The sequence below is a fragment of the Aegilops tauschii genome, chromosome 1 (assembly GCF_002575655.3).
Source record: "Aegilops tauschii subsp. strangulata cultivar AL8/78 chromosome 1, Aet v6.0, whole genome shotgun sequence".
NCBI classification, from domain to species: Eukaryota; Viridiplantae; Streptophyta; class Magnoliopsida; order Poales; family Poaceae; genus Aegilops; species Aegilops tauschii.
In genome coordinates this window covers 90,266,643-90,338,731 of record NC_053035.3, presented here as the reverse complement: position 1 = coordinate 90,338,731, position 72,089 = coordinate 90,266,643, and the positions used below count along the sequence as shown (strand labels likewise).

Here is a 72,089-nt window from a genome sequence, read left to right as displayed (position 1 = left end):
CCTGAGGAAAAACGAATCAGTGGTGTGTTGCACTACGACTTAACAGATTTGATCCATTTGTTTTTCCGGTAGATCTCCTTATAATCCGATGCTTCTCATGGAACCTTCAGTTTTTTTTTGCTTTCTCCATATTGATGCAAGCAACCCTGGTGGTAATTAAAAGATCTAGATTGTGGCGTTCAAAGCAAGAATGCTGTCTTGCGTTTCACATTCCGACATGTAAGTATCTCGATTCTGCTTTTAATTACTCACCGGTCAGTATGCATAGTGGTGTTTGGATCATCCCTAAAGTCCCAACAAAAAAAGCTTTAATGGCTTATTTGTGTTTTAGAATCGTTACTTCTCAGGCTGTCTAAATAATCCTGTCATGTTGCTTCATATATTATCATTTGCAGATACCAATTTAGTTAGTAATGTGTTTTGACGTGAGATTATGGTTCTCAACAGATATAATAAAATTTACGTGTTCGTATCATGCCACTAACTCAGATTTGTGATCTCAAGGATGATAATAGATATACAATGTGAACCATGTTGTTTGATTTGCTTTAAGAATTATTTTAGGTAGTTTCTCCTTTCAGTTGACTACTATTCATATGTGGTATGCTAAATAATACATGTGTTTATACATACCCATATATTATATACACGTGGGTATAGTGATTTTAGTCACATTTGTAGCGTCATAGACCATCGATCATGTGGCACCGAATTATAATGGCTTGGATCAAAGAAAGAGTATTATATACTCAACTGAAAAAAAAACTAATGCTACATGTGAAAGAAAACAGTCCTTGGCCAACAAAATATATTATCATCACAGATTTCCCTCGGTTAGTATTGAAGGAAACAGTGTTGGCCAACAAAACATAGTAGCATTAGAAATTTCAGTCAATTAGTATTGATCTACATATCCGCAAAAAGATTTACTAAATGTGAAAAAAAATGAATCCTTGGCCAACAAAACGTAACAGGTTTAGAGATTTCTCTAGGTTAGTGTTATTTATACAGCCACAAAAAAAGTTACTACACATGAGAAAAGGAGACCTTGGTTAACAAAACATATACCAACTTTAGAGATCTCCCTCGATCAGATCTGTCCATCTCATCCCATGTATATATCCCCGTAGAGAAGTCCAATCTCTCGATCGCAGCCATACAATATCGTGAGTGACCAAGCACAGATAGACTGTGTACCTTAAATTGAAAGAAAATGTTGCTTTTTTCTTGGATCAGTGACCACAGATCATTCAGATAGAACTGGTACGTGTTGTCTCTTGCGCATTCGAGTTCAAAGCATTTATTTTGTTTTTGTGGCTTTTGTAGCACTGGAGCTTGCACCGAAGGATGAGAAGGTGTGGCATGTTGATGATGGCTTCATCCCTTAGAATTTAGTACTTCCGTTCCGGACTGCGTTTGAACTTAAAACTAAGTGGTGTGCACGATTTCCCTTGCAGGTGTAATTACCCACATACGAATTTAATGCATTTTTGTGAGGGTTCGTCATTCAGCCAGTTACTGGAACCAATCTGATGTTTCATTGTGCCAGATCATTTCAATTATTATAGCTAATGATGTTGCTGGATTAGCAAATCAATCTGGTTGTCTTCGTCTCTTCGACAACACATGAAGCCTATATCATGTGAAGCATATATCATGTTATCACGCATTTTGTCGGATCAATTGTTATCCAGCACTTTAAATCAGTTGTTTATTTTTCTGGTGTCTTTGTCTTCTCCATTAGTAAATCAAACGCCCTTTAGATATAAATTATTAAATTTGTTCACATTCTCTCTTTTTAGTTTATATTCATGTGGGTTCTGTACAAGAAGTCAACCGGTGATCTAAGTTTGGACAATCGCCAGTCACATGTGGTGGCTGTCATGCCTAGACGAGTCAAGACTCAAAGCCCATATGTGCAACTGTAGGTACTTAATGACAACTGACACGCAATTGGCAGTTTTGCATTGGACCATGCTAACCAAATTGAGATGCGGCCATATGTGCTACAAATCCGCCTATTTCCAATATCTCAGTAATTTTTCTAATCCACTTTCAGCATGCATGGTGATGGCGGACACAAAGTTGTTGCTTGCACTGCGTCATGACCAAGGATGAATACACACGGTGAGGATCGATGGTCGATGAGGTATGAGTTCGTTTTTAATTTTAAATGAGGAAATAAATATTCCGTGTTTTAGTAATTCTTCCTTCACACAGTACCAGATGAAAACTAGACTGAATAATTTCTCTTATTTGAGCTGGTCTTTGAAAAATGCATGCCTATGACTAGCAGTAGACGTACAAGTCCAATGCTCGCCCGTTATTCAATTTTTTTAATTTGTATTTGTATTATGGACTGCTGCAAAAATCATGATGACAATGACCAAACCATTTAAAGTTCCTCTTATATCTAAGCAAAATATGGCGACTTATACAAGAGGAAAATCTGGAGCGACCATCCCGGCCTATTTGTTCAATAAAAACGCACAATAGCACGATGTGGCCTGTAATTAAAATTTGAAGTACATTTTTCGCGTAAGTCTATCATCGATGTTGTACATGTATACTATCCAAGTCCCAAATTTAAATTCTACATATACGCAAATATGAGGTTCAAGTGCATGTAATAAAAATCACTATATGTAAGGATCTTTGGTATGATGTTCACAAAAGCTCTCTAGAGGTTGTGGCATTCTTCAAATTCCAGATGTGATAAAGTGTGTTCTTTCTTTAATTTCAACTTATTTGTTCTACCGTTTCTTAGCTACATATCTCACTTGGATATGGTGTGTTCTTTGTTTACCGACTGTTTTCTTGACCCAATTTATATGAAGGATATATGAAGAGGCAATGCAAACATAAGAAGTAAGTAACAATATTCTTTTATTGCTTTTCGTAGATTGAATTTATAAAGGAAGCAATCGTTTTTCAGTGAGGAAAACATAACATTTGCTAAGCACGCCGTATGACTAGGTCTATGCAAGTAGGCAGTAGTTAGTCGACTTAACATGCTACTGAGATGAGATAAAAAAATCAATCTTCCTTCCTCATACTTATAATGTGCTTATATTATGTTATCTCAGCGTAAACTATTTTTAGATGCCACTTTATTAATTAAGGTGGGTACCTCCAGCTACCTCAATATACATTCAAATGGAATATTAATTAACTAGCCCGTGCGAATGCACGGGTTAGCGACTAGTGTTACTAGATCAACAAATGTCAATCTTTCTAGTTTGACAAATGGCAACATACCCAATATGACAGATGCAAATCTTACCAAATTGTTTGTAAGTGGTTCACACGGGTCATCCAAAAGAACCATTTGTGTTCAAGAGATGCACAAATCCTGCTCTCACTTTGCATACGGGTGTTCTATAAAAAACGTTTGCGATCAAGAGCCATTAAAACCTATAGCCATTAAAACCAAGACACATGGCGTCATGTGAATGGTTAACATAACGCACACGGTTTGAATTATACAAATGTTTGAGATATTAAAGTGGCAGCTATTTTTTCAAAATGCCTTCGTTGGCTGTTATCCGAGTGCGCCTTCTCTCAAAATGGACACGAAAAATACCACAGCATGTCGGGTGCCACTCCATGATAGCATGCCAAGTTTCATGAATTTCAGACGAGTTTTGGATTTACTAGAATTTGAAAACCAGGCATCTCAATGTTTGCGGCCGAGTGACGGTGGCAGGGTGTTTGACATTCATTCCCATTTTTTGCATGGGACCTAAGCATGCACCCAAGGACAAAGATTTGATTTTTCAACCAATTTATATGCACTGGAGCATGTGCATGTAGTTCAAATTTGAATTATGCACATAAATGCATTGAAAACTCACTTAATGCATAAAAATGTCCAAAGCGAACCCCGAAAAATCACAAAAAATAACACAACACTCCTGTTGTTCTATGTTGACACGAGAAAAATTTGAAAGCAATAAGAGGCAATGGATATCGCTTCGTCCCCAAAGGTGGGACGTTCCCTATCAAAACCATCATGCTTGTTGTGAGAAGCTCTAGTTTGTGAGAAGCTTATACCCAAACCTGCCCCAAATGGGACAAAAAGATTACCACGACATGTTGATGCCGCTCCATGATACCATGCCAAGTTTCATGAATTTCAGACGAGTTTTGGATTACTAGAATTTAAATACCACGTATCTCAATGTTTTGCCGGCAATCAACGGTGCGCTGGTGTTTGAAATTCATTCCCATTTCTTGCATGGGACCTAAGCATGCACCCAAGGACACAGATTTGATTTTTCAACCAATTTATATGCACTGGAGCATGTTCATGTAGTTCAAATTTGAATTATGCACATAAATGCATTGAAAGCTTAGTTAATGCATAAAAATGTCCAAACGAATCCCGAAAAATCACAAAAATTGACACAACACTCCTGTTGTTCTTTTTGACACGAGAAAATTTTTGAAAGCAATAAGAGGCAATGGATATCGTTTCGTCCCCAAAGGTGGGACGTTCCCTATCGAAACCATCATGCTTGTTGTGAGAAGCTCTGGTTTGTGAGAAGCTTATACCCAAACCTGCCCCAAATGGGACAAAAAATTTACCATGGCATGTTGATGCCGCTCCATGATAGCATGCCAAGTTTCATCAATTTCAGAGGAGCTTTGGATTTACTAGAGTTTAAATACCAGGTATCTCAATGTTTGCGGCTGAGTGACGGTGGCAGGGTGTTTGATATTCATTCCCATTTCTTGCATGGGACCTAAGCATCCACCCAAGGACAAAGATTTGATTTTCAACCAATTTATATGCACTCGAGCATGTGCATGTAGTTCAAATTTGAATTATGCACATAAATGCATTGAAAACTCACTTAATGCATAAAAATGTCCAAACGAACCAAAAAAATCACAAAAAATAACACAACACTCCTGTTGTTCTATGTTGACAAGAGAATTTTTTTTAAATCAATAAGAGGCAATGGATATCGTTTCGTCCCCAAAGGTGGGGCGTTCCCTTCCGAAACCATCTTGCTTGCTGTGCGAAGCTCTGGTTTGTGAGAAGCATATACCCAAACCTGCCCCAAATGGGACAAAAAATTGACCACGACATGTTGATGCCGCTCCATGATAGCATGCCAAGTTTCATGAATTTCAGACAAGTTTTGGATTTACTAGAATTTAAAAACCAGGTATCTCAATCTTTGCGACCGAGTACGGTTGCAGGGTGTTTGACATTCATTCCCATTTCTTGCATGGGACCTAAGCATGCACCCAAGGACAAAGGTTTGATTTTTCAACCAATTTATACGCACTTGAGCATGTGCATGTAGTTCAAATTTGAATTATGCACATAAATGCATTGAAAACTCACTTAATGCATAAAAATATCCAAACGAATCTCCAAAAATCACAAAAAATAACAAAACACTCCTGTTGTTCTATGTTGACACGGGAATTTTTTTGAAAGCAATAAGAGGCAATGGATATCGTTTCGTCCCCAAAGGTGGGGCGTTCCCTACCGAAACCATCATGCTTGTTGTGAGAAGCTCTGGTTTGTGTGAAGCATATACCCAAACCTGCCCCAAATGAGACAAAAAATTTACCACGGTGTGGGAGTAAATGACCACGGGTAGCCTCATCAGCCTCCCATGGTATTTCAAGACATCGGGGCCGGCTGCGCCCCTCAAGAATCAAAGGCAGAAGGCCGCCTTCCTGGGGCCGGCTGGTCCAAACGGCGGGCTACCAGGAGGCGCCAAAACTCAGAAGACGATGTCAAGTGGGCCGACTCCTAGCAGGCGGCCTCTAGAGAGGCCGTCTCCTAGTAGGCGGCCCCTCGTGCCCTCGAAGTTAGCACCCACATAAACACGACGAGACGGGGCATGGCTACAGTGCAGTCTGCCACCCCCGAATCCAGGGTGGAGCGTGGGCACACTGCGGCGTACTGGGCGGACACCCCTCGCCCAGCGCGGCACTGTTGCCACGCAGTCCATGACATCACCCGCGGCAGAGAAGGCCATGCTCCCACGACGGACTGTCGATACGGCCTACAGGCGGCAGGTCCCACTTGTCCGTGAGAAGCCAGAAGACGGCGAGCCCTGATCAACCGGCTTGTGGGGAGGCCGACTCCTGACCAGGCGGCCCTCCCCCTCCCTTGGAGTGCACGCGCCATTAATCAGAAGAGACGGTGAGTGGATACAGTGAACGCCCATCAGCTGGCGGGACTGTAGCCACGCTCCCCCCGAAAAAGCACACATAATCAGTGGCACAGCTACAGTACTAAGCAGCCAGCAAGACCCGCCAGCGGCGGGAGCAGCCTGTCGGCCGAGTACGAGACAGCCGGCGGGACCCACCAGGCGGCGGGCCCCAGCTGCCGGTGAAGAAGCCGGCGACTAGAGACGCTGACAGCCGGGTCCTACCACCCGGCCAGATTACCATTGTACCCCTGGGGATAGGCCTATATAAACCCGCCAGGGCACCCCATGCAAAGGGTTCAGCCCCTCAGAAACTACACACACCACGTAGAGGGAGGAGTAGAGCCAGCCTTGCCCTTCTTCCTCCTCTAGCCAAACAACTCAAGGAGCACTTGTAGTCACTTGTTGAGTTAGTGATCATGCGGAGACCCTGCAGAGCAGGACTAGGGGTGTTATCTCCTAGGAGAGCCCCGAACCTGGGTAAAGTGCTCCGGCGTTCATGTCTACGCCTTATCCCGTTTCCAGGCACCGGTGACGTCTTACTAGCTCCCACCATGATAAGCCATCCTTTGGCATATGTCGGCCCAAACCCCCGACATTTGGCGCCCACCATGGGGCTAGGTGCACCGTCGTCCGGTGATCTGTTCTGGACGGGAACCTTGTTCCTTCCTGGCGAGCGCAGCCAGCCCGGCATGCCTGATGGCTTCTGCACCGACGCACTGCATGGCGCGGAAGTCGCCTGCGCGGCGAGCTGCCTCGCCGTTCTTGTCGGCGAGATCCGACTCTCCAACGAGCCCGCGCCCGACGCGGGAGCAGCCAGCTCCGAGAGCTGCCTCATCTACTTCCTTGGCAAGCACCACATCGCCAACGAGCCCTTCTCCGACCTATAGTCGATCGGCTCCACCGACCCGATGCTTGTCGACTCCGACACGGCATCCCTCGACGCCTTCCCCACCTACGTGGTGGTCATCGACCACCCACTCCCTCGCGCGGATAGCAGTGGTAGCACCGTCACGGAGGTGCTCGTCATTAGCCACAACAGGGCCTCTAGCAGAGCCGCTCAGGACCCGCTGCAAGTGGCGCTGCGAGACCTGTCTGCACCCATCGTGGCAAACGCTAATGCTGAGACCTTGGAAGCTCATCGCATCGCGCTCGTTGAAAGCGCCAAGAAGTTGGCTGCCATGAGACGCCTCTCCGAGGCCTATCAGCGCGAGGTCGACCGCGCCATCGACGGCACGCCGGCTGCTGGAGAACCCAGCCGCGTGGGCACGATCCGGCAACGTGGGGGCGCCATCGCCAGCATGTTTGGGGTGGACCGCCCGGTCTACGCCACGCGCGCGAAAAACATACGTGTTGCCCAAGTGGCGGCAGATGAGCTGGACCGCCTGGAAGGAGACGAGCGTCGCTGCATGACGGAGCGCGTTCAGCAGCTCATTGACGCGGCTGCTGCGCAGCAAGAAGCCGGCTGCCGCGTGCCAGAGCCCAGCGCACACGATGAGAATCCTCCCCCCCGGCCGAGATCAAGGCGCGACCTCCCGGATGCCGACAGGCGGCGCCCGCGACCAGAGAGACCGAAAGCCGGCTGCTAGCCGCAGCCGGACGCGTATTACCATCGAGCGCGACCAAGACGGCCACCCACAAGCAGTGGAACGATAGGGCGATCGCCCGCCTCCTCCCCATCGCAAGGACAGGCGTGCCTCCCCGCAGCCTGTTGAGCACCCGACTCTCGGCGACTAGTTGGGCCGCCGTGAAGGAGTCGGAGAGAATGATGCCCGCCACCGGATCGACCGCCTCGCCCGATCCCTGGCGTTAGAAGAAGACGCGATGGGCCCGCCTTGTTTTGGCCCTCGCATTCGTGACGAGCCCTTCCCCAAAGGATTCTCGCTCCCACGAGACACGCCCAAGTACAACGGTTCCGTGAAGCCGGAAGATTGGCTGGTCGACTACTTCATGGCCTTCAACATAGCGAATGGAAACAAGCGCGTTGCCGTGAAGTACGTTCCGCTCATGCTCCAGGGCACAGTCCGGACATGGCTGAACAGCCTGAAGCCTTACAGCGCCAACAGCTGGGTAGATTTTACCGAAGTGTTCATCCATAACTTCACCAGCACCTACAAGCGGCCGCCCAAGCCTCGCCAGCTCTCGCTGTGCGTTCAAGGCCCGGACGAGTCCACCCGCGACTACTTGACGCGGTGGCCTAAACTGCGCAACTCCTGCGAAGGGGTGCACGAAGTGCAAGCCATAGAATACTTCACCGTCGGGTGACGAGAGGGCACCTTACTCAAGCACCGGCTCCTGTGCAATGAACCGGCCACCCTCGATGAGTTGCTGATCACAGCGGACAAGTACGCCACTGCCGATTCCTCCATGAAGTCGGAGCTCCGAGTGGACGCTTCCGGAAAAGTGCTCCCACCGGCTCCTAGGACGCCGGCTGGAGACAACAGCCGGCGCCAGCAACGGAACAACAACAAGCGCAAGGCCCCGTAGTCGGCTTCCACCAGCTGGCAGGTGGCAACAGTTGAGGATCAGCAGCCGGAGGGGCAACCCTTACCCAAGCGTCAGAAGGGCGGCAAGCCGGCTTGGTTGCCTGCCTTCTCCTATGAGAAAACCCTCGATGTTCCCTGCAAGTTCCACAGCGGCGCGAAGCCGTCGAACCACACCACCCGGAAGTGCCACTGGCTCACCCGAATCTCTAAGGGCGAAGGACTGCTGCCTCCTCCACCTATCGGCCCACCGCCGCCGCCTCCTCAGCAGCCGGCGGCCCATCCGGTAGTCGGCGCCATCCAATACGAATTCCCTGAAGAGCACGGAGCCTATGTTGTCTTCACCAGTGTGGCCGACGACAAGCACAGCCGACGCCAGCAACACCGAGAGGTGAACGCTGTCGCCTAGGAAGCTCCAGAGTTCATGCACTGATCAGAGAAGCCCATCAGTTGGAGCCGAGCTGACCACCCGGAGGTGATGCCTTCTCCGGGTTCTTATGCCCTGGTGTTGGATGCCACCTTTGCAACAGAGAGGCGAGCTGCTCGCTTCTCCCGAGTTCTGATAGATGGCGGTAGCGGCATCAATATCCTCTACTGCGACACTATGGAGAAGTTGTGCATCAAAGAGAAGCAGCTCCAGCCCAGTCGGACTGTCTTCCATGGTATTGTGCCTGTCCTTTCCTGCTCACCAATCGACAAGATCAAGATAGATGTCCTCTTCGGAGACAAAGATCACTTCCGTCGCGAGGCAATTTGGTTTGAGGTAGTTGACCTGGAGAGCCCTTATCATGCCCTGCTTGGCCGACCCGCTATGGCCAAGTTCATGGCTGTACCACACTACGCCTACCTCAAGATGAAGATGCCGGGAACCAAGGGTATTATAACCATGTCTGGACATTACAAGAAGTCAGCCGCCTGTGCTGCAGCCAGCAGCCGGCTGGCCGAGTCCCTTGTGATTGCAGCCGAGAGGAAGCTCCTTGACCGGGTGGTGGCCATGGCCAGCAAGCAGCCGGACCTGTAACCAGACCCCAAGGAGTTGGAACCTCAGGGCTCCTTCTAGCCAACCAGAGAGACCAAGAAGATTCCCTTGGACCCGAAGCACCCAGAGAGGCACGCTATCGTGGGAACCAACCTCGATAGCAAATAGGAAAGCGAGCTCGTCGATTTCCTTCGTTAGAATCGGGACATCTTCGCATTGTCTCCCAAAGACATGCCGGGTGTACCGACGGATTTCACCGAGCACAAGCTACATGTTCGAGCAGATGCCAAACCAGTCAAACAACCCCTCCGCCGGCTGTCAGAGGAGATAAGAAGAATTGTTGGTGAAGAGATAGCCTGACTTCTGGCAGCCGGCTTCATTATGGAAGTGTTCTTTCCAGAGTGGCTCGCCAACCTAGTCCTTGTATTGAAGAAGAACAACAAATGGTGCATGTGTATTGATTATACCAGCCTCAACAAAGCTTGCCCCAAAGATCCGTTTGCCTTGCCTCGGATTGACCAAGTGATAGACTCCACAGCCCGATGCGAGATGTTCAGTTTCTTGGATGCCTACTCAGGTTACTACCAGATCAAGTTGAACCCGGCCAACCGCTTGAAGACCGCCTTCATCACACCATTCGGAGCCTTCTGTTACCTGACCATGACATTCGGCTTGAGAAACGTCGGTGCCACCTTTCAGCGTTGCATGCAGAAGTGCCTCCTCAAGCAACTCGGCAGAAATGCCCACATCTATGTAGACGACATTGTGGTGAAGACGGAGAAGCACGGTACCCTCGTGGAAGATCTCAAGGAAACTTTTGAAAATCTGCGCCAGGTTCAAATCAAGATCAACCCAAAAAATGTGTCTTTGGAGTACCAGCCGGCTAGCTCCTTGGCTTCCTGGTTTCAGAGCGCGGCATTGAGTGCAACCCTGTCAAGATCAAGGCCATCGAGAGGATGGAGAGGCCCACCCGACTGCGAGACGTCCAGAAGTTTACCGGCTGCTTGGCATCCATCAGCCGGTTCATCAGTCGGCTGGGTGAGAAGGCTCTTCCCCTGTGTTGGGGATCGTAGCAGAATTTTAAAATTTCCTACGCATCACCAAGATCCATCTATGGAGTATACTAGCAACGAGGGGAAAGGAGTGCATCTACATACCCTTGTAGATCGCGAGCGGAAGCGTTCCAATGAACGGGGTTGATGGAGTCGTACTCGCCGTGATCCAAATCACCGATGACCGAGTGCCGAACGGACGGCACCTCTGCGTTCAACACACGTACGGAGCAGCGACGTCTCCTCCTTCTTGATCCAGCAAGGGGGAAGGAGAGGTTGATGGAGATCCAGCAGCACAACAGCGTGGTGGTGGAAGTAGCGGGATCTCGGCAGGGCTTCGCCAAGCTTCTGCGAGAGGGAGACTGTGTTGCAGGGGGAGAGGGAGGCGCCAGGGGTTGTGGTGCTGCTGCCCTCCCTCCCCCCACTATTTATAGGCCCCCTGGAGGGGGGGGGGCGCCGGCCCTGGAACCCATCTACATGGGGTGGGGGGCGGCGGCCAAGGGGGAAGGGGGGTGGCTTCCCCCCCAAGCCAAGTGGGGCGCCCCCCACCCCTAGGGTTTCCAACCCTAGGCGCAGGGGGAGGCCCAAGGGGGGGCGCCCCAGCCCACTAAGGGCTGGTTCCCTTCCCACTTCAGCCCATGGGGCCCTCCGGGATAGGTGGCCCCACCCGGTGGACCCCCGGGACCCTTCCGGTGGTCCCGGTACAATACCGATAACCCCCGAAACTTTCCCGGTGGCCGAAACTGGACTTCCTATATATAATTCTTCACCTCCGGACCATTCCGGAACTCCTCGTGACGTCCGGGATCTCATCCAGGACTCTGAACAACTTTCGGGTTTCCGCATACTAACATCTCTACAACCCTAGCGTCACCGAACCTTAAGTGTGTAGACCCTACGGGTTCGGGAGACATGCAGACATGACAGAGACGCCTCTCCGGTCAATAACCAACAGCGGGATCTGGATACCCATGTTGGCTCCCACATGTTCCACGATGATCTCATCGGATGAACCACGATGTCGAGGATTCAATCAATCCCGTATACAATTCCCTTTGTCAATGGGTATGTTACTTGCCCGAGATTCGATCGTCGGTATCCCAATACCTTGTTCAATCTCGTTACCGGCAAGTCACTTTACTCGTACCGTAATGCATGATCCCGTGGCTAACTCCTTAGTCACATTGAGCTCATTATGTTGATGCATTACCGAGTGGGCCCAGAGATACCTCTCCGTCATACGGAGTGACAAATCCCAGTCTCGATCCGTGTCAACCCAACAGACACTTTCAGAGATACCCGTAGTGTACCTTTATAGTCACCCAGTTACGTTGTGACGTTTGGCACACCCAAAGCACTCCTACGGTATCCGGGAGTTACACGATCTCATGGTCTAAGGAAAAGATACTTGACATTGGAAAAGCTCTAGCAAACGAACTACACGATCTTTGAGCTATGCTTAGGATTGGGTCTTGTCCATCACATCATTCTCCTAATGATGTGATCCCGTTATCAATGACATCCAATGTCCATAGTCAGGAAACCATGACTATGTGTTGATCAACGAGCTAGTCAACTAGAGGCTCACTAGGGACACGTTGAGGTCTATGTATTCACACATGTATTACGATTTCCGGATAACACAATTATAGCATGAACAATAGACAATTATCATGAACAAAGAAATATAATAATAACCATTTATTATTGCCTCTAGGGCATATTTCCAATAGTCTCCCACTTGCACTAGAGTCAATAATCTAGTTACATTGTGATGAATCGAACACCCATAGCGTTCTGGTGTTGATCATGTTTTGCTCTAGGGAGAGGTTTAGTCAACGGATCTGCCACATTCAGGTCCGTATGTACTTTACAAATATCTATGTCTCCATTTTGAACACTTTCACGAATGGAGTTGAAGCGACGCTTGATATGCCTGGTCGTCCTGTGAAACCTGGGCTCCTTGGCAAGGGCAATAGCTCCAGTGTTGTCACAGAAGAGAGTCATCGGGCCCGACGCATTGGGAATCACCCCTAGGTCGGTAATGAACTCCTTCATCCAGATTGCTTCTTGCGCTGCCTCTGAGGCTGCCATGTACTCCGCTTCACATGTAGATCCCGCCACGACGCTTTGCTTGCAACTGCACCAGCTTACTGCTCCTCCATTCAAAATATACACGTATCCGGTTTGTGACTTCGAGTCATCCAGATCTGTGTCGAAGCTAGCGTCGACGTAACCCTTTACGACGAGCTCTTCGTCACCTCCATAAACGAGAAACATATCCTTAGTCCTCTTCAGGTACTTCAGGATATTCTTGACCGTTGTCCAGTGTTCCATGCCGGGATTACTTTGGTACCTTCCTACCAAACTTACGGCAAGGTTTACATCAGGTCTGGTACACAGCATGGCATACATAATAGACCCTATGGCCGAGGCATAGGGGATGACACTCATCTTTTCTCTATCTTCTGCCGTGGTCGGGCATTGAGCCGTGCTCAATTGCACACCTTGCAATACAGGCAAGAACCCCTTCTTGGACTGATCCATATTGAATTTCTTCAATATCTTGTCAAGGTACGTACTCTGTGAAAGACCAATGAGGTGTCTTGATCTATCTCTATAAATCTTGATGCCTAATATATAAGCAGCTTCTCCAAGGTCCTTCATTGAAAAACACTTATTCAAATAGGCCTTTATACTTTCCAAGAATTCTATATCATTTCCCATCAATAGTATGTCATCCACATATAATAAGAGAAATGCTACAGAGCTCCCACTCACTTTCTTGTAAACACAGGCTTCTCCATAAGTCTGTGTAAACCCAAACGCTTTGATCATCTCATCAAAGCGAATGTTCCAACTCCGAGATGCTTGCACCAGCCCATAGATTGAGCGCTGGAGCTTGCATACTTTGTTAGCATTCTTAGGATCGACAAAACCTTCCGGCTGCATCATATACAATTCTTCCTTAAGGAAGCCATTAAGGAATGCCGTTTTGACGTCCATCTGCCATATCTCATAATCATAGTATGCGGCAATTGCTAACATGATTCGGACGGACTTCAGCATCGCTACGAGTGAGAAAGTCTCATCGTAGTCAACCCCTTGAACTTGTCGATAACCCTTAGCGACAAGTCGAGCCTTATAGATGGTCACATTACCATCCGCGTCTGTCTTCTTCTTAAAGATCCATTTATTTTCTATGGCTCGCCGATCATCGGGCAAGTCAGTCAAAGTCCATACTTCGTTTTCATACATGGATCCTATCTCGGATTTCATGGCTTCTAGCCATTTGTCGGAATCCGGGCCCGCCATCGCTTCTTCATAGTTCGAAGGTTCACCGTTGTCTAACAACATGATTTCCAGGACAGGGTTGCCGTACCACTCTGGTGCGGAACGTGTCCTTGTGGACCTACGAAGTTCAGTAGTAACTTGATCCGTAGCTTCATGATCATCATCATTAACTTCCTCCCCAGTCGGTGTAGGCACCACAGGAACATCTTCCCGCGCTGCGCTACTCTCCGGTTCAGAAGGGGTGACTATCACCTCATCAAGTTCCACTTTCCTCCCACTTAATTCTTTCGACAGAAACTCTTTCTCCAGAAAGGACCCATTCTTGGCAACAAAGATCTTGCCTTCGGATCTGAGGTAGAAGGTATACCCAATGGTTTCCTTAGGGTATCCTATGAAGACGCATTTTTCCGACTTGGGTTCGAGCTTTTCAGGTTGAAGTTTCTTGACATAAGCATCGCATCCCCAAACTTTTAGAAACGACAGCTTAGGTTTCTTCCCAAACCATAATTCATACGGTGTCGTCTCAACGGATTTCGACGGAGCCCTATTTAAAGTGAATGCGGCAGTCTCTAAAGCATAGCTCCAAAATGAGAGCGGTAGATCGGTAAGAGACATCATAGATCGCACCATATCCAATAGAGTGCGATTACGACGTTCGGACACACCGTTTCGCTGAGGTGTTCCAGGCGGCGTGAGTTGTGAAACGATTCCACATTTCCTTAAGTGCATACCAAATTCGTGACTTAAATATTCTCCACCACGATCTGATCGTAAGAACTTTATTTTCCTGTCACGTTGATTCTCAACCTCACTATGAAATTCCTTGAACTTTTCAAAGGTTTCAGACTTATGTTTCATTAGGTAGACATACCCATATCTACTTAAGTCATCAGTGAGAGTGAGAACATAACGATATCCTCCGCGAGCCTCAACACTCATTGGACCGCACACATCGGTATGTATGATTTCCAATAAATTGGTTGCTCGCTCCATTGTTCCGGAGAACGGGGTCTTGGTCATCTTACCCATGAGGCATGGTTCGCACGTGTCAAATGATTCGTAATCAAGAGACTCCAAAAGTCCATCTGCATGGAGCTTCTTCATGCGCTTGACACCAATGTGACCAAGGCGGCAGTGCCACAAGTATGTGGGACTATCGTTATCAACTTTACATCTTTTGGTATTCACACTATGAATATGTGTAACATCACGTTCGAGATTCATCAAGAATAAACCATTGACCAGCGGGGCATGACCATAAAACATATCTCTCATATAAATAGAACAACCATTATTCTTGGATTTAAATGAGTAGCCATCTCGAATTAAACGAGATCCAAATACAATGTTCATGCTCAAAGCTGGCACTAAATAACAATTATTGAGGTTTAAAACTAATCCCGTAGGTAAATGTAGAGGCAGCGTGCCGACGGCGATCACATCGACCTTGGAACCATTCCCGACGCGCATCGTCACCTCGTCCTTTGCCAGTCTCCGCTTATTCCGCAGTTCCTGTTTTGAGTTACAAATATGAGCAACCGCACCGGTATCAAATACCCAGGAGCTACTACGAGTACTGGTAAGGTACACATCAATTACATGTATATCACATATACCTTTGGTGTTGCCGGCCTTCTTGTCTGCTAAGTATTTGGGGCGGTTCCGCTTCCAGTGACCACTTCCCTTGCAATAAAAGCACTCAGTCTCAGGCTTGGGTCCATTCTTCGACTTCTTCCCGGCAACTGGCTTACCGGGCGCGGCAACTCCCTTGCCGTCCTTCTTGAAGTTCTTCTTACCCTTGCCTTTCTTGAACTTAGTGGTTTTATTCACCATCAACACTTGATGTTCCTTTCTGATCTCCACCTCTGCTGATTTCAGCATTGAATATACCTCGGGAATGGTCTTTTCCATCCCCTGCATATTGAAGTTCATCACAAAGCACTTGTAGCTTGGTGGAAGCGACTGAAGGATTCTGTCAATGACCGCGTCATCCGGGAGATTAACCCCCAGCTGAGACAAGCGGTTGTGTAACCCAGACATTCTGAGTATGTGCTTACTAACAGAACTAGTTTCCTCCATTTTACAGCTGAAGAACTTGTCAGAGACTTCATATCTCTCGACCCGGGCATGAGCTTGGAAAACCATTTTCAGCTCTTCGAACATCTCATATGCTCCATGTTTCTCAAAACGCTTTTGGAGACCCGGTTCTAAGCTGTAAAGCATGCCGCACTGAACGAGGGAGTAATCATCAGCACGTGATTGCCAAGCGTTCATAACGTCTTGGTTTTCTGGGATTGGTGCTTCACCTAGCGGTGCTTCTAGGACATAATCTTTCTTGGCAGCTATGAGGATGATCCTCAGGTTCTGGACCCAGTCCGTATAGTTGCTACCATCATCTTTCAGCTTGGTTTTCTCTAGGAACGCGTTGAAGTTGAGGACAACGTGGGCCATTTGATCTACTAGACATATTGTAAAGATTTAGACTAAGTTCATGATAATTAAGTTCATATAATCAAATTATTCAATGAACTCCCACTCAGATAGACATCCCTCTAGTCATCTAAGTGAAACATGATCCGAGTTTACTAGGCCGTGTCCGATCATCACGTGAGACGGACTAGTCAAGATCGGTGAACATCTCCATGTTGATCGTATCTTCTATACGACTCATGCTCGACCTTTCGGTCCTCCGTGTTCCGAGGCCATGTCTGTACATGCTAGGCTCGTCAAGTCAACCTAAGTGTATTGCGTGTGTTCCGAGGCCATGTCTGTACATGCTAGGCTCGTCAACACCCGTTGTATGCGAACATTAGAATCTATCACACCCGATCATCACGTGGTGCTTCGAAACAACGAACCTTCGCAACGGTGCACAGTTAGGGGGAACACTTTCTTGAAATTATTATAAGGGATCATCTTACTTACTACCGTCGTTCTAAGCAAATAAGATGCAAAACATGATAAACATCACATGCAATCAAATAGTGACATGATATGGCCAATATCATTTTGCTCCTTTGATCTCCATCTTCGGGGCACCATGATCATCTTCGTCACCGGCATGACACCATGATCTCCATCATCATGATCTCCATCATTGTGTCTTCATGAAGTTGTCACGCCAACGAGTACTTCTACTTCTATGGCTAACGCGTTTAGCAACAAAGTAAAGTAATTTACATGGCGTTATTCAATGACACGCAGGTCATACAAAAAATAAAGACAACTCCTATGGCTCCTGCCGGTTGTCATACTCATCGACATGCAAGTTGTGATTCCTATTACAAGAATATGATCAATCTCATACCTCACATATATCATTCATCACATGTTCTGGCCATATCATATCACATAGGACATGCTGCAAAAACAAGTTAGACGTCCTCTAATTGTTGTTGCAAGTTTTTTACGTGGCTTGTATAGGTTTCTAGCAAGAACGTTTCTTACCTACGTAAAACCACAACGTGATATGCCAATTTCTATTTACCCTTCATAAGGACCCTTTTCATCGAATCCGTTCCGACTAAAGTGGGAGAGACAGACACCCGCTAGCCACCTTATGCAACTAGTGCATGTCAGGCGGTGGAACCTGTCTCACGTAAGCGTACGTGTAAGGTCGGTCCGGGCCGCTTCATCCCACAATACCGCCAAAACAAGATAAGACTAGTAGCGGCAAGAAGAATTGGCAACATCTACGCCCACAACTGCTTTGTGTTCTACTCGTGCATAGTAACTACGCATAGGCCTGGCTCATGATGCCACTGTTGGGGATCGTAGCAGAATTTTAAAATTTCCTACGCATCACCAAGATCCATCTATGGAGTATACTAGCAACGAGGGGAAAGGAGTGCATCTACATACCCTTGTAGATCGTGAGCGGAAGCGTTCCAATGAACGGGGTTGATGGAGTCGTACTCGCCGTGATCCAAATCACCGATGACCGAGTGCCGAACGGACGGCACCTCCGCGTTCGACACACGTACGGAGCAGCGACGTCTCCTCCTTCTTGATCCAGCAAGGGGGAAGGAGAGGTTGATGGAGATCCACCAGCACGACGGCGTGGTGGTGGAAGTAGCGGGATCTCGGCAGGGCTTCGCCAAGCTTCTGCAAGAGGGAGAGGTGTTGCAGGGGGAGAGGGAGGCGCCAGGGGCTGTGGTGCTGCTGCCCTCCCTCCCCCCACTATTTATAGGCCCCCTGGAGGGGGGGGCGCCGGCCCTGGAACCCATCTACATGGGGGGGGGGGCGGCGGCCCAGGGGGAAGGGGGGTGGCTTCCCCCCCAAGCCAAGTGGGGCGCCCCCACCCCTAGGGTTTCCAACCCTAGGCGCAGGGGGAGGCCCAAGGGGGGGCGCCCCAGCCCACTAAGGGCTGGTTCCCTTCCCACTTCAGCCCATGGGGCCCTCCGGGATAGGTGGCCCCACCCGGTGGACCCCTGGGACCCTTCTGGTGGTCCCGGTACAATACCGATAACCCCCGAAACATTCCCGGTGGCCGAAACTGGACTTCCTATATATAATTCTTCACCTCCGGACCATTCCGGAACTCCTCGTGACGTACGGGATCTCATCCGGGACTCCGAACAACTTTCGGGTTTCCGCATACTAACATCTCTACAACCCTAGCGTCACCGAACCTTAAGTGTGTAGACCCTACGGGTTCGGGAGACATGCAGACATGACAGAGACGCCTCTCCGGTCAATAACCAACAGCGGGATCTGGATACCCATGTTGGCTCCCACATGTTCCACGATGATCTGATCGGATGAACCACGATGTCGAGGATTCAATCAATCCCGTATACAATTCCCTTTGTCAATGGGTATGTTACTTGCCCGAGATTCGATCGTCGGTATCCCAATACCTTGTTCAATCTCGTTACCGGCAAGTCACTTTACTCGTACCGTAATGCATGATCCCGTGGCTAACTCCTTAGTCACATTGAGCTCATTATGATGATGCATTACCAAGTGGGCCCAGAGATACCTCTCCGTCATACGGAGTGACAAATCCCAGTCTCGATCCGTGTCAACCCAACAGACACTTTCAGAGATACCCGTAGTGTACCTTTATAGTCACCCAGTTACGTTGTGACGTTTGGCACACCCAAAGCACTCCTACGGTATCCGGGAGTTACACGATCTTATGGTCTAAGGAAAAGATACTTGACATTGGAAAAGCTCTAGCAAACGAACTACACGATCTTTGAGCTATGCTTAGGATTGGGTCTTGTCCATCACATCATTCTCCTAATGATGTGATCCCGTTATCAATGACATCCAATGTCCATAGTCAGGAAACCATGACTATGTGTTGATCAACGAGCTAGTCAACTAGAGGCTCACTAGGGACACGTTGAGGTCTATGTATTCACACATGTATTACGATTTCCGGATAACACAATTATAGCATGAACAATAGACAATTATCATGAACAAAGAAATATAATAATAACCATTTATTATTGCCTCTATGGCATATTTCCAACACCCTGTACCAGCTCATGAAGAAGACCACTCACTTTGAGTGGAACGATAAGGCAGACGAAGCATTTCTCCAACTCAAGAAAATATTGACCACGCCGCCTGTTCTGGCTGCTCCGGCTGCTAAGGAGCCCATGCTCCTCTATATCGCCGCCGCCAGCCGGGTGGTCAGCATAGTCATGGTGGTAGAACGCAAATAAGACGGCAAACATTGCCACTCCAGAGGCCCATGTATTACTTAAGCGAGGTGCTGTCAGCCTCCAAGCAGAACTACCCCCATTACCAGAAGATGTGCTAGGGCGTGCACTTTGCCGCCAAGAAGCTCAAGCCATACTTTCAAGAGCACCCCATCACGGTCGTCTGCACCGCTCCACTTGCCGAGATCATTGGAAGCCGAGATGCATCGGGCTGAGTGGCCAAGTGGGCCATCGAGTTGGCCCCCTACACCATCTTCTATCAGCCTCGCACCGCCATCAAGTCCCAAGCACTGTCCGACTTCCTCATCGACTGGGCCGAGACCCAGTACTTGCCGCCACCACCCAACTCCACCCATTGGCAGATGCACTTCGATGGCTCGAAGATGCGCACCGGTTTGGGAGCCGGCATCGTCCTTACCTCTCCCAAAGGCGACAAGCTCAGATATGCATTGCAAATCCACTTCGCCGCCTCCAACAACGTGGCCGAATATGAGGCGCTCGTACATGGGCTCCGGCTGGCCAAAGAACTCGGCATACACCGGATCCGGTGCTACGGCGACTCGGACTTGGTGGTCCAACAGTCATCTGGCGACTGGGATGCCAAGGATGCAAATATGGCCAACTAACGCTTCCTCGTCCAGCAGCTCAGCGGATAATTTGAGGGGTGCGAGTTCCTTCATGCGCCACGGAACGACGACGAGCAAGCAGATGCCCTGGCACGGATCGGCTCCACCCGGCAAGCCATACCAGCCGGCGTCTCCCTTCAGCGCCTCCTCAAGCCGTCCATCAAGCCTTCGCCGGAATCAGAATCCATCTTCGTGCCGGCTGCTCACGGAACATTCGGATCCGACTCGGGGGCTATAGCAGGTGGCACAGGGACTTCGGCAGGCGGCTCGGGGACTGCAGCAGCCGCACCCAGCCCGGGGACTCCAGAACTCGGCCCGGGGGCGGCGGCAGTCGGCCCGGGGACTTCAACAACACAGCAAGCGACGGCCGGCTCCACCCCGCAACCTCCCAACCCAACCACCCTAGTTGCAGTGGCCATACTGACAGTGGAAGAAGTTGCAGCAACATCATGGGTGCAGCCCATCCTCAATTTCCTGGTGAATAGAGAGCTGCTGGATGATGAGATCTCGGCCCGACAAGTGCAGCGTCGAGCAGGAGCCTACGCTATAGTAAACAGAGAGCTTGTCAGACGCAGTGTGACTGGAGTTTTTCAGCGCTGCGTAGAACCAGAAAAGGGAAAGGCAATTCTCAAAGATATCCACCAAGGCGAGTGCGGCCACCACGCGGCCTCCATATCCCTTGTCGCCAAAGCTTTCTGCCATGGTTTCTTCTGGCCGACTGCTTTGGAAGACGCCAAGGACTTGGTCAAACATTGAAAGGGATGCCAGAAATTCAGCTCGAAGCAACATCTGCCGGCCTCTGCACTCAAAACCATCCCCTCACTTGGCCCTTTGCCGTGTCGGGACTGGACATGGTGGGACCATTCAAGACAGCACGCAGCAGCATGACCCATCTACTTGTCGTCGTGGACAAATTCACCAAGTGGATCGAAGAAAAGCCAATCAAGAAGTTGAACGGCCCGACTGATGTGACCTTCATTGCAGATATCACCGTCCGGTACGGTGTACCACACAACATCATCACCAACAATGGCACAAACTTTGCCAAAGGCGCCTTGCCCCGTTTTTGCGTGATGCAGGGCATCCGACTGGACTTAGCGTCCGTTGCCCATCCGCAGTCAAACGGCCAGGTCGAGTGAGCAAACGGCCTCATCTTGTCCGGCATCAAGCCCCGACTGGTCGAACCTCTGGAGCGCTAGGCCGGTTGCTGGATCGACGAGCTGCCGGCCGTCCTCTGGAGTCTGTGCACCACTCCGAACAAGTCAACCAGCTTCACCCCTTTCTTCCTAGTGTACGGGGCCGAGGCCGTCATCCCAACTAACGTCGAGTTTGACTCACCTCGCGTCACCATGTACACAGAAGCGGAGGCGAAGGAAGCACGAGAAGACGGGGTTGATCTGCTGGAAGAGGGGCGGCTGTTGGCACTCAGCCAGTCCGCCATCTACCAGCAGAGTCTGTGCCGCTACCACAGTCGGAAGGTCAAGCCAAGATCCTTCCAAGAGGGAGACCTTGTGCTCCGGCTGATCCAGCGAACAGCCAGCCAGCACAAGCTCTCGGCCCCTTGGGAAGGCCCCTTCATCATTAGCAAAGCCCTGGGCAACAACTCCTACTACCTGATCGATGCACAGAAGCCCATGGCATGCAAGAGGGACCACTCTGGCAAGGAAACAGAGCGCCCATGGAATGCAAAACTCCTTCGAAGATTTTACAGCTGATGCAGTATGTACCACACTACCTTTTGTATTAAGCGCTAAGACATCGGGTCCCTCGAGGAGCACACGAGGGCTACCCTTTTTTATCTATATAATAAGTATTATGCCTATGAATGTGTTATTTCATTCTTCAGCCTGGCACCGTGTTCGAGCAGTCGGCCCGGGGGCTTGCCGCCTTGTATTATGTCAGTGCTACCTGCAGTCAGATAAGTAATGTGCCGGCATCTAAGCCCTCTCTTTGTCGGCGTTCTGGGGACGGGGGTCCCCAGACTTGCCTGCCTGCGGCCCACTGCGTGGCTAAGCCAGCAGGCCGTACGGCCCATCTTCATCAACAAGGCATCCAAGACCCTCGTGAGGGTCCAAGACTCGCGAGGCGGACGACACAAGACCTCCTCTGGAGTGGCCTAGCCAGGTAGGCTCACGAAGAGCGGAGATATCAAGGCGAGGCAAGCCACGACGAACGGCACCAGGCGGGCGCCAGCGCGCGCAGCGTCCTTATTTCCTCTTTGGTGCTAAGGAGGCCAGCGCGGGCGAAGAGTACCGAGGCATCAAGCAAAGGTTGCCATATTGGTGCAACGAGACCAAGACCAGGAGGACGGCAAGATGGAGGTCATCGTGGAGCCCAAGACGGCGTCACCACCAGGGCTTTTCGCAGGCGAAGACCGCTTTTGTCAGGATAGCTTGTACTAGTTGCCCCCCTTCAAATTCGCCCGCCATTGTTGGCTCCCTTCCCGCTCGATATTTGGGAAGAGGACCAGGGCCTCTATAAATAGGACTAGCCACCACAGTAGGAGGCAACTGATCCCGAACTGGTTTAGATCATCCTCAACTACACAAGCACAAGAACACCTCAACCTCAGGAGGCTGTTCTTCCCTTGTACTGTTCATCATCAGCCCAAGAGGCAATCCACCACCACCACACTGGAGTAGGGTATTACACCACAACGGTGGCCCGAACCAGTATAAACCTCGTGTCTTTCTGTGTTGCGAGTTCGTCGAGTTCGTCCGCGAGATCTTAGCGAGCTAGAGCGTAGATCGGTAGGAGGGAAAGACTTCGCGCGCACCCCAGTGTTCGAACCTTAAGGGTTTGTCGGAACCCCACATCCGACATTTGGCGCGCCAGGTAGGGGTGCGCCAGAGCTTCTTCTCCGCCAACCAGCTCGCCGACGCTCCCCAGCCATGATGTCAGGAGATCCAAGGGCCGGCTCCGACCGCTGGGCAGCCTGGCCAGCCCGGGCAGCGCCGCCTGCCCATGAAGGTCTCGACCCCGCACTCCAAGCGGCACGGGCGCCGCCAAACCCCACCGGGTGCGGGCAGCGCGGCCAGGCGTCGTCCACCCTCACCCCACGACAGGTACGAGCCACGGTAAGAGCAGTGAGCCATGCCACAGCAACGGCACCGCACTCACGGCGGGAGCAAGAAAACATGCAGGCAGCGCTCACCGTGGCAAGGGAGCTGCTGCGGTGCAGGCTGATGGAAAGCGGCCGGGACATGCTGCTGGAACGTGTTGCCGAGCTGCTGGATGCAGCAGCGTCGGGAGCACCACCCTTATGCTATCGGCTTCCTCCCCAGGCCACTGCAGGGCTGTGCGGCGAACCTCACCACATCCGCGCGCCATCAACTACGCCCGGGGGCTTCATCAACATCAGCACGGCCGTCGGCGTAGGGGGCTCCGACTCCCCCGTGCCGCCCTCGACAAGCACGGGCACAAGCGTCGCCCCCATGGTCCCAGCCGGATGCCGTATTGTCATCTCCAGGACGCCGCCATGGGCGGAGCAACATGGAGCGTGGGGCACCACGGCTAGGTGTTCGGGGTGACGGCCCCGGAAGCCTACGTGCCCCGCATGATGGACCAAGGGTACGCACCAGAGGATGACCCTAGCTCGTTCATTGGAGAAGATTGCGAAGAGGAGGCGCTAGGAGCCAAAGCCTTTCAAGAACCGACAGAGAACCACGACAGTCGCACCGGCAACAACAACTACAGGGTACCGCTAATCTCTCAGGAACAAGCTTATGCTAACCATGGGCTGCAGATGACTCAGGTTGCAGCGTCGATCGACGACCCTGGCACGGCGGCACCCGTTCCAACAACGGAGACACGCTGGGGGCCGCTAAGAGGGAGCCAGGAGCAAGGCTCCACCCCGCGGCGCGCGACGCCTGGTGACACCCAGAGGTAGGCCCTCTGCCTGGGAGGCCTCGACAACCCTTCCCTCAGCAGAGGACCTGTGGTCGCCGAGGGAACCGCTGGCGTCCTCTTTCCCTCCTTTGTGTCGTCCTGGTGACCGGTCGGCTCAGAGGAGGTCAAGAGTGGCGCAAGGCGGGGCCCTCGTCTGGTGATATGAAGCAAGGCTGGTACCTGTGAAGAAGGCCCAGTGCCTGTGAAGCTCGCCGCCCTTGACACTCTCACGTAATAATGAGTTGGGGCTGTACACGCCCCGGAGTCTCAGGGGTGCTGGCCTCAGGCCCTGGGGCTCCCTCCCACGCCTAGTGGCAGCACTTAGCTCCGCGCTGGTGAGAAGACTTGAAGACCAGAAGACTAGACTAGGTGCCGGACGCGACCTTTTGCTTTGGATCTCTCTTTCTGTAGCTTTGCTTTCTGGATCTGGATTTGAGTTGAAACCGAATTTTTATCGATGCGTGCGGGGGGAGCCTTTTCTTGTTTGCGCAATTTCTTGCCTTCTGGATCTCGTTTTGACTGGGACTCATGTCCGTCGCCTTTCCCTCACGAGCTCCTCGCGAGCGGGACTGCGCGAAGCACGCGCATACCAAGCGCGCGCTAACACTGCAACTGGTGCTCACCTCTCATGGGGCCCCTTCTGACGGGGTGGCGAGCTCCGCAAGGTTCTCAGGAACTTGACATGTCGCAGCCCAGCTCAAAGCTGGCGCTAACTAAGGTAAACCAAGGCAGAAAACTCGCATCAGGATTCACAAGTTCACGAGGACACAAACTCACATCACATGGGAAAGTAAAAATTGCAATTTGCTTACATGAGGGGCTCCCCCTCTCAAAATGCTCTTACAAGTTTTGCGAGGGCCGCGCCCGAGTTTGTGCGCAGGATGAAATGGCAGGAGAACAAGGGATCAGCCGGAAATGTCGCTCGCTGCGTCACCCGCGGATGCGTCACTCGCGTCGTCGTGGTCTTCATCGGCATCGCTGCCGCCATTAGCGACGCCTCCGTCGCCGTCGTCAACCACGTCACCTTTGTCTGCAACGACCACCACGGCGTCATCCTCCGAAGCGAAGGCCCTGACCAACGCGTCCACATTGTCCTCAACCCAGCGCGCTAGGTCGCCCCGGACAGCCGTGGGTACGGGGGCGATGGCGGCGTCAAAATCAAAGTTGGGGTCGGCATTCAGGAGGTGGCTGAAGACACGGGAGAAAGCTCGCTCGAGCAGGCGACACCCCCTTTCCTCCACAAGCTGGCGAGCTCTGGCTGATCGAGCCTCCAGGCGCGTCACCACCTCGGTGAAGAAGGTCAGGTGGCTGGCATAATCATTTGAGTGAGGGGTCGGCGCCTCCACGTCGCAAATATGGCCCAGGGCGATATTGGTCCTGTTCCGGAGATCCTGAAGAATAGGGGCATGCTCGCGCTCCAGCGTTCGACGCTGGAGCACCTCCTCCGTGTTTTGCCTCGCGACGGCCTCTGCGTCATCAACCCGCCTTTGGAGGGAACGCAGCTCGCCGCGGGCGGAGGCCAAGTCCGCCTGCACCATAACCAGGGCGGCGGCTGTGGCTTCCGCACGCCTCTCAGCCTCATCCAACCTGGGCCTGAGGGCAGCGGCCCTGCCTTCATCCTCCACGCCCCCGAGCTTCAGCTTCAGGTCGTACCTACCCTCCAGATATGCACGAACCTCGGCCACCCGGCGATCAACCTCCTCCTCGACTCTAGCCTCGCGAGCCCTGATGGCGTCTTCTTCATAGGAAACTTGACGCTCCCTCGTCTCCAGTTGCTTGAGCTCGCGGCTACGCTCCATGGCCTCCATGGCCAGTGCCTCCTCACGCTTCCGGACCTCCTCTTCCTCCGCGGGCGTCCCCCTCAGCGACGCAAGAGCGGCCCTGCGCGCCTCCACCTGCTGCTCAAGAGACGCGCTCCAGGCCTGGAGCTCCCACGCGCGCTTCTCCGCAGCCTCGCAGCGGCGGTCAGCCTCGCGAGCCTCTTCCAAGGCTCGTGAGCGGGCTTCATGGGAAACCTTGAGAGACGCCTCGGCCTTCGCATTCTCAAGGTCATGCTGATAGCAGCCGAGGTTGATGGCCACCTTCAGCTTGCGCCGCTCCTCCGCCAACTGGAGACCTTCAGCCTCAAGACGCGAATCGACACTCGCGAGCTCTTCACCAAGTCGACGCATCGCGCCCATCGCCTCCCGGAAGAGCTCGTGACGAACCACGCTCTGCCCGAGCTCGAGCCCGAACGCTCTGCCCACCTCGTCCTCCGCCGCGGGGGCTGCGGGCGGGCACCAAGTGGTGCGCCCCCTCCAGGCAGGGGGTTGGGGGCTGACACCGAGCCTGACGTCAAGCAATCCTCACGAGGAGCCCAAGCCGACAGGGGCTGGCTGCTTGAAGAGGAGCCGAAGATCGAAGCCAACAAATTGCCGTCCAAGACCAGCGGAGGAGTCTTGGGCACGCCTGCCAAGCTCCACGCCATACCAGCGGGGAGGAGCGGCAAGGCCGCAGGTTCAGCACGCCAGGAAGGCAGGAGTGCCCCTTCAACCAACCCTGCTCCAGGGGCAACGAGCGGACTCGGAGCGCTCAAGGCCGATGGGGGAGTCAAGGAAGGACGAAGCCGTTTCTTAGGAGGCGCAACCGCCTCGACGGAAGGAGCCCTGAAGAGCTGACGCCAGGAGACGAAAAACAGCACAGAAGGAGCCACAGCGGTACGATACTTACACGTCAACGGCAATGTACTTCCTCCGCTTCAGCGGCCCAAAGATGTTGCTGCTGCTGGGAGATCATTTCCTCTTGCGGAGCTCTTCGAAGTCCACACAAAGACGGCCGAAACGCTAGACGTGACGGCTGGTGCGCAGCGGGGCCGAAGAAGAGCTCGGAAGAATATCTTCAGGGGTGCCCGGTTGCGGCAAACAACCGGCCACCGTTTCACCACGACCTGCCGAGGCTCCAGGAGCCTTGGCCTCGGGAGTCGCATGCAGCGTCTCCTCAGCAACCGACGCCTCAGGAGGGGAGTGGCAGGCTCCTGAGGACGATGCCCCAGGATCACCACTCGGCACGTGCTCCTCCGCACTCGAGCCGCCGGCCTCCGCCGGAGCTCGCCCACCTGCACCGTCACTTGGGGCGAGCTCGGCATCAGGGGCAAGGAAGGGAACCATGACGATGGGGTTCTCACGAGGCCCCTCCAGGCCGATCGGCCGTGGCCCCCATTCATCGAAGAGAGGCATGTTCTTTACAAATTCATCCTTGTTCTTGCAGCAGTACAACAAACAGTTCTTCCCAGGCAGTTCGGCCGGCAAGGGGATGCCCGTCAGGACCTTGAGCACTGTTTGCCGCGTCCCGAGGAGGAGCCCACACTCCTGGAACCTCATGCGGTCCTGGCTGCTCAGCAAGGTCCACATTGGGCGAGAATGGCGCTGAAGCGGAGCGACCCGGCGTTGGACGAATTCCTTCACCACCATCGGCGCAGTTACGCCGCGATCCTTCAGCAGCCTCAACCTGAGCTAGACGTGGGCAAGGCCGGGGCTCGTGAGCCGCTGATAGCTCCAGCCGGAGTTAGGAACAGTGGGCCCCGACGGAGCCTGGAGCAGAGGACTGAGCACGCCGGCATCAACGAACACCCATCGTGTCCGGAATTCGCTCATGGGTGGAGGAAGCTCGAAGTCGATCCCCTCGCCCGCCGTCGCAGCCACGGCATGGAAGCTCACGCATCCCGAGCTTTGTTGGGGGTCGATCAGATGCAATGAGAAGAAATGGCGAAGGAGGGCCACAGAAGGGTATATGTCAGCCATGGCTTCACACACGAAGGCGAAGACGGCGAGAAGAGTCACAGACTGAGGGTCGAGATGCAGCACGTGTATCTGATAATGCTCGAGCACCGCGTTGAAGAAGGCGGAGAAGGGAGGAATCAGGCCAGCCCAGAGGGCATCTATGAAGATTGGGACCTCGGTGGCCTCCTGAGCCGTGCGAGTGCGAGACGCAGGCCAAGCCACCGTCTCCCCCACTCATTGAAGCTGGAAGCAAGCATCGGGTGCACCTTGTCCATGGCCTCATCGTTGAGCACCCGAGACCGGCCGAGCGCCGGCGCAAAGGACGGAGGCGCAGCTGGCAGAGACAAAGGTCTCTTCCCCTTCTCAGCTTGTTTCGGCGCCATGGCGATGGAGTAGGCGGCGAGCAAGTCAGATTGGAGAAGAGAAACAGAGTCTCGAGGAAGCAAGGGAATTGGGGAAGCAAGGCGCAGGCGACGGAGGAATAATTGTGTAGGCCGCAGGGGCCGCATAGCCAGGCAGATTCAAAGGCAGCGTGGGGAAGCGGAGACGCCCACGTCCAATCAACCGCCACGCGTCGACCGAGGCCGCAGGCTTTTGGGGCCCGCGGTGCTCTGAACTTGACCCTTGGCTTCACTGCGAAGCCAAGCCCGAGCGCACCTTGGGCCCGGGGGCTACTGTCGGCGTTCTGGGAATAGGGATCCCCAGACTTGCCTGCCTGCGGCCCACTGCGTGGCTAAGCCAGTAGGCCGTACGGCCCATCTTCATCAACAAGGCATCCAAGACCCTCGGGAGGGTCCAAGCCTCGCGAGGCGGACGACACAAGACCTCCTCTGGAGTGGCCTATCCAGGCAGGCTCACGAGGAGCGGAGATATCAAGGCGAGGCATACCTCACGAGGCTCTCGTGACGTGAGCCATGACCAATGGCACCAGGCGGGTGCCAGGCGGGCGCGAGCGCGCGCAGCGTCCTTATTTCCTCTTTGGTGCTAAGGAGGCCAGCATAGGCGAAGAGTACCGAGGCATCAGGCAAAGGTTGCCATATTGGTGCAACGAGACCAAGACCAGGAGGACGGCAAGACGGAGGTCATCGTGGAGCCCAAGACGGCGTCACCACCAGGGCTTTTCGCAGGCGAAGACCACTTTTGTCAGGATAGCTTGTACTAGCTGCCCCCCTTCAAATTCGCCGGACGTTGTTGGCTCCCTTCCCGCTCGATATTTGGGAAGAGGGCTAGGGCCTCTATAAATAGGACTAGCCAGCACAGTAGGAGGCAACTGATCCCGAACTGGTTCAGATCATCCTCAACTACACAAGCACAAGAACACCTCAACCTCAGGAGGCTGTTCTTCCCTTGTACTGTTCATCATCAGCCCAAGAGGCAATCCACCACCACCACACTGGCCCGAACCAGTATAAACCTCGTGTCTTTCTGTGTTGCGAGTTCGTCGAGTTCGTCCGTGAGATCTTAGCGAGCTAGAGCGTAGATCGGTAGGAGGGAAAGACTTCGCGCGCACCCCAGTGTTCGAACCTTAAGGGTTTGCCGGAACCCCACATCCGACACTCTTGCCACAAGCCGCAGCTCGCAGAGCGACCGTCCAGCTGGCAAGAGTTCAAGGCAGGAAACGATGCCCACATGAGAAATGGCTAAGGACAAAAGCATCTACATAGGATAAGCCGGCTTCCCGCCTCACCAACCGGCTGCTGAGCAGCCGGCCGACTGGTTTCTTACTTAGCTTGCTACGTTCCAGTTGGCAAAAGTAGTTGCCCTCCCAACATGGCTAGGTACTTGACCCAGCCACAGTCCGCAGAGCGGCTATCCGGCTGGCAAGACGACAACCATGGGAGGGCGGTAAAGGAAAAAGGCCAAAGAACAGAAATCAAGAAACGTCGGAACTCGGCAAAAGCATAACTCGTGCGAGCATTAATTTATATATCAAAAGGCCCTTGGCCAGCATTCAACGAAGTTTGAATACACCCCCAGCGGGTGGAACTGCGCAAATTTAACAAGTTTGTTCAAAGAAACTACGAAGCAGGAAAAGTTAAAGATAAAACTGGCCGCCTAGGCTAGGGGAGCAGTAGGCGGGTCCGGCAGGTTGGTGGAGTCGGCTGCGCCGGCTGGTGGAGCGGTTGGCTGGCGTGTCTCGGCTTGGTCGCCTTCAGCAGCAGTCGACGTGCTCACTTGCGACTCGTTGCTCGAGGCGCGATCGAGCTGAGGCTGGCCATCCACTCCGACTTCCCCATCCACCCCGTCCTCCGGCACGTCGTCTTCGCCATCCTCGCCCTCCTCGTCCTCACCTTCGTCGCTGGAGGTGATCTCCTCCATCAAGTCCTCGCCATGAGCCGGGTTCAGCCCGAACCAGTTGGGCGACAGCTCGACACCCTCCTCGTCCAGCTCGGGGATGAAGTTATTGGTGTTGGTGTACTCGGCAATCGCCGCCGCACGCTGAGTAAGCTTAGCTGCCACCACCGCCAACTCCCCAGTGGCCTCCAGCCAGAAGGTGGCCAACTGGTCGAGGTTCAGCCTGGGATACCAGGCCTTGATGAATTCCATGGCCCTGTGTGCACCCGCCCGGGCCGAAGAGCCTTTCCACGCCTCAAGACGGCCAACTGCCACTTCCAGCCAGTCGGCAGTTCGACAAGGAGTGTGCGGAATGTTGGCTTCTGGCCAGAGGGCGGACATCACCTGGGCTCCGACGTGCTACAGGCGGCGAAGCATTCGATGAGCCGGCTGAAGGCGTGCCTGGATGGCGAGAAGCTGCTCGTTGAGGGTCCGAGGCACGTTGGGCGCGATTTCCGCGCCTTCGCTCCTTCGCTTGTCGCGGCGTGCCTCGATGGCCTGACCGGCGGCAACGGCGTAGTGAGGGAAGAACTCCGCACAAGAAGAAAATATTAGAAGCCAGAAGCCGACTTCTGCAGCAGTCGGCGGCTGTTCAAAAGGAAGAGGCAACTCACCGTCGATCATGTCCTCGATATTGCCATAGCCATCGTTCAGCGCCTTCTCCTTCTCGGCCCAGCTCGAACGCTCAGTCTCGAACTCGGCCAGGAGGCTGGCCTCGCCGTCCTTCGCTGCCTGTACGCCAAGAGACATACCCGAATGGCTGCGCGCGTCGCCAAGAACTCCTTTGTGTACTGTTGTAGGGCGGCGCCTTGGGCCTAAAGATGGGCCTGGACGTCATTCCCTGCCCGATTCAGCAAGCCCGTCCCGCCCCCAAGAGTCCACCCTGGTGGGGCGGCGCTGCTGGCCTCGGCATCAGGGGCCGAAGAACTTGCGGCCCCAAAGTCCAACGGCCTTGGCGCGGACGCCGCCTTCTCCGAACGATGGCGCCCTGGAGTGCGGACCACCGGAGTCGAACCCACCACCAACTCGTTGTCAGCTGGTGGCACCGGTGGCACTTCAGGCCGACTGCCTTGCGTGTCGGCACTCGGCGCTTGCAGGGGCACCTCCGCCCCTAAGATGATGACGTCGCCCCCTCCCCTCTCCATGACCAGCTAGTCATTGCTGGCTCCCCCAGTCGGCGCCGGGATCTCGGGCGCGGGTGGCGTGGAGCGCAGTGGGATGACAAGTTGTGGAGCCTCGCTATGGGCCACCTCCGCCTCCTGCGCCTTGGCGGTCGCGTCCGCCCGCCCCTTGGCCGTGGCGTCAGCCTGAGCTTTGGTGGCCGCGTCGGCTTCATCCTGCGCCGTCTTGGTAGCCGCCGTCTTCTGTCGCTCCGCCTCCTCCCGCTCCTCACGTGCCTCCTGCGTGTTCCGCTCCGTCGCCGCCTGGAGCTTGGCGCGCGGGTCAACACGGCGGGTGTTGGCGGAACCTTCCATCGCCCCAATCACGGAAGCATACTCTGACCGTTCAACAGAGAGCGGGGCCCTATTCAAACAAGGAAAAGAAGAAACTCAGAAGGAGTTTGCAAGAAAGAAGAAAAAGAAAGCGCAAGAGATAGCAAACACTTACGAAAACACTGTGGGCGGCTGCTTCGGGGCCCTCTGGAACTGGGCCGCCTTGGCGGCGGCCTCTTGCCGTCTGGTCACAGTGGTCGTGTTCCTGGGCTTTTTCCGCCAGCTGCCGAAGAACGGTGGGCCGGCTCGGCGCTTCAGCGCGCCGCCTGGCGAGGTCGGCGCCGCTGAGGAGCTCGCGCCCGCCCTATCGACGCCCTGGGGGCGGAGCGGCTCGGCCTCCTCGTAGTCGTTGGGCCAGTCCTCGACGCCTCCTCCTCTGGAGCCGCCTGCTCCGCCACCGCCACCTGTGGCGTCGTCTTCTTCCAGGGCGGCCGCCCCCAAGTCGGGGTCGTCCGCGTCACTCACTGACTGGTCCGGCAGGTACTCCTGACCCTGTTCCAGGGCGTCGGCTGCCAGCTGGGTTGTGAAGATTTGCATCGTGACCGACTGATTAGGCGGCAAAGCAGAACCCGACAAATAAAGAGAAAAGAATTGAAGACTCACCGCGGGCAGCGGGAGTATGGTCGCTTGCCAAACTGCCACTCTGCTTCCAAGAGCTTGCAGTTCGAGATATAGTTCACCAGCTGGGCCACTTCCGGGTCCGCATCTCCTTGGTGCACATAAGGCACGGGTCTTGGTGCACGCTCATCCGGCTGATCAAATGAGGCCGGCCTTGAAGAGGGAGCACCCAGAGCACCACGAAGGCGGTCAGCAAGTCCGACCCCTTGAGGCCCTCCGACTCCGTCATCTCCTTGAGCTAAGCGATGGCGGCGTTGGAGGCGGCCGACAGTGTCCTCGGCTTGAAAGTCCAGTTGGTGCGAGGTTCAGCCGGCGGGCCAGCTGTATAAGCCGGCAGGTTCATGAAGTCGGCCGTCGGGTGGACATCCTTGACATAGAAGTAAGATTTTTGCCACAGCTTGACTGACTATGTCAAGCTAATGGACAGGAAGCTATTCCCGGAGCTCGAACGTCGCACCGCGATGAAGGCTCCGCACTAGGCCGCCTCCCCCTTGACGGCGGTGCCGAGCTTGGTGTAGAAAGGGTGGGGAGAACGCCAAGGTAACTCTTGCAGAGAGTAATGAAGGCGGGCATCAGCACCACCGTGTTCGGTGTGAGGTGGTGTGGCTGGAGGCGATAGAATTGGAGGAAGGAACGGAAGAAGCCGCTAGCCGGCAGGCCGAAGCCATGAAGGAAATGCGACCGGAAGACGACGCGTTCGCCGTCTTCCGGCGCCGGTGTGATCTCCTTCTCCGGCGGGGCGCATACCTCTACATAGCCCGCGCCAGGCAGCTGACGCGTTTGGCGAAGGAAGGAGAGGTGGTCGTCATGGACATTCAAGCCGTCCCAGTCGCTGGCACGCTCGCGCGCCATAAGAGCTCGAGCCGACGGAGGCATGGCGCGGTCATGAACGCGCAAGACCGTGGCGGAGCGGCGACGCTGCGGGGAAAACGGGCCTGGCGACGATGGGCTGCGGCAGCACTTCGACAAGATACGGAAGTGCGGAGGCAGCGGCAAAGAGAAGGAAGGAGAAAGGAGAGGAGGGCGTGCGTGCATCTGCCACCCCCTCCTCCCCCTACTTATAGCCCAAGCGTCGGAGACGAGGAGGCGAGAACGTGGGAGGTCATGGGATTAACTGCGCCCACGATCCCATGACCCCGCAATTACCGTGATGTAACGGCGTGTAGTTACTGCGCACAGAGTCCTAACCTTCCGCCTCGGCCACAGCGGATCTGCCCATTCGCCGAGGCACGGTAGTTGTGGGCCCCAGCCTGCAGCAACGTCTTGTCGCACGCGTGGGCCGGCAGGCTGGCCCGGCTAGCGCTGCATGGCACGCAGGTAGCGGGCGGCAAGCCTGGCACCCGGCTGGCGTGCCATCTGGCTCCAGCCACGACGCTTCAAAATCACCAGGCGGCCGACCTGGTCTTGATCGACTCCTGACAGTCGGCACTCCGGAAGACGGATGAAGCAAGATCAGCCAGACCACTCGGAGTAGGAAGCCGCTAAGGCTCCTAGGCTCTTTCAGCCGCGGCACCCCACCAGCTTCGGGGACTACTGTCAGAGTAAATGACCACAGTTAGCCTCATCAGCCTCCCATGGTATTTCAAGACATCGGGGCCGGCTGCGCCCCTCAAGAATCAAAGGCAGAAGGCCACCTTCCTGGAGCCGGTTGGTCCAAACGGCCGGTTGCTAGGAGGCGGCAAAACTCAAAAGACAACCGCCGAGTGGGCCGACTCCTAGCAGGCGGCCCCTCGTGCCCTCGAAGTTGGCACCCACATAAACACGACGAGACGGGGCGTGGCTACAGTGCAGTCTGCCACCCCCGAATCCAGGGTGGAGCGTGGCTACAGTGCAGTCTGCCACCCCCGAATCCAGGGTGGAGCGTGGCCATAGTGCGGCGTACTGGGCGGACACCCCTCGCCTGGCGCGGCACTGTTGCCACGCAGCCCATGACATCACCCGCGGCAGAGAAGGCCATGCTCCCACGACGGACTGTCGGTACGGCCTACAGGCGGCGGGTCCCACCTGTCCGTGAGAAGCTAGAAGATGGCGAGCCTTGATCAGCCGCCTTGTGGGGAGGCCGACTCCTGACCAGGCGGCCCTCCCCCTCCCTTGGAGTCCGTGCGCCATTAATCAGAAGAGACGGGGAGTGGCTACAGTGAACGCCCATCAAGCGGCGGGACTGTAGCCACGCTCCCCCCGACAAAGCACACATCATCAGTGGCACGGCTACAGTACTAAGCAGCCGGCAAGACCCGCCAGCGGCGGGAGCGGCCTGTCGGCCGAGTACGAGACAGCCGGCAGGACCCACCAGGCGGCGGGCCCACCTGCCGGCGGAGAAGCCGGCGACTAGAGACGCTGACAGTCGGGTCCTACCACCCAGCCAGATTACCATTGTGCCCCTGGGGGTAGGCCTATATAAACCCCCCAAGGCACCCATGCAAAGGGTTCAGCCCTTGAGAAACTACACACACCACGTAGAGGGAGGAGTAGAGCCAGCCCTGCCCTTCTTCCTCCTCTAGCCAAACAACTCAAGGAGCACTTGTAGTCACTTGTTGAGTTAGTGATCATGCGGAGACCCCGTAGAGCAGGAGAGCCCCGAACCTGGGTAAAGTGCACCGGCGTTCGTGTCTACGCCTTATCTTGTTTCCACGCATCGGCGACGTCTTACTAGCTCCCACCAAGATAAGCCATCCTTTGGCATATGTCGCCAAAAACTCCTGACACACGGCAAGTTGATGCCGCTCCATGAGAGCATGCCAAGTTTCATGAAGTTCAGACGAGTTTTGGATTTACTAGAATTTAAAAACCAGGTATCTCAATGTTTGCGGCCGAGTGACAGTGGCAGGGTGTTTGACATTCATTCCCATTTCTTGCATGGGACCTAAGCATGCACCCAAGGACAAAGATTTGATTTTTCAACCAATTTATATGCACTGGAGCATGTGCATGTAGTTCAAATTTGAATTATGCACATAAATGCATTGAAAACTCACTTAATGCGTAAAAATGTCCAAACGAACCCTGAATAATTCCAATTCTTTTATGACACATATATATTTGCATGTTCACTACAGACAAAAGGTCTAGCAATTCAAACACCATCGATGGCCACTGTGACCCCATTATGTAATTCAAATCAAGACAAAAAATCAAGTAGATCCCACACTGTTTATTATAATCAACCGTGTGAGATGCAGCACACAGTATCTTGGAGCACCGTTGGAGTATAGTACGCATACGGCTTACACGAGAAGGTGCCATGGCTACAGTCCACAGCCCACTCTGAATAAGGGACCGTGTCTGATGACACTTTGCGCGCCAGTTTTTTCGCCGAAGCGATTCCAAATTTTCGGCTTCCGCGAAAATATATTCCTCCCCGCCCCCTCCCCTTAGCAAAAGCCACATTTCCCCTGTTTCTGCCTTCCTTTCCAAGTTGAAACCTTCACTCCTTGCTTGCAGCGCCGCCTCCTTGCTGGCGACCCTCCTTCACGCTGCTCGGCCTCGCCTATCCAGGCAGGTAATCCACACCCGACCCGCATCCTCCTCCTCCTTCCACATCCCACATGCCCCGACCGCCGGCGCGAGCGCGGCACCTTCCACCCAAATCACCGACCCCTCCACCAAATAAGCGCCGGCCTAAGCCATGGTGCACACAGTATAGCTAGGATCTCAAGGAGAATTTGGCAGCAGAGAAGCAAATCGCGGCCGCACGCCCGGATGAGGTCGCGATGGCTGCCATTCGTGCCGACCCCAGATCTTGGAGGAGCACCTCGCCGTCGATGCCACCGATGACGCCTCGCGCGCCGACACCACGACGTGGTTGGCTGATTTAAACGACAGTTTGTGGCGTTTTCTTGAGGCCACCGTCGGTGCCTTCGATGAAGACTATGAGGTGTTTTCTCAGCGTGCACGTGCTTACCTCATCTCGAGAGCCAGCAGGTTGGTGCCCGGAGCGGCTCAGGCAACTCACCACTACAAAAAGGGCACCCACGATGCGGAGGCCTCGCCCTCTTCCATGTCCAAGGAGCCAATCGTCATTGATATCTCTGACAATGAGGAGTAGCTTGTCTTATTAGCTCACTATAAGGACCCATGTTCAGTTTGCTAGCTACTGCCTCTCCTTAAAAAATTCTAGTGAATTGTGCTATCTACTTTTACCATGCAATCTTTTGCTATAGTGTATATGTTCTATATGTCGTGCAATGTGGTGTTTAGTTAACGGCTTGGTTCAATTATGCAAATGTGATGTTCAATTCTTCAGGGTGCAATATTTCCAAGTTGTTAAGCATGCTTGGTTTGGTTAACTATCTGATCTTCTATTACGAGTATGTTATATTGTGCAATGTGGTGCTCAGCTAACGTTTGGTTCATTTGTTGTGGTGTTTAGTTAACTGCTTGGCTCAATTCTACAATGCGATGTTCAATTGTTGTGGCTGCATTCTGTTATTGTATACCATGTGAGAAATAAATCAAATTTGGCTGTACTAAATACATGAGAAACAAATACGATTGCTATATTTCCAAGTTGTTAAGCATGCTTGGTTTGGTTAACTGTCTGATCTTCTATTAGGAGAATGTTATATTGTGCAATGTGGTGCTCAGTTAACGTTTGGTTCATTTGTTGTGGTGTTCAGTTAACTGCTTGGATCAATTTTGCAATGCGATGTTCAATTATTGTGGCTGCATTCTGTTATTGTATACGATGTGAGGAATAAATCGAATTTGTATGCACTTAATACATTAGAAACATATACAAGTGCTATATTTCCTAGTTCTTAATCATGCTTGGTTGGATAAATGGGTTTTCCATGTGGCTTGAATTAATCTGATGAATCTGCAATGTGCTTATTTATCATCAACATATTTTACTAATAGCATGCGAACACTTACTTATTATGATGACTAACTACCTTATATGTGTTGCACGGAAACAATGGGAAGCACTGAGGTTTACAAGATGGTACTAACTATTATACCTTGCCTTTTTTATTCCTTTGCCCCATTTCCAATATAGAGAAGATATTTATGCACATCCTTGTTTTCAGGGTTCACTGATGATTACCTCTCAAACCACCTCTGTGGTCAGGAGGCGAGGAAAGTTTTCATACAACACCCACGGTTCAATATTGAAGTGTTCCTGAAGAGGTCGAAGGATGGACGGTCAATCATCCACAGGCACTGGCCTAAAGTTGCAAAGACCTTCAACATGAATGAAGGCTCAATATTCGCCTTCGCTTCAGCAGTTTTCAGATGAGATGCATCTCTCTATGTACCATCTATGATGCTAATTTCGAAAGGTTCTAGATGTTGCATGTGAAACTTGCTGCTGGTGCAGTCGTGTAATGGGGTAGCTGAGTGCTGAAGCTATATCATGTTGTACTCCGATGTATTTCAATTATGAAATCTTGCGTCCTTAATATGGAAATGGAATATATTATGTGCTTAATATGAATGTCAATTAGATTAGTAAATGGATTATTAATAATAGGGCAATTAGCCCGCTAATTGGTTCCTATTGCAAATGGTTATTGAGAAAACACCGTGGGCGATGACCTCAGGCAACGCACACAGTTTCTGGGAATAAACCGTGTTGGATCAATGAACAATCACACACGACATTCTCTTGAAAACTGTTTGTGTTACGCCACCTTGCACAAACATTTTCCTTGGAGTGACTGTGTGGGATGTATATACGAACGGAAACGTTTAGCGGTGATTGACTGTGTGGGATGTACTTACGACCGGAAATGATTTCGCCTGTATAATTATATTTTTTAGCACTACTATACGTATTTCTGTATTTGAGTGCTCACTGGTCGGACACGAACTCATTTTGCCGAGCGTGTGTGCCAGGAGGGCATATCCCCGACGGTTTCTGGGTCGTGTGGGAAGGACCCCCTATCGGCCACACTCACTAGGTGACGGTTTTGAACGCCGTCGCGGAAAGGGGTTAAAAACCATTTGTATAGCACCGACGTGTACCAGTGAAAAGACACATCCATGACATTTTGGGCCGAACGAGAATTTTTTTCTGTCATGCTTATGACACTTCTATGACGATAATTGTTACAAAACCCAGTATCATCATAGATGTGGTGGGATCCTACTTCTATGACAAAAAATCATGAAAGAAAATGGGCTTTTTATCCTGGGTGGGCCAGATACGCAGCTGCATGACATTCTTTGGGCCGTCCATGACGGAAAAAACCATGGTAGAAGCGAGGGCGAGGAAAAAATATCGGGGAGTTCCCTATTACGGTGGGTGGTTGGGGCCGAGCGATGCACTGTGGTTTGCGCGTTTCTCTCGTGTACGCGCGTGTGTGCGAGGCGTTGGCTATCTGAACCTAGAGCAATAGGACATTACTTAACCCAAGCGATCAATCCCTTGGCTGTTAATTGAACCCGAGCGATTCATTCGCTGCTGACCAAACCCGAGCAATTCCTTCACTGCTGCTGCTAACTAAACCTGAGTGATCGATCACTATTGCTGCTTACTGAAGCCGATCAAGCCCCCGTGCGAGACGTAGCCAGCCGGTGTTGGGTTGCCTCTTGATGAACAGTGACTGTTGCTACCGTGCATGCGGTATGTAGAACGAGTCGAGACGTGGTGAGTCGAGCCGGTTGGTTGGCTGTGGATGAACAGTTCCCGGTGGGGGTTGGATGAACAGGACCCCGTGGTAGTAGGCCGTTGCCGCTGGATTAATAGGACCCTGAGGAGGCCGTCGCACGCCAGCCGGTTGGGGGTGGATGAACAGGACCACTACAAGAAATATGTCAATTTGTGACCCTCACTATTGGCCGTTGAAAGGTCATAGTTTTTCATTTGCGACCTTTTTGTGACCAAAAACAGAAGGTCAAAAGTTGGCGGTCATAAACTGAAATTAGTGACCTTCTTTGTGATATGTAAAAGGTCATTGGTTCCATGACCAAATTTTTGGTCACTAGCAACCTCCTCAGGCCACGTAGGCATCCAGCGTGGCAAGCTGATGTGGCATAAGAATCAGCCCGGTCCGATTCGGCCTTTTACATGGGCCGAGCCCAACAATTCGGCCTTTTTAATGTATATTTTTTCTATGAATTTTCTCTAGCTACATGGGCCTGGCCCAACAATTTGGCCTTTTTATTTTCTAGGCATGGCCTTTTGCGGTCCATTTCATTTTTATTTTCGAGGGTTTTTTGCAGTCCAGTTTTTAGATGGGTCCCAATTGTCAGATTTTTCCTGGCAGTGGATCCACATCGCTTTTTAAGCAGTATATATCAAACAGAAAGAAGAAAAGAATATGAAAATCTTCAAATAACAACCAAAATAGGTTTATTACAATATATTCTGTACAGAACAGAACATGTGAAACTCCATACACTCGTTCACATCACAACAACCAGTTTAACCTACAAATATTGCATGCCCAGGAACTTAAAACTTCACGTACATAACCATACAATATTCCACACAATCACAAATATTGCGATTGAAAAATAAAACGCTCTGCCAAGTTAAAGCTAGCTACTCTTGGATACCATGGAACATGCTCTTCAACATAGGAAGAAGTCATCAACGGTGTTCTATCAACAACACAAGCTCCATTCACCTACAAGAACAGAATGGAATATCAAGTACTTGGATCGTTCAAGCAGATTACAACCAACATATATATGTAGAAGTACATCAAGAAATATGATGGAGCAATCGGACAACAAATACATTAAGTAAACAGCCCAACCAATGAGTGATGACAACAAGCAAAGAGTATAAACCCAGGTTTGGACATAAATAGTGTCAACTCAAGCAGAACATAATAAGGCAGTAAACTCAAGCAGAACATAATTAAGCACGATGAAAGGGACCATCCAATTAAATTCCTTTCTTATCTTCTTCAGTAAGGACAGGCAAAACATCCCAGCATATCTCAAGTCGATGAATTATTCTAGCAATAACCAAATTAGAAACATCCCTCGTTGTTCCATTTAACCATACTACAAGATTGTAGAAGAATCACTCTTGGTGAATCAAATCATAACAAATCGAGCAATAGATACAAGAGGCACATCAGGCCTAGCCATTTTCGTTTCAGTAATTTAGAAAGAGGGGCGATGGGGCACAGAACCTTGAGGCCCTTTTATGGGGTTGTGTTTGATGAAGGTTGCCCTTTGGGGCGGCAGCTGCAGCTCCGCCAGATGCAGCAGCAGCACCTCCAACCGGCATGACGGTGGCGACATCACAAATGGTCACCTGTGTGACATTTCAGATCATCATTACATAATTTTATTTATTTATTCAAGACACAAGCAGCAAAGATAGTGTCTATCTTCGCATATAGAACCGAGCATAGATTTACAGCACATCAATGATTCAAGTAGTTCAAGACTTAATTACTTTTTCAACATCAGGGTAAGAGATATGGAACAGAAATGGACAAATGGTGCCTATTGAGTGAGAGCAAGCAATATAAAGGGGCACAACTATGTGAAACTGTTATCAGTATTGTTTCAAAGTTTACTGTGGCATATTTTTCATGATCAGTATGACTTCTTATAAATAATAACCAATAGTACTGCCGCCAGATGAGCTGCTTATACATAACGATAAGTCAACTAAAAACTACGTAAAGATGATGATAGGCCATCTGATGTCTCAGTATTTCCCAAAATAATTGAGCTCAGGTTCAACATGGGATCAGCATATATATACCAGGATTTGGTGCGAGAGCATGGCATACAAGCGAAACGACATCACAGTGTTTTTGGCAACGGCAATGTGCCGTCTGATCCCACTAAGAAGACTTGTTGTCATCCTGATGATGAAAAAGGAATAACAGATTCCTGAGGGCACGTGAGCAATCATTAGAGAGCATCAAATTTGAAAATCAACACTAACTCGTATAATACTACTTGTTCATGTACTTGTACTAGTGCAGGATGACTCATTGTCCTACTACTGCCTATTCCGGTTTCTTTCAAGTTGGGAAATAACTGAAACTACTCATCATTCATGAACATACATATGTAATCTTAATCTATGAAACACTGAAATTACTGCAGAAAGAACTACTGTAATGAACCATTCATGAAATAGTGGGGGTAATGTAGCACTTGTCGAGGTAGACCTGGTCGGAGGGGGCGCCGCCGCACTCGACCGCGACGCGCTGCACGGGCTGGGTGACATAGTTGCTGCAGTAAACGTCGCACGCGCCAGCGCGTAGACCTGCTGGAAGCTGGTTGCGAAGCCCGGGAAGAGGTCGGCAACTGCAATCATAATACATAAGCACAACACATCAGAAGCCATTCTGTCCTTGCCGATACCATGTGTCAAATACGCATCTTACTTAGTTTTAATGCTCAAGTGAACAAAGAAATCTAAAACCATGTAGCACTAAATTAAATCGCAATACAACTCTAAGAAGGCAAAATCTGCCATTACCAGGTTGGATTGTTGGGATTCAAATTGCACATGTTTTAGAGAGATAGTACTAGCAAGCATAGTTCTGTCTGAACCCTTTTTTTCACATATGGATGTGTTAGCGCTACAACTAACATTAAAGCTGAATATATATCCATGTTATAGCAGTAAATAAATATACATAGAGCACAGCGATGAAGTCAAGCTCAGGGCTTCACCTTGCTTAGTAATTTTGTTTCTAGACCACAAAATGTACACCAGATAATGTACAACAGCTCAAAGTGGCAGTAGCTCAAAAACAAGCAAAAAAACTATTGATAAGAAAAGGCAAAAGGCTAAAGCACATGTTTGGCCAGAAGAAGTAAAAGCTAAATCATAAAACAAGGGGATATAATGGTTTCCCTTGCTCAGTTTGTTAAGCCTACATATAGCATTAGTTCAATTATTGCTGCTACTGTCACATCGGTTCACCAGATTAAGCTTCTCAATTACACATCAGTTAATTAGGTGTGCTAGAGTAGTTATGCGCCTGCATCAACTTAAAGTTACCACATGCCCGTAGTTACTACTACTGCAAAAAACAAGTGCCATGCTTTCAAGTTCAGACAAAGGAAAAGGCGGGTGTTAGGATTTAGTTTCGGTTTTAGTTCACTCACGTGGTCTGACCAGGTGTGCTCCCTGTTGTAGATGATGGCCGCGCCGAGGCTCCTCGCCAAGTTGATGCCGGTGATGGGGATGGTGGCCAGGTGGACCAGGAACACGACGAACCTGATTGGCAGCGGGGCAAGGATCTGTTGACGTTCCACACACCATTAAGCACACACAGTAAGGAGATTCAATAGGGGGAAGAACGGCGGTGATGGTACTCACGGGAACGTGGGAGTCCCTGGCGTTCCTCTTGGCGTCGGTGGCGGAGAAGATGGTGTAGACGAGGAAGAAGGTGCCGATGATCTCGCCAGGAACAGCCCGAAGGTCACCGCCGGGTTGATGTGCCCGCCTACATCCATCCATCCCTTAGTAGTTGGAGCCGCTGCGACACACCATCACGTCGACGGTGTCGTCGTGCTGCACGGCCCGGCGGTGGGCGTAGGCCACGGACAGACAGAGGCCCATGGGAGCAGCTGAGCAGGAGCTGCCAAAAGCTCTGTCAATGTGTGCATCTGGATCGGGATGCGGAGCGAGGTGGGAGGGAGGGAATTCCTGCCAGATCTGGCCACGACATGAGCAGCTCGAGTCGATCTAGGAGGAAAGGGGAGGGGCTGCCGGCGATGAGGTTGGAGGTCGCGGTGCGACTTGAGAAGAGGACGGCGGCGGATTGGGTCTGGCGTTAGGGAGAGAGGCGGATAGGGAGACGACCGATCGCGGCCTCCGTCGTCGCCGCAGACGCGGCCACCCGCAAGGGCGGCCGGCAGGTGACGCGGTGGGCGCTGCTGCGGGACGGGGAGGAGGTGGCGGCGGCGAGGAGCCGAGGAAGGAGGAGTGCGGGTGCGGGTTAGGGTTTGGGAGGGATGGGATCGGGGGTGGGTGGGAGACGAGAGGGGGTGTGGGAGGGATGGATCGGGGTGGGTGGGTCTGTGGGGTTTCCCCTTTTCATTTTCTTTTTTGTGCTCTATAGATAAATGGATGGATGGATGTGGGATGATGGATGGATGGATGGGCGCCATGTCATCAATCCGTGTCAAACCAACTCCACCAATGGGAATAGAGTATATGTGATTTGTGTATTTTCTTTTGTTTTTCTTCTACTTTTACACATGAAAAATTAAAAAAAAAGGTCTCACATTGTGCACAAGTTTGTACCTTGAATGACAAACAATGTTGACTAAGGAATTTTTCATTTTCTTTGCACGAAAAAATCATTTTCCATTTTTCGAATGCCTAAAATGCGGTTTTTTGTGAGGAACCTACCAAATAATTGTTGCAAAATTGGACCAAATTAATTTTCTAAAATACTAGACCATATTTAATTCACAATTAACCAAATGGTAGGGTGTCAAAAGCTTTTATCCACCTCTCGTGAAAAAGACAAATTTCTGCCGATTCAGGTGGAAGCGGGTCCAATTTAAACTGCAGTTGCCGCATAGTTTGCTATTTATTTTTCCCAAAAATCATTTTTATATACAAAAGTATCTATTTAATCAGAGAAACACCAAAAGGTTTCCAAGATTCAACCACTAGCCATGAACGGTCATGCCCGCCGTTTTGACCGCATTTTGAAACAAGCATAAAAAATTCAAAAAAATCAAAAAATTGGAAAACCTTCGCATTGTGTCATTATATGTGATCAAGTTTCCAGGAAAAATAATAAACTTGTAATACGGTAATTATTTCAAAAAAGTGTTCTCAGAAATGAGCTATCGTGCGTGAAGATTCATGGCTTTCAAGCCAAATGATCAATCTTATGGACACATTCATGGCATAGTTTGTTCAAATGATCTCATATTGTGCACAAGGGTGCATCTTGGAATTCCAAACAATGTTTCCTAAGGGAGTTTTCATTTTCTATTTTTTGAGTGCTCGAAATGAGTTTTTTTGTGAAGGACCTACCATATATTTGTTGCAAAATTGGACCTAATCAATTTTATAAAATACTAGGCCATATTTAATGCACAATTGACCAAATGGTTGGGTGTCAAAAGCTTTGACCCACCTCTTGTGAAAAAGACAAGTTTCTGCCGATTCAGTAGGAAGCGGGTCAAATTTGAACTGCAGCTGCCTCATAGTTTTCTCTTTTTTTTTCCAAAAATCATTTCTATGTAAATAAGTATCTATTTAATCAGAGAAACATCAAAAGTTTTCCAAGATTCAACCACTAGCTAGGAACGGTCAAGCCAGCCGTTTTGACCGCATTTTGAAACGGGCATAAAAAATTAAAAAAAAATTGGAAAACCTTCGCATTGTGTCATCATATGTGACCAAGTTTCCAGGAAAAATAATAAACTTGTAATACGACAATTATTTCAAAAAAGTGTTCTCAGAAATGAGCTATCATGCGTGAAGATTCATGGCTTTCAAGCCAAATGATCAATCTTATGGCCACATTCATGGAATAGTTTGTTCAAATGATCTCATATTGTGCACAAGGGTGCATCTTGGAATTCCAAACAATGTTTCCTAAGGGAGTTTTCATTTTCTTTGCACGGAAAATTCATTTTCCATTTTCTGAGTGCCCGAAATGAGTTTTTTTTTGCGAAGGACCTACCATATATTTGTTGCAAAATTGGACCAAATCAATTTTCTAAAATACTAGGACATATTTAATGCACAATTGACAAAATGGTTGGGTGTCAAAATCTTCGATCCATCTCTAGTGAAAAAGACAAATTCCCGCCGATTCAGCAGGAAGCGGGTCAAATTTGAACTGTAGCTGCCTCATAGTTTGCTATTTATTTTTTCCAAAATCATTTCTAGGTACATAAGTATCTATTTAAGCATAAATACATGGTTTGGTGGTGATACATTGAGGTTTGGACGGGGGCCCAGGGCCCCAACTCCAAAGCGCGTATACTCGCATGCCCGCCGCGTGGTCACCGCGTGACCGTGGCGTTGCCATGCGTTTTGGGAAGCCTAGGCATGTCTAGTAGGTTTGGCACGCCCCAGGTAGATGCTTGGAATAAAATAACAGCAGAAGAATCTCACGAGGAGACCGAACAATGGTTAAACATGAATTAGCACCCAAGTGTTTGATTAGTGGTATGAGAAATGCACATGGCCAATGGGCCTGAGTTTTGGCCGAGGATGATCATCCACTAAGGACACTATCTTGGAAAATTTGCAGCTCAAATGGAGGAGCCTAGGTGTCACTTGCTTTGCAACGTACCACACTGGACAGAAATATGAATGTTGAAGCCACACTCACATGTATTGTTAGATGGGGCTCAAATTTTGTGGAGAGCAATGATTTGGGAATATAGAAGATGTGGCAAAAATTGAGCTCATTAGGATATGCCTAGCTAGTACTTCCTTCACAAATAGTTCGAGTTGAACAAAAACTTTGGAAATTTACCGAGGAAGATTTACCAGGCAAATGGAGTTGAATATTGTCATGAGGCAATGATTTGGATAGTAAAGAATGCCCAATTTTTTTGGGAATTTTGGGAATGACAGAAATATAGGTTGCTTCACAACCTAGTGCAAAAATTGACACATGGACATGACACATAGGCAAAACTGATGAGGTGGCGGCTAGTCATAGCAATAAGTACCAATGCATCCACGTTCACAACCTTATGACCATTTATATTGGTCGTAATCAGGTAGAAATAAGGTCATTGGCGCCTCTTGTCTGCTTTGTGACCATTTGGTGTAAGCAATTTCAGGGTTTGAGCCCTTCCAAGCGAAATGGCCGTGAATTTACGACCAATTCAGCTGGGGTCACTAAGAGAAGGTCACAAGTTGACATATTTCTTGTAGTGGACCCCGTGGAGGCTCTATGAACAGCAGCCGGTGGAGGCTGGATGAACAATAGCCGTGGATGAACAGTAGCCCGTGGAGGCTGGAGGAGGCCGACGATGGATGAACAGTAGCTCGTGGAGGCTGGAGCGAGGCAGTAGACGGTAGATGAACAGGACCCAAGTTCGACCATAGGCGCTCCAACACAACTCCGTTTCCTCCGTTTTGCGGTACGCCACACCCCTGCCGATAAACAGGACCCCGTTTCGACCGTAGGCACTCGAACACAAGTCTGTTTCCTCCGTTTTGCGGTAGGCCAGACCACTCCCGATGAACATGATCCCATTTCGACCGTGGCCGGTCGAACAGAAGGCCGTTTCCTCCGTTCTGTAGTACGCCAGACCCCGTTTCGGCTATTATGTCCAAGATGGTTGGCTCCCTTGAATAGGACGCATTCTGACCCAGTCGGTTGCCTCCCGATGAACAAGACGTTGTTTCTCCGTTCCGACCCAGCCGGTTCGCTGCTCGATGAACAAGACGTCATTGCTGCCGTCCGTTGCCTCTCCATGTACACAAGTCCTGGCCGTCCGTATATATGCGCGAGTACGCGCTCGAGACCCCGCCCGTATGTACTTATGTGGCCGTATTTTTTGCCCTGTGACTATACGTACATGTACAAGACTTAGACGGGACTGCGTGAACTGCTATGTCGGGCGCTCTACAACGACACGTCCCACTACTTACTCGGTTGCGGTTCATACTTGTAGAGAGACCGATCGACTAGTATGTACATACACGTTCGCGACCAGACAGACAACGCTACGTACGCTTTGACCGGGTGGGTCCTAGCGGTCAGGGAGGATAAGGACACACATCCTTGCGTGCGAAGATATAGCTGGTCGGTCCCAGCTGTCAGGGGGATGAATCATTTTTATTTTGCGAGTAATAAGGAGGCACTTCCTTGTGTTCGAAGATGTAGCTGGTGGGTCCAGCTGTCAGCCTTACCGCCTAAAGTCCTCTTCTGATGGCTATCCTTCGTTGACCACGTTGACCATGCCGCACCAAGAGCACCAAGGCGGTGGACGACGGCGAGGCCTAGGAAGGGAACGGCGCGGAGCCGGGGAAGACGCGGCAGTGGATGCCCATGTGGAGGGGAGTACGTGGGTTGACTACTTCGGCTGCGGTGTGAGGCTGCCGTCGCCGGAGAATAACAGGAGGTGTGGGTGAGTATAGAGGGATGGCATGGCCAACGGTGGCAGCACAGTCGGACACGGGAGGCAGGAGCAGGCGGCATGGCCGGTGTTGGTTTGGGCGCCTGGAGCAAGAAGGCCAGAGGTTGTAGAAGCACGACGGCCATTGGATGGACATCGTACGGTCACTACATCTAGAATCGTTTATATTGACTAAGTTGACAAAGCCCTTGGTACGTGTCAACTTAGTAGGCCCACAGGTCAACCTCCGAAATGGTGCTCCCCAGATGTCAGGGGGAGGAATCATTTTTTGGGCGGCTGAAGCAAGAATATCCGAGATTGAAGAAGAAGCACGACATCCGTTGGATGGACATCCAACGGCCACTGCTGATAGAACCGTGTGTTGACTATAAGTTGACAAAGCCTTGCGTACGCGTCAACTTAGTAGGCCCACAAGTGTGTGGCAGAGAACCTATATCCCATTTGCGATTTCTAAGAATGTACAACCCATTTTTGAATTTTAATGGAATTTACTACAACCCATTTATAGTTTGTTAAAAGTACAACCCATTTTTTACCTAGGACAACGATTAATAATTTCAACCAACCGCTCAGAACGTAATTCAATAAAATTTCCCACATTTTGATGGGATCCAAAATATTTTTATCCCGAAATATCTAGTCAGCTTAAATATAATTTCAAAATAAATTTATATTATGAAAAAATCCAACGAAATATTGCGCGCGCAACAAGTAATGAAACTAAAATTTTCAAAATCCAAAAATAATATAATTTTTAACTAATTACCTGTTTGGTGCATTTTTTAGAGTTACAGCCCAGTTTTTATAATTACATCCCATTTATTATTTCTTAATGCCCATTTTCTTGTTAAGCCTAATGCATCCCTCCTAGGAAAGATTTGTAGCCTAGCGGGGCGGGGAATAACAAGTTGACCTGGGCTGGGTATTCCTCAAAAAAAAAGTATAGCTGGGCTAGCCATTTTTAGCTTGAATGAAATTAATATCTAGGCTGGGCTAGCCCAGCTATACCTCAAGGCCTGGGCTAAACGGGCCACAGCCGGCCCAGTTGATACCTTGCTCATCTGAACAACAACAAAAACATCACTCAAGAAAAACTCTGCTGACACCTCAAAAACACAAATACTGTTTGAGCTGCTGGGTCCCAGCTGTCGGCCTCTCCTTGTACAATTCTCTCATTTATTGACTATATAGGTTGACAATGGTGCGGGACTGTGATGTCAGGAAACCACGAGGAAGCAAAAAGAAGTTGTATATAATAAGGGGGCACTTGCATACGTGCAGCTATGGCCCTGGTGGGTCCCCACTGTCATCCTCTCAAATTAAAGTCATCTCCTGATTCCTCATGTTCGTTGACCATGTTGACAACGCGAGACGGCGGCGCCACGACGAGCGCAACAACTCGAAGGACAACGGAGAGGGCCTTGCGGGTCCTACGGATGGTCTGATACAGCGCCCACTGCTCATTTAGGAAGCCAGGATCATATGGCCACATGTCCGCGATGGCATTGTCATTCGCCTGTTCGCCGGCGATTCGTCTTTCTGCGAGCCGGTGCTCGTTGAGGTCCTCCTGTGCGGGTAGCTCTTCTGCCATTAGGGCGTCGAAGTGCGGCTGCACCTACTCTATGGTGAACACGGCATGAACCGGCTTGGGCTGTGGTGCCAGATCCTGGTCGGAAGCCACGTCCATCGTCTGATTGTCGTCGTTCGGCTCGGCGAGCTCGCTGGCGAGCCAGCATGTCTGGCTGCTGGACCAGACCGCTACCAAGCACGAGTCTGACTGCCCTGGCCCACCCAGACCGCCTCCCTCACCCGCGCGCACTTTCCGCCCGATATGGTCAGCGCCGCCCGTGCCGCTTCCCGGTGCAGGCGATTGCTCCTCATTCAAACGACACAAGTGCCGTCTGTCCGTCCATCTGCCACCCACATTAATGATACACGGTTGCCGAGGTGGCTATTCCGGCACCACCCGTCCGTCCCTCTGCCGCCCACCATTGCTATATAAACTGCTGCGCCGGCCATAGCCGCAGTCATCCGCCTCCGTTCCCTTTCTCCTGTCCACACCACTCCCACCATGGTTTCCTCAAGCTCCAGCGCTCCTCGGGAAGGGCAGATGATGGACCAAAAGGAGATGGCAGCCATTGCTGCCGACTGGCTGGCCGGCAGGCAGCCAGAGGATGACGACGTCCCAATGGAGAACGTGGTAGTCGATGATCCGGCGCCAACCCCCTCTTCCGCACCATCCTCACCGGTGCATTGCACCATAACCATCGGCGAGGTCCGTGCCCAATACATGGACACGGTGAGGCAGAAGCATCAGGAGTAGTTCCGGGAGGCGTAGGCCGCCGCCGCCTACAACCACCATCTCCTCCAGGAGCACCCGCAGGCGGAGGAGCAGATCACCACGGAGCGGGCGGAGTAGGACGCGCTGCTCGAGTCGTACCGCTCTGCCCGCGAGAGCCGCCTCGCGCGCTGGCGGTACCGCATGCGGGTGGTGGAGGTTGCGGCCGCCTACAAAGAGGACGACAAAGCGAGCGAGGCGCTATTTGGCGAGACCGATGATGAGGCGGAGGACAATGCCGGCTCCACGGAGGCCCTGCCCCGCCAGCACCGAGGTGGAGGACTTCGCCGGCTTCAGTGAGGCCCCGCCCCGCCAACAACGAGGCAGAGGACATCGCCGGCTCCACCGAGGCCCCGCCCCGCCGACACCGAGGCGGAGGATTTCGCCGACTTCGGTGAGGCCCTACTCCGTCGAACCCCCGCCCCGCCAACAACGACGCAGAGGACATCCCCAGCTCCGTCGAGGTCCCGCCCAGCCGGCAATGAGGGGGAGAATTTCCCCCGCTCCGCCGAGGCGCTGCCCGCCGGCAATGAGATAGAGGACATCGCCGGCTCCGTCGAGGCCCTGCCCCGCTGCCAACGAGGCCGCGCCACATAGAAAACGAGGAAGAGTAGAACCCGGTAGGTTGCCACCGCTCGGGTCCAAGTAAGGCCACAAGCCAAGCTAGGCAGGTTGACCATTGACGGCTGATTAGCTTCTTGGCGACGACGTGGATTCAGAGAGCTGTGTTGGAGAAGGACGCTACTTGAGTTACTTAACTGCAGGTGCAGTTGGGTCACTGACATGTGGGCCCAAGAGGCATCTGGACCACATGTCAGTGATGCAACTGCACCTGCAGTTAAGTCACTGAAGCTCAGTCCGCTGGAGAAGAAGCTTCTGTTCGGCTCAGCCAGACATGGGTGGGTAGCTTCGGTTAATTAATTATACCTCCAGCGCACCCCTTTTTAGTTGAAGAATGTATGAAATGTAATGAAATCCTGCATGTTTATATGAAATCCGGCCGTGTATGAATGAATTTAGTTTGATTAGTTCGAATTCTTGTATCACTTGCATTGGATGAACATGCAAAACAATATGTACTAGCATTATTCCCAGGGTGATCACCTCGTTTGCAGCAGTTTCACATGTACTCCCTCCGGTCCTTTTTAGTCTGCATATAAGTTTTGTCTGAAGTCAAAGTATCTCTACTTTGACCAATCTTATAGAAAAAAGTATCAACATTCACAATGTAAAATCAACTGACTTGAAAGAAATCTAATATGCGAAGTAAAAAGGAACAGAGGGGGTACAAAAAGTTTGAGCAGCTTTTTAGCGTTCCTGTACATTGCAATCAAACACACATGCCTGACAATTCATAGAGAACATTCAAAACACTCGATGATTATGCATCTCAGAGATTCACATGTCAGAGCCAATATTTACTTCACAACTAAAGAATAAAGAAAAATCAATCGATGCTGCTGAGAGCAAAGGGCGTCCCATTCGAAAATATCAAACGCATGTCTTCTTGCTGACATCAATGAGCAAAATTTCACAAGGTTGTCCCATTCCAAAATGTCAAATGCGTGTTGTTTTGCGTACATCAATGAGCAAACTATGACAAGGTTTTCCCATTCCAAAATATCAAATGCCTACGATTGTGGAATGGACAGGGTTTGCCATCAGTTCGGAAATTGACATGGCACCTCATGCTAAATAAACCAGCTGTTCTTTTTGTGCAGTTCCACCAATATCAACCAAATTCGCGCGTAGCTTGTATGATTTCGCCTTTATATGTTGCAACGCCTTGAACATATCGGCACCTCCTTTCTTGTGGTGGAAATGAATGATTCGAGAATATTTGATGTATTCGTGAACATTTTGTGCAGTTTCCCTTGAAATCAAGCTAAGCACCCCTGTTTGCATAAATACAAAAAAAGTTATTAGTATAAAGCAAATTGTACTATGAATTGACAGTTTAAACAGGCAACCTACATGATCCATGCTGAGCACACATTTAAAAAAAAGTGGAACTCACCGGAAGGAATCCTAAAACAACATTGTATTGGCCATCACAGCAACAAAGATGGAGATCCGTGAGTCCTTTTGAGCTGAAGTTAGTTTGTTCTCTTGGGCAATAATGTAACCATCCTTCAACTGCTCCCTTCTTAAGAAGAGAGGCTTGCTTCTTTATCCTGGCATAATCGGAACTAGGCACTTCACGTACTCCATATTCTTCTTCAGAGGAGGATGGTCCTATTGTGTAAGGACAAGAGGACAACTAAATGCTAGCATCCCTGTTTGCTCGAAAAAAGGAAAGGAAATATTTAAAACAACACCAATGAAGCACTTCTCAAGGACAATACCACTTTCTCATGACAGTATCTAAACAGTAGCACAACACCAATAGAGATGACAAAGCTCAATCATATGGATGAAATCCGTGGGGGAGTACCAACCTTTGTCAGGAGGCTTATTGTGCAGAGCATACAGATCAAGCACTTCTCCGGAACCATCCCGTTGTTATCTACTATGGTTGCCATGCTTACTATATACTCCTCGGTTAGTTTAATGTTTCCAACATCTTCTTGTGCAGTTCCACTAAAATATATGTTATCTTCAAAGAAGATCCCTGTTTGCACAAGTAGTGATAATTACATATTACATTAAGAGTGGCATCAAATCAGTGGCAAAACAATTTCTCATTCCAGCCATAGCAATAAATTAAGATGCAAAACTATATCATTACTCGTGTCATCACAGTTCCAGTGCTTCATTACAGCACCGGGAGTTGATTTTCGTTTTTCTTTTGCTTGTTCTTCCCCTTCATCACTTGGTTCAATAACAGACAAGCTTCGCCTTCAATGTAAGATTTGGCATGTCAATTAGGGAGCACAAGTATAACACTAAACAATGACATTAATTTTTTGATGATAGTGGCAAAATACAGGCCAACAGTTATGAAATATCATTATTTACCTCAATGGGATATTACGGTGCACATACAGATTGAATGTCTTGTCTCCATTTGTGGAGTTCACTAAAATAAAGCAACATTACCGTATAAGTAGCACAACATATGAAAGCACACTACACAATCATGTGAAAGAAGGCTAGTACTGACCTCTCATGACGCGGAATTCAAACAACTCACAAGAAGAAGATCTGAATCAAATTTGCCAACACAGATAGGAAGTCAGATCTCCTCTTGTGCAGTTCCACTAAGATCAAGCAATCAAGCAACATTGTCGGTGTGACATTTTGGTTGAACTGCACAAAACACTCTTAAAACAAAACTGTTTTGTGCAGTGCAACAAAATGTCGCAATAGCAACAAGGTGAAGTAGATAACCCTGTTTACACAGAGGTGCAAAGGAAACAATTAGTGGTCAATAACGGTGGACGATACAGAAGCCAACGAAAAGAAGCATCTAACTTATCTAAATGGGCAAGAAAGCAAGTCAGTAGCATTTCTCAAACAATGGCATTGATTCATATTAACAGAGAGATTATAATAACAATAAAATTCGTTAAACATGTAATTTGCTTTTAACTGTGGCATTGCTTCAATTTTCCAGCGGCATTATTAGAGGGTGTTTGTTTACAGGGACTTTTTGGTGTAGGGACTAAAAAAAGTCCCTTTTAGTCCCGTCTAAACCAAACACGAGGGACTTTTAGGGACTAAAAGTGGGTATTTGGTACTAAAGAAAGAAGACCCTGAGGGGGAGTCTTTTTGGGACTTTTTCCAACAGTGGCCCCTGCCCCGCATCGCACCTTATCTCTATTAGTTCATTACTAGGAGTAACATGGTCTTTTAGCATGTTATTTAATAACCTCTTGTCCATGTTTAGTCCCTGGAACCAAGCAGGTAGGGACTAGGGACTTTTTAGTTTGGACTAAAAGAAGTCCTAGAACTTTTTAACCAAACAGGGCCTTAAATTAACAACAGATAAAGAGTTGTACAGGACAGTGGACGCACCAGCACCATGTGCATCTACCGATGTATAAAGGGGTTATGCACAGTCTGTTGCAACAAAGAACAAACAACCAAGGAGCATATTTGTGTTGGTCCCAGTTTTGTTATCTTTAGACACCTTTCCCTATGTGAGGGCAGCAAATCTAGTCCTGCTCAAACTCTATAGCCTTGTCCCCCAAAACAGAAAGATCAGTTCATTACAGATGTGCATACTCGTTTGTCATTGTTTTCCCTCTTCGACCAACGTAGGTGTTGGATAGCCAGTCTTTACTACTTCCCCCTTCCTTTCCTTTGTGAATCACGTCCTAGATTCATGCTATACAACTTTCCCCACTACTTTCCTGTTTGATCCAACACCTAGATTCGAGTGCAGAAGCGGAAAAAGGCACATGCAGCTAGAGCAATGCATGTGGAATAAGTAAATTATACCTTACGGTTCTCGGGGTGTGGCTCAGTGGACGGCGGGGGGCCGATCTGCCCACACTATGTACGACAGCGAGGAAGAAGGGGTCGGAGGCCCTCCCGCGGCGCTGCTGGGAAAGAGAACAGCTACGCCGGTAGTGGATTCCCTCCCTAGCCGACGGCGACAGCATTAAGTCTCCTTCCCTTCCCGGCGGACGGATCCTGCCGGCTTTTTGACCAACAGTGAGGGGAGAGAGAGAGAGAGGCCAACGAAGTCTTGTTTAGATCTGGAGAGGGTGAGAGAGTGTGAAGAGAGCAACTACAGACAGTGAGGCTCCGGCGTGTGTGTATATAGTGGAGAGAGAGTGTGAAGAGAGCAAACCCTAGAAAACAAGCGCCGAGGCTCCAGCGTATATAGATGGAGTGGTTTTATTTTTCTCTCCATAAAAATCAGTTTAAATTGTGCACGAAACGGAACTCTTTATTTAACGTAGTGAAGAAAAATACTAGGGGCAATGCTAATACGTGAAGAAAATTTGACGCTCGAAGGAGTCAACTCGCAATTAACGCTGCACGCCTCCCGGTCGCGCTTACTAACGCTCACCTGTGGTATACGACCCTCCGAAGTTAACAACAACTGAACCACACACGATCAAAATATCGGAAAGGTGGGCTGCACCATCCTCCAATTTTAAATATTTTGGGCACTTGTATTCGGCCTAAGTCAGTGTGCCACCGTATGTACTAAGGGTTACAGTGGGTGCTAAGAAACTAGGGCGTATTGAGAGTAATTGACATGCCGTTTATTTGTAGGGTCACTTGCAAACTATGAAACTCTATTCTCCTCTTATTTAGTGGATGAGGCAAATCTTTTGCCTCCGTTTCGGAAAAAACGAGAAATTCAATTTTATTTATTTAGTTTGTACACTTTGCTCTCTTCCAATAATTTTGGCCACTTGTATTCGACCAAAGTCAGTGTGCCGCCGTATCTCATACTACTCCCTCTTTCTAGGTGTAAGTCACGTTAGAGCAAGTACAATAGTGGGCTTATATATAGTCTGCTTACATGGCAATCTTTTCTATGTGGAGGAGAGAGACATGAAAAAGTAAGAGGAGTGGGCTCTCATGCAAGAGCCTGGCTATATGCGTGCTCCAATGCAGATGCAATAAATGTGTTGGTTATAGATGATATGGCAATATCTTATAGCCAGCAGTTGGCTATATTATTAACCATGCTCTTAGAAGGTGCAGCGGGACCAAGGTGCAAGCAGATTGGAGGAGAAGGTGAAACTTGACCGGTCCTTCCTCTAATCAAAGCCCTGATTTGTGTCTCTAAACACAACAGTTAATCACAACAATTAAGAGATGCCGTTTTAGCTACCATGCAGGGCCTCGTATTACCTCGCATGCAAGCCGACTTTGATTCCTTGACTGATCAATGTGTAGTTGCGCTCCATGCATTGGGTTTCCGGGGGAGATAACAAGGCAGAGTAAGTAACAACACTTGCTAGCAACGAGGCTAGGAGGGGATTGAGATGTGAAGTTAATGGACGACGCCTAAACATTTTGGGAATATCTGATTTTCGTAAGATGACTTAACACCTAGACGGAGGGAGTACTACTCCTCAGTCCAGGTTTGATGGAATATTCGTCACCTCTTCTCTTCTTGTACGTACTCCATTTATCTCATTTCCCGTGGCTTCCCACTCGCACGATATTCCTATTCTATGAACCTGTGTGTGTGTGTGTTTGTGTGTGTGTGTGTGTTTTAACAGCGTGTGTGTGTGTTAGAGAGAGCGACACATCAACCTACTCCTACAGAGAGATGGTGTGTAGTGTATGATTTGGTTGCGATAGACAGTGCATCCTCTCGTTTCCGGGCGTCCGGTCGGGACAGCTGCCACACCCGCTCCTGACCAGCCTGGCCCACCCAAAGCCCCTCCATCGCCCGCGCGCACTTCCCGCCCGAGATGGTCAGCGCTGCTCCAGAGAATCGGTGCTGCATTCATGCGCGGGCAGAGCGGACGCGACCTCTCACTAGTGCCTGCGTTGAAGGGAGAAGCGGATTCAAGAGTGATGGTGCTTCGTCAGTCCAACTTACTGCTGGGTCTATGTGATTTGATGGCTCATTGGTCATTATTACTAAGGTGGTACGGCTGCTAGATGTCCCACGTCTCGTTAAGGAGGTACTAGATTACAATTTTGTCCATTCTTACAACGGAGGAGTGTGAAAGCAGTGAAAACATGCACACTCACTGATTACATGGCCCACCTCACACTATCACCATATTTTCGGGACACCGTGTGACACCTAACTCTTTACATAGTAGTATAGTACGTAGTACGTACTGTAATTTCTCAGCGAGATAAATTTATACAATGCTATGAAGCTTCCAACTTCTGTTTCATGTATCTTGCATCCAAGGTTGCCCTGTTGCAACATTTCATCAAATACAAAGGAGACTAACAAGCATGCTATTGCATCTCAATGATTGACAGATCATAGCCAATATGTACTCCCCCCGTTCCAAAATAAGTGTCTCAACTTTATGCAAACTTTAGTACAAAGTTGTACTACTACTAAAGTTGACACTTATTTTGGAAGAGAGACAACTAAAGAAAAAACAATCCATGCAGTCCCTAGCCCTTGAAACCTAAACCCTAACCAGGCTTTAATTTGCTGGCAATGTTGAAGCTTCCAAAGAAATGAAGTTTGCAACCCTTTGACCATCGGATCATTTTGTGCAGTTTCACTAAAATCGAGATGAGCATCCCTGTGGCAAATAAATTGAAGAAGCGTGATTAGAATAAGATTACTGGGACTAGTTGATGAGACATACACTCATCACAAATACAGTAGAAGCCAGTAGAGGTAGGTGCAGGGCAAAGAAGTAGAGAAATATCCACATGGAGCGATGTGGGCAGCTGGGGCAGTGGTGCAAGCCGAATGTAAGGAAGTTGTACCTGAGGGATGTCGGGACGTAGCTCAACCTAGAGGAGGGCGGCGGGAGGCGGCAATTGCCCACGTCGCGGCAGTGAGCAAGGGATGAAGGCAAACTCACCGGCTTTGTGAGAGAGAACGACGGGGACCCCTGATCGGGACGTGCCGACAGTGGGTTTTTGCCATCGGCGACGGCGACCGCATCTACGCAATTCGTCCACCCCTTCCCCCGGCGGAAGTGATCCGCCCGGATGTTAGAGATGTAGCCATAGTCGTTTTGTGCGAGAGAGTGTGAAGAGAGCAACCCCAGCAAGCAACTGTGTAGGCTCGTCCTGGCTATGTATATAGTGGAGCGGTTTCCTTTTCTCTCCATATGAACCTATTTATATAGTGTACGTGCCACTGAAGAACAAAAACTTTATTTATAAATGACGCGGCACCGTTCATGCGTGGTTCCCGACCCTCCATTATTTATAAGTGAGTAACTACTACTAGACGTGTCAAATTATCACGTGGGCTGCATCATCTTACAGAAATGAGCTCCACCGTGTCACGTGTGTGGTTGGGGAAGACGCAAAAGACGCAAAGAGTGCTACTAGTACTACGTGCATTGGTGTGTGCACCTCTTCTCTTTGAGCATGGTTAAAAGTATAGCCCACTACTCTACCACGCGGTTAGTATGGGCAAAGAGTATAGGCAGTAATAATGACTAATAAGCCGTCAAATCATGAGGCCCACCTTTCTCTATGTTTGACCGAGGAAGCAGCCATCATTTCACTCCTCGCTGAATATCCATCTACTGCTACCTCCGCAAATAAATAAAAATCCGCTTCTACCTCCGTAGCATGGTTAAAAATATAGCCATGTCAATCATAACGTAGAAATATCATTCACTGATACAATAGGGCTGGATCTAAGGCTGGTGATTTTTTTACTTCCTCTCTTTCTCTTTTTGTCTCATTTACTCATTTTACATAGGAGCACGTGTAGAGGATGGCCATTCCTTTTGATGGGACTTTTTCATGGGGTTTAAGACTAAGCAGCTCCAAATTATTCCCGCTGCCCACCACTCTGAATCGTGCCATCTATGATAGTACTCCCATTGCAACAATGAGGTCCATCGGGTCTAGCACGTCCTGTAAGAAGAGACTGTCACGCAAAACATACATCTTGGTGCCTTCTTCCTCACACAGTACGTACCACTGGTACGTACTACTAGTACTAATACTACTCGTTCTCCTATAAACCTTGCGCTTGGCATCTCCAAAATATTAACCTTGCGCTTGGCTCTTCGCCTCTTCGGGAAGTCGAGCAATAATGGTACTACAGTATATATCGTTCTGGTTATCTGAGACCAAATGAATTGCTGCATGTCCACCACGTGGGTGAGGGTCAAGGGGCGAGGGGCGAGGAAGAGTGCATACTAGTATTACGTCCGTTTCAATATGGACTACATACGGAGAAAAATGAGTGAATCTACACTCTAAAATACGTCTATATACATCGGTGTTTGGAGTATGTACTAGCAGTTCATATTGAAATCTACTAAAAGACATATATTTCAAACAATATGATAATATCTCTAACCAAGGTAGGGACAAGGAGTAAACGGAGGGAGTAGTAAAATTTTCTTCTCGTCCTGCGAGCCACCGCACGCGTGGGCGAGGGAGCGGGCGTAAGGCGTAGTAAGCAAGCTTCACCTCATCCTGCGAGCCACCGCGCCCGTGGGCAGGGGAGATGGCGTACTAAGCGAGCTTCTTCTTGTTCTGTGAGTTGACGGGACACATCGAAAGTAATACGTACAGAGCATCTCCATTGTATAGAGACTTGCCTCTAAGGTAGGCCCCACATGGTTTGCCTCTTTTTTAACATAACGCATCAAGTCACAATTTGTTTGTTTACCCGTGGTACACGATCCTCCATCAAGTGGACAACCAGTACACGTGTCAAATTACCACATGGGCTACCTTTTCATACAGAAATGAGCTCCACCGTGTACCCGCGCGGGTGTGGTTGGGAAAGAGACGGGAGTACGTGTGCCGTGCGTGCACCTCTTCTCTTCGTGCACGTCCCCCACCTACGTGGGTGTGTGTGTGTGAGAGAGATACAAACCTAGATAGATGGCGTGTGCATTCGTGAGTGTTTTTTGTGTTGGGGGTGTGATTTTGTGAATGTATTTGTGGGAATATGTGTCGATGATATCTCAAACAAAAATTTGACACTTGCAATGTGTGTGAAATAGAGGCCTATCTATATCATATATAGAGGGGGCAATCCACGAGAAGAGAGGGACGGGTCATAGATATCGATAGAGTCAAAGAGAGGATTAAGTGGGTGGGTGCGAGATCGATGAAGAGAGCCATCGAAATTGTGTGTGTGCAAGTCAAAGATATAGGGAAACTGACCTACCAGAACGTCAGAGGGCACGTGGCAAGTTTGTGTGTGGCAGGGAGACATGACTAGAGCGCTCGATGTATCAGTGTGTGTGGGGGGGGGAGGGGGAGGCATAGACCTAACTAGAGAGGTAGATCGACTCGTATATGTGTTGAGAAGTAGAGACCCAGCTATGTCTTGAGGGAGATCGGTCGACATCCATACATAAGTGAAGGACGGGAAATAGGTTGGGACAGAGAGAGAGAGAGAGAGGAGAGAGAGAGAGGAGAGAGAGAGAGGGAGAGGGGTAGAGTGCTGGATGGGTGATGGAGTTGCTTCTCGAAGATGGTGGGAGAGGCCTACTAGACAAACTGAGGCTAGAACTGCAATATTATCAATAAGAGTAGGGATATGTTTCTGTGTGTGCGTGTGCATGATAGATGTGTCGGGACGCATGCATGGATGATGAAGGGGGACCATGTGTTTGGTAAGCAGACCTAACTAGATCGGTTGATCAATTGTTGTTTGTCGGAGGAAGGGAGATACATAACTAATGAGGTAGATCGATCGACGCGTGGGGAAAAGGAGTTATAACAACCTAGCTACCTATATGTATAGCGGGAGATCGGTCGGTGTACATCCATTTGTTAGAGGCAAATAAGGCCCAGCGAGACGGATGGATAGAGAGAGAGCTAGGAGGTGGTGCGAGAGGCCTACTAGCTAGATAGGGGGAGGAGTGTGCGATTGTGAGATCGATGAAAAGAGGGGCGAGAGTTTACACATGTGTGGGACCGTATGAGAGACACGAGGCATGGACAAAGAAATGAGGAGATGGAAGGTGCGTGTGTATGTTGTAGGCAGACATCGCTGGAGAGGTTTATCGATCGGTGTGTGTCGGAAAGGAGTTGTGGAGACCGTGGGAGAACGACCTAAAGAAAAAATGAATGTGCGCGATGGATAGAATGATGAGGGAGGGGAGGGCGAGGAGGGCGTGTGCATGCACGAGAGAAAGTTAGTGCTAGCTACAAAGGTTAGAGGATTGTGTGGGTGTAAGAGACTAACAAAGATCATAATTCGATATGAAAGTGGATTCATATATTTGAATAGGAGATCATAGTGTTATAAACATATGCATGCATGAATATAGCGGTGATACGCGTGGTGTGGTTTTGGACATGTTATACCATAATGTGATAATGCGTGCTGTTTGCAACTCACAGCTAAACATCGAACAATAAAAATCATACTATACATCGAACAATCTCACATTTTATTTGAATTTGTGATAATGTCCGCCGTTTGCAGCTCACAACTAAACATCGAACAATCTAAACCATACTATATATCGAACAATCTCACATTTTATTTGAATTTGTGGTAATGTGTGGCGTTCGCAACTCACATCTAAATACTTGTAGGCGTAGGGGGCGGGGCACCATACATTATGTGATAAACACATTATACATATGAGACATGGTTTAGATTATGAAGATCTAGCTAGAGCTTGAAATGTATTGTGATTTGAAATCAACATAAAGTGGATTCAAAAAATTGAGTTCGAGTTCATATAGTACACATAGTTCATATCTAACTCGACGGTAATCATGTGGTGTGATGTGAAGATAATACACAAACGATGGTTTAACTTGACAATAATGATGATTGTAGATCTTATTAAAATAGAGAAACGAATTCAAATGGTTTAACTTCACAGCAATCATGATTGTAGGTCTTATTCAAATAGAGAAACGAATTCAAATTTAGTCCATATTGGAGCAGTAGTATATACGTTTGGAATGCAGTAAAACGTTCATTTGAGTAGCAGGTTGCATGCATTATACACGTAGCGAAATATTTTAATTGAACATAACATGAATTCAAAGTTTTGAATGGCATTTGTAGTGCGAATTGATTTGGTACAGTACATGGGACTAGACTCTCTTGTGTGGTGCGAATTGATTTCTTTTTATTGCTTCATCGACGGAAGTGCGGATTGATTTGGTACAGTGCACGTTAGGCTTGTCCGAAAATTTCAACCCGCGCCTTGTTACCCCAAAATATTTAAGATATATCTTTGTCTCGTTGTGCTCAGAAAAATCCCTCCATCTCAACCCGCGCCTTGCTATCCCAAAATTACAACGCACGCGAAAACTCCCACCTCCTGCGAAATCCCGACACGCGAAATGCCCGTGATACCCCTGAACCGAGAGAACCGGCTAGCTCAAATCGGTGGGGGTACTTTCATAACTTACCCCACATTTTGGACAAGCGCGCCCCTAAGCCATGGTTCCCCCCTCCCATCCCATCCGCCCACCCATTCGTACACCGAGGTCGCGAAAACCCGCGAAGCCCACCACCCTCCTCTGTCCGCTACCCAGCCGGAGCCTGTTCCCCGACGATGTTGTCCACAGAAACACCTCGACGTCCCTCATCCACCGCATCGGATGAGGATCCATCATCAATCTCGTCGTCCCGCCGGTTCAGCCACCCCGTCCTCCACCTCCAAGGAGCTGCCCCGATGTTCCCCTCGTCTTTCGCGCCACCTCCATTCCCACACCACCGTCTTCACCTGCACCACCGGAAGAGCAGCATCATCACCGTTTCCTCGGATGAAGCTGAGGCCTAATCGGCGCCACCAAAGATATTCTACACTAATTGCCGCATTTTCTTCTTGATTCAATCTCACGGTGCTGCCGGCGGTCGGTCCCGAGCCGACATGGCGCGGCTCTATCCACGGCGGCGTTGCCGGCCACTTCCTCCACGGCGGCGACGTCCACATCAGTAGGAGCTGCTGCTGCTTTGGCTCTCACTCGCGCTGCTGCTCTGCTCTTGCTCTCGGTCCCCTGCCTGGTCTGCTCTTGCTCTTGCTCGCGCTGCTACTCTCGCTCTTGCTCTTACTTGCGCTGCTGCTCTCGCTCTTGGTCTTGCTTGCGCTGCTGCTCTACTCTTGTGCGCGTTGCTGCTACACGAGCAACAGATCCTACTCTCCCTCGAGCCCCTGCAGCTACTACCCGAGATGCTGCTACACGACCAGCTGCCCTGGCTCTCGCACGCGATGCTGCTGCTACTGCTTTTCTGCTACTAGTGCGTTCCATTTCAATAGTAAAATTCAGTTTTGACAATTAAATTCAGTTTCGACAGTTAAGTTCAGAGATGAGCGGCTGATGTATTTTACATCTAGCACTTTGTGGTTATGTATTTTATGCCATCTATTGGAGATGCTATTAGAATTCCACTCAGGTTAACATTGTCTCTCTTGTCCTGCTTCAGCCTCGCCGTCGTACAACTCATCGGAGCTGCTCCAACGACGAAACCCTCCATAATAGCAGAGCAGTACCCCGGGCTCCATCTCCAGACGCCTAAGATCTTCTTCCCCTCCTCCGACAGCCAAATCAGCCAGACCATCCTCACCGACCAACCCAATCACGCTGAGATCGACATGGCTTCGCCAAAGAGGTTGTACACTTGTTGCATCACTTTTTTACTCTACATGTTATAGATATAATGTCCAGTGAGCACACGTAGTAACGTGAAATACGATTAGTTTCTCCTACTATATGACAAGCAGTGAGGTACCAGGCAACTTAGCTATCCATGATGGACTCTCTTGAATGCCATCATTATTTATCTCTGCGCATTTGAGCTGTGCATTTGTAGATGGGCCTGGGAGTTGAGCTAGTAGGGCAGTGGCCTGGGTCCAAAGTAGTAGAAGTAGCACAAAAACATTTTTTGAGTGTAGACTTTTCCCTGCTCAAGCCTGCCTACTAGAATCGCCAGTGCTTGAAAGGAAAACTAAGGAAAAACATAGGAGTTGGAAAGTTTCCTATGGTACTACTATTCATGCATTTGGTTCAAAAGAATGGAGCACAGGAAAACTGTAGGATTTGTTCCTTTAGTGTCTCCTTGAAAGAAAAACCGTAGGAATTTTTATCCACTTGTTCTCCTTTTCAAATTCCTATTCATGAAGCACAAGACTAAGAGATAGTAGCATAATAGCATTATAACCGTACATTTTCTTGCGGTTTGACTTAATCTCACCATGCTTCTTTGCATCCTGTGATCTTCCAATTCTTGTGAACCAAACACCCAAATTGGCAGAAATCCTGTGTTTTTAAATTCTCTATTTTGCACGTGCATTCCTATCCTATTCTTGTGTATCTCCTATCCCTGCATTGTTAGAATCCTCAAATTCAAACAAGCCCTTACACAATTACTTTTGTTACAGATACATGTCAAAGAAAACCTTGTGTGGTTTGTCCTGCTCCTGCTGCGCTGTGTTCCACCCCAGCTCAGCTACTCCAACAACGGAAGGGTTCACCACAGCAGGGATCCGCCCTCCAAACTGTCTTTCGCCACCTCAGATCTTCTTCCCTGCCGCCGGCAGCCACGACAACTGGATTACCATAATCAACTGAGTAGATGACCTTGAGGACTACACGGGTCCGCAAGAGAGGCCGCACTCTTCGTGTCTGCTTACGCTATGCATCGCTTAATATGATGACATGCTACTTTATCTTCTTGTTCACCAATTAGACTCCGAGTCAGGTTCAAACTAGTGCTCAAGCTTGAGTTTTTAAATGGTTGTGGGTACATATTGGGCCAGCAATCAATACTATCTGTCTACTATCTGGTTAATGTCGGGTGTCTCGTATGAGTTTCATGTTGGGTGGAAACAAACATTAAAGGAGCCATTATCTGTATTTTTAACTAAAGCTATTATGTGCCTGCTATCATTGGTTTTGGGTCTACCCACAGTTTGCTACCATCACTTTGGATTTGTGCATGCACTCCTTACATGATCTCACTATGTTTTATTCCTATGCATGTCAGTTATTGTACACAATGGAACTGAACATGTAGAGCAAAACAGATGAGCCTTGCGTGGCAATAAAATTTCATGCAGAGGTCGCTCCATGGTGGGAGAAAAGGCAGCCCCCCTACACCCATTTTGGATTGTAATCAAGAGTAAGATAACTGTTCTGAGGGGGATTCAGAAGGAGAAGACCATTCCTATTTAACCCCTGAGGTCTTCGCTCTAACTTGGCATGCTGATGTTGGTAATATCATGCATATGGTGCCTTGCATTGCTTACTTTATACATCAAATATGTCACCTGCTTAGTTTAGACATGCTTTGTGTGAATGCCATCTGTTTAGTTTCTTTATCGTATATGTGAATCATGCAATGCCATCTTCTTTAGCCAGGCATCATATATGTGAATTTTTCAATGCCACGCTGGTTAGCCAGTCATCTTATATGTGAATTATATCATGCCATCATTTTTTATTATGTATTAAATTTGTCAACAATTTTAGTACATTCAATTACTCTTCCTATGCATCAGCCATTTCGACATGGTCATGGAAAAATCTGGAGTGGAAACAAGGTCTTCAGAGCAGACAATGCTATCTGACAAAGCGCATGTCTTGCTGGTTACGGATAGCTCCTCATAGGAGGATTCAGAGATAGATGACCAGTCCTATCCCCCCCCGAGGTGCATGCTCTAACTTGGTAGGGTTATATTGCTCATATCGTGCATATGGTGTCTTGCATTGGCATGTCATTTGCTTTAGACATGCTTTGTGTGAATGCCATATGTTTAGTGTCTAATTACCATGTATGTGAATTTTGCAATGCCATCTTGTTGCAAGACATTATATATGTGAATTATGTTACAAGGCATTATGTTTGTGAATTATGCAATGCCATGCTGTTTAGCCAAGCGTCATATATGTGAATTATATCATGTCGTCCTGTTTTTGTATTACTCATTGCATTTGTCGACAATGTTTGTATATTCAACTGCTCTTCTTATGCATCAGCCATTTGAATTGGTGATGGAGAAATCCGGAGTGAAAACAAGGTCTTCAAAGCCGACAATGCTACCTGCTGAAGCAGATATCTTGCTGGTTACAGATAGCTCCTCAGAGGAGGATTCAGAGGCAGATGACCAATCTTATTATCCCCCTGAGGTGTATGCTCAAACTTGGCAGGGTTATATTACTCATATCATGCATATGTTGTCTTGCAATGCTTAGTTTTTACATCATATAAACAATATTGAATGCCATCTCCTTAGTTGACACATCATATATGCGATTGCCCTCTGCTCACTTGCTTAGTATATAAATCACTGTTAAAAAATCTTCCGATTCAGCGATTAATCTTCTGATTTATCGCTCCTCGGGGGGTGGCCGATAAGATTATGCCTTATCTTCACCATTTATCTTTTGGGCCGATTTATCGCTCTCAAGAGAGATTTATCAGGAATCTACCGATAACTCACACCTATTCATAGCACTAAGTTTGCAAAAACTATGTTTATTTGTGTTTTGAGGACCTTGTTATGCAATATGTACTGTTGTCCTATTCTGTTTGTCATTATACGAGGATTCGAAGGCTAGGAATCAAGGTAACATTTCTGTCCATATTGTCTTGGTGTTGAATATGGCGTATTTTAGTGTTGCGAACCCGGGATTTGCAAAAAAATATCCGATTAATAGTCGACCGATAAAATCGGTTAATCGGCCGATTTTCGATTAATCTCTAATCCCTAGCTGACCGAGACGATAACGATAAGTGATATGCTCAATGTTGATATAAATCATATATTTGAATTATATCATGCCATGATGTTTACATAGACAACATGTATCTGAATTATGGCATGCCAACCCATTTTCTAAAGACATAATATAGTTATATCATCTCATCCTGTTTACATAGTCATCATATTTTGAAGTATGTCATTCTATCATATTTAGTTAGCCATCATACATGTGAAATTGTGTCATGCTATCCTGTTTAATTAGCCATCATATATATGAAATTATGTCATGCTATTCTGTTTGGTTAGACAACATAAATGTGAATTATTTCATGCCCTATTTTCTTCCCTACTATCCATTGCACCTGTCTATCTTACAATGTATGTACATTCAATTACTTTTCTTGTTTATCAACCATTTGAATTGGAGGGGGAGATGGCAGTATCTGTGGGAGTAAAAACACGATCTTCAGACAAGATCGTGCTACCTGCCGATGCAGATAGAACCACAGTTGTACTTGCCCAAGAACCAGCCCCACCACACATAACCCAGACTCACACAGATTGTGCCCCTACCCAGTTGGACAGAGAACCAGCTACACCCCTTCTAACCCCAACCCCAGCAGATAGTAACCCAGTTCTAGTTGACACAACACCGTCTCCACCACAGAGCACCCAAACACGAGTAGTTAGTAAGGCAACTGCAGTGCCCAAAGCACGAGGACCACCACTCCGAACCCCAAGTCAACGCTTAAAGTAGAAGAGGAATTGTTCTCAGGTCAGGTTCCGTATCTAGGGTTCATACTCCTTTCCTCTTGCATCACTATATTTAATCATACCAACTAATTTCAAATTTGAAGGATGCAATTGAAACTCCAATGGCACAATAGGTATGTTTTAAACCTGTTTCTTTAACGTGTTTGCTGTTGTCACTTGCTCTATGTTGATTTCAATTTCAATTGAATAAACAGTTATGTTCTCATGCCATGCACATTACAAGTGTTGTTATTGTTGTGCAGTTTCCCACACTTATATTCTGTCTATGCTGCTTTGTCTTAAATAGATATGATTTGAACTGTCTCTATCTTGATTTGGCAACATAAACTAGAATGATATAGACCATATAGTGACCATACTACATAGATATATGTTTGTTTCATCCTGTTATCCTGTCGACCTTACTACCGAACTCGTTTACCAAAATGAGTTTTCATATACAACATGGTAAACATGTGATGTGTCTGTTTGTTTCTCTTTTAGAATGCGGATAAAATATTAGAGAAGAGTACCCCGTTAAATAATGGTACGTAATGCAGATAAGGTTCAACATAGTGAGACATCCCTGTTGGTCTCCAAGAAAGCTGATAAAAACTATATTGAAGACATTGAGACAACCCCAAAGTCTTGTCTTGATGTAGTGTTCGAGTTACTGGCCACTACTGCTGGCACCAGCTCTTCGAACTCGCTGACTGAATCAGTTCGCCTTCTTGAGTCTCAACTTCAAGTTGAAAGACATCGATCAGATGTTATGCGACAGGAAGCCGAAGTGCTGAGGAAGTCCCTGCAGAATTCAGATGCATACTTTCTGGTGAACAGCAAGCGCTGGAGGATTTAAGCGCCAAACAAAAGAAAGTTAATAAGCTTTCTAACCATCTTGCCACCATTATGAGTACCCAGGATATTGTTTCTTGAGCTCTTCTGAAGTGGTTTCAGTTCTGGACTTGTTTTGTTGCGGTGTTTATTTGCACTGGTCGCCAACTTTGCAACCAGTGTATGTGATATGCTTCTTTGTTCCCTATATTTGCACTGGTGGCGAACTTTGATGCCCAGTGAATGTAATATGTGTAATAGCCGTGATAGCCTAGCGTAAGTTGATTGCTTATTTATTTCCTTTTTGTTTTGCTTATTTGTTTGCTTGTAGTCAGTGCAGTTCTTTTTCCGCGGTTTGCTAGTGGTCGCAATAACCTATTTTTTAAAACTAGGCCACAATAACCATGGGCTACATATTTACTGTAGTGAGCCTGGGCCTCCTACGTGTCGTAGAAACAATGGGCCTTCTACGGGCCGTAAACCTTCTACGGGCCGTATAATCGATTGGGCAAACATGGGCCAATAACGGACCGCATTATGGGCCGTAAACGGGCTAGAGTTGGAATCATACATTCATGGGCCGACCATAACGGGTCGTCGTTAATAGGACGTAATTGATGACGCTATGAAAACGGCCCAACGGATTAACGGGCCACAAACGGGCCGACTGTAACCACAGGCTGAATTTGGCCCACAAGCAGAAAAGGCCAGTAACAGGCCGTAAGTAACCGAATGCTGGAAATGAGCCCAAGAATAAATGGGCCCTGAGAAGGCCGAAAGATAGCACGGGCTGGAAACAGCCCAATGGAATAATGGGTCGTTAATGGGTATAAAGCTATACACTGTTCATTACGGGCCAGTTTCACCATGGGCCGCTAATGGGCCAAGAGTTACAAAGGGCCTCATATGGCCGAAAGACGTCATGGGCCATACATGGGCCGGAAGTTACAACGGGATGGAATCATATTGGATGGCCCAGATGACGCTACTGGGCCTAATTCGGATAGGCCGTAACGGGCCCTCAGTTAGCGGGCTGTAAATGGGCTATATGCGAACAAGCTGTTAACAGGCTTTCTGTGGGCCGGCCCGCTACCTTTTGACCAAGTCAAATGGGCCGACCTTTTCACAGGAATGGGCCTCTATTGGGTCGTGCCATGTGTCAAACTATCATAGGCGCCTTCTGTCCAATGAGTGGATGACATCTATCCCAACGGTGAGTCAACACGTGTTTCCTCCAGCCAATGAGATTTTACACGTGGAAAATCCCCATTGGCCGTGGCTGTTAATGGGTTATGGGATCCAAACCGGAACCCGATAGCTTAACGGCGACCCGTTACGGTGGATTCCACGTGTCGGTCACCCTTGACGAAAGCACATCCATGACGCGCCATTTATCGTCATGGAAGTGGACATTTCCGTGATGATAATTTTGGTATTGTCATGGAACACTTCTACGACAGCACAGGTATGACTATCTTGATTATATCATAAAATTTTCATGGATGTACATGCATGACAGAAAACGTGACCTACTGTGACAAACACGTATCATCACAGAAGTGCATTTTTTGTGTAGTGAATAGTGATCCAGGAGTAGATCACTGGACAGCGGTCAAAATTATCCTTAGAGGACTAAGGAAATGTTTCTCGGTTATGGAGGTGACAAAGAGTTCGTCGTAAAGGGTTACGTCGATGCAAGCTTTGGCACTGATCCGGATGACTCTGAGTCTCAATCTGGATACATACTGAAAGTGGGAGCAATTAGCTAGAGTAGCTCCGTGCAGAGCATTGCAGACATAGAAATTTGCAAAATACATACGGATCTGAATGTGGCACACCCGTTGACTAAACCTCTCTCACAAGCAAAACATGATCACACCTTAGTACTCTTTGGGTGTTAATCACATAGCGATATGAACTAGATTATAGACTCTACTAAACTCTTTTGGTATTGGTCACATGGCGATGTGAACAATGGGTGTTAATCACATGACGATGTGAACTAGATTATTCACTCTACTGGAAGTGGGAGACTGAAGGAAATATGCCCTAGAGGCAATAATAAAGTTGTTATTTTATATTTCCTTATTCATAATAAAGGTTTATTATTCATGCTAGAATTGTATTGATCGGGAACCTTGATACATGTGTGCATACATAAACAAACACCACGTCCCTAGTGAGCCTCTACTAGACTAGCTCATTGATCAAAGATGGTTAAGGTTTCCTAACCATAGACATGTGTTGTCATTTGATAACGGGATCACATCATTAGGAGAATGATGTGATGGACAAGACCCATCCGTTAGCTTAGCATAATGATCGTTCAGTTTTATTGCTATTGCTTTCTTCATGTCAAATACATATTTCTTCGACTAAGAGATTATGCAAATCCCGGATACCGGAGGAATTCCTTGTGTGCTATCAAACGTCACAACATAACTGGGTGATTATAAAGATGCTCTACATGTATCTCCGAAGGTGTTTGTTGAGTTCGCATAGATCAAGATAAGGATTTGTCACTCCGAGTATCGGAGAGGTATCTCTGGGCCCTCTCGGTAATACACATAATAAGCTTGCAAGCAAACTATTAAGGAGTTAGTCACGAGGTGATGTATTACGGAACAAGTAAAGAGACTTGCCGATAACGTGATTGAACTAGGTATGAAGATACCGACGATCGAATCTCGGGCAAGTAACATACCGATGGACAAAGGGAATTACGTATGTTGTCATTATGGTTCGACCGATAAAGATCTTCGTAGAATATGTAGGAGCCAATATGAGCATCAAGGTTCTGCTATTGGTTATTGACCGGAGATGTGTCTCAGTCATGTCTACATAGTTCTCGAACCCATAGGGTTCGCACGCTTAACGTTCAATGACGATATTGTATTATATGAGTTATGTGATTTTGTGACCGAATGTTGTTCGGAGTCCCGGATGAGATCACGGACATGACAAGGAGTCTTGAAATGGTTGAGAGGTAAAGATTGATATATAGGACGATAGTATTCGGACACAGAAAGTGTTCCAGAGTGTATCGGGTATTTATCGGAGTACCGGAGGTGTTACCGGAAACCCCGGGGGAGGTATATGGGCCATATGGGCCATAAGAGGAGAGCACACCAGCCCACAAGGGGTGGCGTGCCCCCCCTTGGCATGTGGCATAATTGGTGAAGGAAAAAGGGGGGTTCGCCCCCTTCCTTTCTCTCTTCCCCTTTCCTTTCTTCTTCGGTGGAAAAAGGAAAGGGGGCGCCACTTCGGGAAACCTCAAGTAGGATTCGGATTATACTTGGGGCGCCCCCTGGCTGCCTCTCCTCCCCTCCCACCTATATATATGTGGGGAGGGGGTGCCTAGAACACACAACATCAATTGTTAGCCGTGTGCGGCGCCCCCTCCACAGTTTACACCCCAGGTCATATTCTTGCGGTGCTTAGGCGAAGCCCTGCGAGGATCACTACACCATCACCGTCACATCGCCGTCGTGCTGATGAAACTCATCTACTAACTCGACACCTTGCTGGATCAAGAAGGCGAGGGACGTCACCGAGCTGAACGTGTGCAGAACTCGGAGGTGCCGTACGTTCGGTACTCGATTGGTGGAGCGCGAAGAAAGTTCGACTACATCAACCGCGTTCTGAAACGCTTCCGCTTATGGTCTACGAGGGTACATAGACACACTCCCCCCTCATTGCTATCCATCTCCATGGATAGATCATTGCGTGTGCATAGAGAATTTTTTGTTTTCCATGCAACATTTCCCAACAGTGGCATCATGAGCCAGGTCTATGCGTAGATGATATGCACGAGTAGAACACAAAGAGTTGTGGGCGCTGATAGTCATACTGCTTAACCAGTGTCTTATTTTGATTCGGCGGTATTGTGGGATGAAGCGGCCCGGACCAGCCTTACATGTCCATGCACATGAGACCGGTTCCACTGACAGACATGCAACTAGTTTTGCATAAAGGTGGCTGGCGGGTTTCCGTTTCTCCTACTTTAGTTGAATCGAATTTCACTACGGCCGGCCCTTGAAGAAGGTTAAAATAGCAAACTTGACGAAACACCATTGTGGTTTTATGCGTAGGTAAGAACGGTTCTTGCTAGAAGCCCGTAGCCACCACGTAAAACTTGCAACAACAAAGTAGAGGACGTCTAACTTGTTTTTGCAGGGCATGTTGTGATGTGATATGGCCACGACATGATGTGATATACGTTATTGTATGAGATGATCATGTTTTGTATAAGTTATCGGCAACCGGCAGTAGCCTTATGGTTGTCTCTTTATTGTATGAAATGCAAACGCCATGTAATTTCTTTACTTTATCACTATGCATTAGCGATAGTTGTAGAAGCAATAGTTGGCGAGATGACCACAACGCTACGATGGAGATCAAGGTGTCGAGCCGGTGACGATGGAGATCATGACGATGCTTTGGAGATAGAGATCAAAAGCATAAGATGATGATGGCCATATCATGTCACATATTATGATTGCACATGTGATGTTTATATTTTATGCATCTTATTTTGCTTACGGCGGTAGCATGATAAGATGATC

The 72,089-nt window shown here is 49.2% G+C and overlaps 1 long non-coding RNA gene and 1 other non-coding gene across 3 annotated transcripts; both read right to left on the bottom strand.

The window, feature by feature from the left end:
* Positions 1 to 39,634: 39,634 nt before the first annotated feature.
* Positions 39,635 to 41,433, bottom strand: LOC109787521 (uncharacterized). Of its 2 annotated transcripts, XR_006669960.2 has the most exons (3): positions 41,048 to 41,433; positions 40,464 to 40,588; positions 39,635 to 39,947 (listed from the first exon to the last, which is right to left on the bottom strand). It is a non-coding gene; the product is annotated as an uncharacterized lncRNA (long non-coding RNA). The 2 variants fall into 2 exon arrangements; XR_005768699.3 differs by having other exon boundaries at positions 40,464 to 41,433.
* Positions 41,434 to 41,436: 3 nt separating this feature from the next.
* LOC109787534 (uncharacterized) lies at positions 41,437 to 43,280 on the bottom strand. The gene is made up of 3 exons (XR_012203242.1): positions 42,626 to 43,280; positions 42,412 to 42,546; positions 41,437 to 41,601 (listed from the first exon to the last, which is right to left on the bottom strand). It is a non-coding gene; the product is annotated as an uncharacterized protein (transcript).
* Between the last annotated feature and the right edge of the window lie 28,809 nt (positions 43,281 to 72,089).